Here is a 60,948-nt window from a genome sequence, read left to right on the forward strand (position 1 = left end):
AAGAGGAAATGAAAGACAAAAACAAGGGCTGGGGAATGTGGCTCAATGGTAACACACTCGCCTGGCACGTGTGGGGTGCTGGGTTCCATCCTCAGCACCACATAAAAATAAAATAAAGATGTTGTGTTCACCGAAAACTGAAAAATAAATATTAAAAAAAATTCTCTCTCCCTCTCTCTCCTCTCTCTCTCTAAAAAAAAAAAAAAAAAGACAAAAACAAGGGAACAAAAATACCCAAAGGTTATAATCACAAGTATACTTACAACCAAAAGAACTAAAATATATAAAATTAAAATGTATAAAATAAATAGTATAACAATTCATTGAACACAGATGGAATGGGCCATCTCCAAGAAAGCCTAAGCCATCAAAAGCCACTACAGACAAGAGAGAATGTCTTTTTTAATTTTTTTTTTTTTTTTTTTTTTTTTTTGGTGGTGCTAGAGATGGAATCCAGGGCCTTGTGCATGTGAGGCAAGCACTCTACCAACTGAGCTCTATCCCCAGCCAAGAAAGGAGGTCTTCACACAGCAGCAAGAGAAAGGTGAAGGCAAGCAGGAAACAGAAATGAGACCCACGTCACTAAAAATGTCAATCCCAAGTCCAGGTGGACATTAGCAAAATGTGATGCATAAAGATTATTCATGACCAGGTTGAATCTATCCAAGAAGTTTAGATAGGATCAGAAATAGCAATAAACAATAGTGCCTTACTTCTACTAAATTCTAAAACAAACAAACAAACAAACAAAGCTGTTGTTTGGTGGGTTTTTACCTTTAATTTGTTAATGTTATTTAAAAGGAAAAATTTGAACAATAATTCTAAATATATTTAATAAACAATGATTAAAATTTTAAGGAAAATAGTAATATAATGAAAATGCAAAAAAAAAACAGAATAAAGATCATGAAGTTGGAAATCACTGACAATCAAAATTATGGAGAAATAGTGGATGTATTTCCATGAAGGTGAAACAGAGAGATGCCTGCTCATCACTGAACGGAATGTCTGCTGATGACATAAACAGAGAGGGATGTGTGCTTGCAAACATGCATGTACACACAATTCTAGAGTCAACCAAACTCAATGCTGCTGTGAGGACTATTCAGAGGCTGCAGTGGTGGCTAGACACAGGACTAAACAGCTTTTTTTGGTGCTTGTATTAGAAATACTGGGGTGCCGCCAAGAAATCAAACACATGCTTGTGAGCAGCTTGGCAAGATAACCTTTCTGCAGAAGGGTGTGCAACCGAACAAATTCTGGCCATCAAGCACACCTGGGTGGCAGTCTACCTGGTTTTATCCCTAACATTACGGCACTGCCCCTTGCTCTGATAGGAGGAGCTCAGAGTCACAATCTACACAATAGGCTAATTTTAAAACTGGGGTGGCAAAGGGAAGGACATAGTTAAGATGGCTACAATTGGATCTTAGACTTTCCAATTAAGACTAAATACTATATTCTGAAAATGGAACACTGGACTTTCTATTTCTCATACTAGAGAACCAGGTAAAAGCCACAACAAAAAAGGTTATCCCATTCATGCACATCAGCAGAAGGACAAAGTATCCAGAAATACATTTATAAGGAAATGTGCAGAAATAGTGAAAAGAAAAACACAAGACCTTATGTAATATTTTTAAATTTTAGCATTTATGCTTAGTCCTTTCAGCATTTATTTTCACATAAGGTATAAAACAGCAACCTAGTTTTTGTCTTCTCAAAATAGGTCATGGACTCTGTCATCCACATTACCTATTCCCATCATTCTGAAACATCAGATTTTTAGTGTAATACATTCATATGTACTTCAATATTTTTAAGCTCTGCCTCTGCTCTATTTGCATATGTAAACTGATAATATATTCATTTTCAAGAGACAATGTTTTTGTTAGAGGAATTCTATCTACTGGTTTGATAATCCCTATAAATAATATAAAGGAAAAATTATTGGGGTTATCATTAAACAGACTTGAGAATTCTGGAGCCAGGTGGTCTTTTTCCATTTGAAAAATCCTGTGTATGTGAGTTGGAGATGTGGATTCCTCTAGTGTCAGCATGCCAACCTCCTGACCACCTTCTTTGTGATTCTGTTATTAGATATAATGAGAAGTTGATCTTACAGACAGTGCCTACCTTCTGTGCTCACTGACCTAATTTGGAGCCTAGCAAGTTGCTGCTCAGCTTTTAAAACACTGGTGACTCTCTCCTGAGGGTCTTAAAATGCCAGTGCCAGGTGCTGCCCACTGCCATACAGGCCGGCTCAGCATTTACAGGCCATTTCAATGCGTCCCCAGGCTGAGGCTAGCAGTTCTGTCGGTCTGTCCCCAAGGTAACCAGGGGTTCTACCAGGAAGGAAAGGTCCTGCCTGTTTAATTTTGATTTGCTCTGGAAAGTATGCACACATCGATTTTTGTGAGCTCAAATAAGACTGCTTGGTTCCCCCAATAACTGCTGCACAGAGAAGGCACACAGATGGGGCTCTTCCTGTTCTTGGGAAGACCAGTGCACATGCACCAGAGGACTCCTGCTGTGAATCCCAGCAGAACCTTCCGGTCAGGTCAAGGACTCTGCCTGTCTCCTGGTGCACTCCAGTCTTCAGAAAACTTACATTTGAAAACCAGACCAATTGGTCCAGAAGCAGAAAATAATGCAACATTTCACAGGTAGTCCAGTGTACCATCACGTTAACATGATATTCTCTCAAACACAGCTTGGACCTTATTTTCAAAGTGATACATACATAAGGAAAGCCATAAAAATTGTTTTGTCTTCAGTAACTATACATTTTTTTTCCAGAACTACTTTTCAAGGAATACTTGAACCCAGCACCCCTGATTTTTAGGGATGAGAGATGTGACCACCAATATAGTTTTGGCCAAATACCAGTTGCATGGAACAGGATTGGATAGTCCTGTGAATGGTTGCCACCTCGGCTGTCCAGGCTGTCCACCTCTGGAGGGGCTGGAACCTCGTGATTTTGTTTTTAATCAGGATTGATGCCGCTGACCTGGCATCAGTTGCTTCCTGAATTTACTAGGAAAAGTGAACTGGCAAAGTAAAATGATCTAACATTCTTAGCCTGCTTATTTTAAAACATCTACTAGGTGGAGAGAGAAGCCTGCTATGTGTAACAGTCCACTAGACAGACTTTCATCACCAAGATCTAGGGCCATGTGAGAGCAAAGCATTCAGCTGGAAACCATCTGCAGACTGTGCATTGTATCTGAGGTCACGTGAGGTGCAGGAGATTAACCACGAGATTCCACCCTAAGAGTTTTGTAACTGTCTTTCCGAGGCTCAGACCCTGGGGAACAGATTTTGGATTCCAGCAGGTAGGAGAAGATGCAAGGGGCAGCTACAATCGTATACATGCTTTATTCGGAGGTGGTAGCAGCCCCCAGCCCCAGCTCCAGCTTCAACTCCAAGTCAGCCCCTTGCTCTCTGAAGTATTCCACAGGTCTTTCTTATATGCAGGCCAAAGAAGGTTCACTCCAACAGGTTACATCAGTGGGCACATGATCACAGGCAAATCTGTATGACCTTAGGTACACAGGCTGAATCAGGATGTTCTTGACCTTGGCTACATACTACAAATAGCCTACTGGAAGACTTGGCGAGGGAGCCTGACTACAGCCATTTGGGGCCTGCTCTATAATACCCCAACAGGAAAAGTGATGAACTCATGAAGAGAGAAGCTCTCACTAATGTGTACAGGTTAAATGGTGATGAACAAAGCTGAGAAGTGGTATCAGAGGAAGAAGCTGCCTCGAACCTGGGTCTCCCATGTGTAGACTGGAGCAAAACACCAAAATTCTCCAAGCCTCAAGTTTTCCCGTCTGGGAAAAGGGGAATATAGAATCTACTTAGAGAGGGTACTGTGAGAATTTAGACGAGATACTTCATGTGAGGTGTCCACCTGCTAGGTGACATTAAACAAACATCAGCCATTATAGGGTTGCTTTTGATGTAGAACATGCCATGGCACAACCACTAAGTAAGAAAAAGGAAATGGACTATGCAGAGACTGTGGACAGAAGAGTAAATACAAATAGCAAACTAAACAGAAGAATCTGTACATCTTCACTCATAGAAAATAAAAAGTAGAATGAGAGGCGTTTCCTGACCACCAAGTTTACCATTTATCTAAAGCTTGCTGTGGTGAGCTCATGGTCAGGAGCCACTCTGGGTCATACATGTTATCTTTTTGGAAGAAGCCTGTCAGTGCATCCAGGCCTTTGAAACATGCATGAGGATGTTGGCCCCATACTCTGTCTCTAGTTTGGAGGTGCCCATTGTACTGCTCTACATAAGTGTAAAAAATTAAAAGCAACATATAGAAAAATGGCAAAGTTTTATGTTACATTAATAGTATACCTCCTAAAGTGAGAAACGTGCTTGGCAACAATGTTTACATAATAGGGCTCTGGTTAAAACATTAACCCATCTTGTCCCATTGTCCCAAATGTGAAACACCTATAAAAATCATAAGGCAGGAAAATCGGGAGTTCAAAGCCACCCTCAGCAAGGGTGAGGTCTGAGCAATTCAGTGAGACCCTGTCTCTAAATAATACAAAATAGGGCTAGGGACATGGTTGGTGGTTGAGTGCCCCTGAGTTCTCTCTCCGGTACCAAAAAAAAAAAAAAAAAGTAAACATGATATATGATATATAATATAATCATATAATAATATTATGACAATTATAATATTAATACTGATTAAGATAATAATATATCAGCTCTAGATTATAATTTCAAACCTATTTTAAGGCACCTGAGTCAATTTTGTTGCAATATTTGTAGAACTGCATGGGTTAAGGGAAAATAGGATGCAAATTTGTAACTGAGGTCCTCCTATTTACCGTCTCTACGCAGGAGTAAGCTGGTTGGGTTTAACAAATCACCCCCAAAACTTGTGGTTTAAGGAACAATTCATGTAGCTGGTGACTGTCCAGCAGAGGGCTGAGGCTGGGCTCAGTGGGGCGGCTCTCCTCAGCTCTGTCCAGCTGGGCAGGGCTTTCAAGGGAAGCTTCGATTAGCCAAAGGTGGTCTGAGAGCTAGATGGACAAGGTGGCTACTGCAGGGACCACCCATCTGATGCCCACTGGGTCCCAGACCTTTCTTCAGCTAGCAGCACTGCCCCTGTGGTGTGTGGGAAAGGGGGAGGGACTGCAGGCTCACATCGCACCCTGGCTGGCACCATGTTCTACGAGGCCAATGCCATGATGGACACATGGCAGATGGACAGAGTATAGGCAGGGCAGGGCAGTTGTTACAGTCAGCTCTTAGCCTGTACAGGAGAAAGGTTTGAAAGTCAGTATGTCAAAATATTCACATTGTACTTGGTTAAATTATTGGTAATCTTTAGTTATATTTTTCCATCTTTCACCTTTTCTATAAAAAGATTATTTTTTATAAATGTATAAAATTAAATATTTTAAAATGTGTATCTGCCATACATGCATTTGGTAATACAGACCTATCAAAGCCTCTTGAGCCACAGAGAAAGACCTCCAAGCACTTTCTTGGTGGAAGCCAGAGGCCTCTGAAAGGGCTCTCTTCTCAGGTGCTGAAGCCCGAGAAGGGTTCAGTTCAGCCAGGACAGGTGAGGACTCTCCAGGCAGAACAAACTTGGGGGAATGGTATTGTGCTAATAAAACCAGAAGGTAAAATAATGACAAGCCTCAGACCTAGGGAGGATCTGAGAGAACCAAGAGGCTGGGCCTGTCTGGGGACATGCCAGGAGGGGGCAGAAGGAGCACCCCAAAGGGGAGCTGTGGCAGTGTAGACCCCATCCTTGCAAGCTCAGAGCTGGGTGATTCAAAGGAGGCTCCTCTTCATGGTTCTAAAGTGCTCTATGGTCATGTGGACCCAGGTGCTACAGGGGAGTTTTCTCTAAGCTGAAGTCAATACTTACAGAAAATTCGGAGCAACAGTAAGAGGTTGGCCATCTATTTTCTCAGCAACCCCAGAAGTCTCTCCCTTCTTTGTCAGGCAGAGAGAACCTAGGCAACTGTCTTGATATGGAGGATTTTTAGAGCAGAATTAATAAGCACCTGCTGATTAAATTTGGGCTATAAAATTGCCATATAGCTGTCACAGTTCTAGTGACCATGGTCTACATTATGTGCTTTCTAATGAGGTGCTTAATTAAAAGGAGTGCCTAGATATGCAAATTCCTAGGTCCCGTCAATCAGCTGGTTGTTTATGACTTAAGAGAGGGTCCCTTGGTCCCCAGTGTGTTGTGGTATTCAATTTAGTTTGTGGCCCCTTGACCAGGAGATGTTAACCTGCACTCCTGAGAACTGAGTTCATGGTCTCCCCAGCACCTGGCCCCATCAAAGATAAACACAGCAACCACCCTGAGTTGCTATTCCCAGGGAGATGAGCATGGAGAAAGGCCAGGCAAGGAAAGACGGTCGCCAGCTTCAAACTGCCTTCCTCCCAGCATGGCTCCCAGTACTTTCCTTTCTCAGGTCTCAGCAACCCAACATTTGTGTTTTGGGGAAAGCCACAGGCACTTCTGATAGTGAGCATGAATTTGTTTCTCCAGATTTCTGTGGTTTCACAACTATGGGCAGAGATGACTGGGAGAAATGGCATTTTTCTCTTAATGATGAATTAATTTTAATTAGGGTTCCTAGATTTAGCAAATAAGAAGTAAAGCATGTCCAGTTAAATTTGAATTTTGTAAGAAAACAAATAAAAGTAGGGGCATACTCATACTAAAAAAGTATTCACCATTTGTTCAGAAATCTGTTTAACCGCTGTCCTGTATTTACCTACTCGCACAAGTTGTGCAGCTTCATAAGGACTAAACCTCCTTCTGCAGATACTGTAGGACTTACAGTAGGCCTGGGAGGGTGCCTGGTGGGGAGATGTGCTGCCCAGGCCCCTGGACCACACAGCAGAGGCAGAGCCGGTCCTCCTGTGTTCCAGCTGGGTTATCTCCCATTAGAACCCCTGAAATGCTCTGGTTGGGAAAGTCATTTAATGAATTTCATCCTCTTTCAAGTGATTCCATGGAACTTTATGTAGCATACCAAGAGACAAATAAGCTTGTTTAAGCAAAACTACAAATTATTTAATTTGCTAATTTGAAAGTCAACATTTTAACTGTTAGCAGCTACCCAATCCATTGTACAATGATGTTGAAACTTTTTAAAATCAGGACTTTATGAAAATATAAAAATATGAACTGCAAATTACAATATTCACTTTAAGGAACATAACTAACTCAGGAAGAACTCTCTATACATCAAATAGAGCAAACATAAAAAAGAATTTGGACACTCATCTTCAATTCCTTCCTCATTAAGAAATTAGGAAAAAAAAAAGCCTTTAGTTGGCAAGGCTTGGAGAAATATGAACCTCTGATGTGAGGAGAGCCAGGTTTCTCTTCTCTCTGGACCTAATTCTGGAGACTCCACCACATGCTGCACACCTCCCTGCTCCACAGTGGTCTCTCGGGAGGGGGCTTCCCTGCACCAAGGTCCCTGCCACCAGGTGCAGGTGCATCTTCGTCTCTGCTACTGCTCATTGTCTGTCCTTGGCTGAGTGCTGAGTGTCTTCCAAGAGTACCACCCAGGCTGCTGCTGCTTCCAGGACATTCTGCCAAATGCGTACTAATCACTTCCCACCCAGGAACAGCTTTCCCACTCGTCTGCGTGGTGCCAAGCTCAGCTCTCTAGCGCACAGTGCCCATGCAACCAGCATCTAAGACTGTCCACGTGCTGGGGCCCGAGGGTGCTCCTCCATCCTCTCAGAAGGAAGTGCCCTTGGATCTGGTCTGAAGGTAGGTTCTCCCAGCACAGAGCGTGGGTTCCTTATTCCCTCCTTCCTTCTTTCATTCATTCTCCCATAGATCATTGCTGAACACCTACTCGTGTCAGGCATAACCAGGCCCTGGAAATATGACTACCAACAAAAGAAGCATGGGCTCTGTATCTTTTGGCAATTCCAGTAGTGTGGAATGTTTTGATAGTAGAAGAAAATATGTGAGGACTCCATAGGGGGTCCTGGTTAGGAAAGACCTCCTAAGCTTCAAAGGAGAGGGAATGTGTGTTTGTGTGTGTGCATGTGTGTGTGTGTGTGTGGCGGGGGTAAAACAATGTGTGATAAAGGTGCTGAGGGATGGAGAAGGAACCTGATGTACTCATGAAAATAATCAGTGTCTAAGGGACGCTTCAGGAGAACAAAGAGCCCCTGGATAGGCCTCTGCGTGTCAGCGAGTCACCCAGAGGTTCCACAAGCATGCAGACAGGCCACTGCACACCAGGGAGTGTTCCCGCCTGCATCTGAGTGTGGGTTTGAGTGCAGCCAGCAGTAAGAAGGAGCTTAATTTCTGTTGGAGGAAGATGGACAGCAAACAGACAAGCGCTAGTAAGATAACCTCATGTATTGTAAATTTGTTTTCAGGTAAAAGATAGCAACTGAGTGGTTGGGAGTGGGGCTCTTTCTACCAGTGTGGTCAGGGCTTATTTTTGCAGATGGGACATTTGTGGTGAGTCTGCAGGTGTAGAAGCTGTAGCAAGCACAAAGCTGGAGGCAAGAATGTCCCGAGAGAGAAACCCAGAGCCTCGGGATCCAAGGTGAGGAGTTTGGCCTGTATCCCGTATTTCCCCAGTGGAAAAACAGAAGTCTTTAAAGTCAATGAGTAAAACTTTGTAAAAACAGTGAATGCTGTGGCTTGGCTGGATCTGGATCAGAGGCACAGCCTACATGGTAGGTACAAGGGGAAGAAAAAAGATGGGTTCCAGAGATACCTAAAAAAGTCTATTGGTGGGCTTGCTGATTGAACCGTGTGAGGATGGGGAAGAAATGAGGAAAGGCTCTCGTCTGCTGGGTGGGCAACTGATGGCACCCCTTCCTCTGAGAAGTTGTTTCTGGCATGTTGGATTTGAGATGTTCATGGTGCACCCCAGCAGGAGGCCCAGAAGGCACCATGTACATGGGTCTGGAGCTCACAAGAAAGGTCTGGGCTGGACTTGTAGACAAGGGGAAGCGAGTCATGAAATCTGGTCCTTCTACACAACCCAGAGAAGTGCTAAGCTGTAGCTGTTTGGAATGGGGTACTCCATGACACACTGAGTGTGTGAGCCCCATGCTGGTGATAACAAGGTAATAGAGTGCGTGTGACCAGCACCTGCTGATGGGGAAATTGTGATGAGCTTTCATTCCTGGGCCCAAGGAGTTCTCAGATGTGGTGAGTTTGTGTACACAGCAAAATAGTGGTGACTGGAGCATGAAGAGATGGGCCAGGGTAGTGTGGAGGCACAGGAGAGGGGCAGTGGCCACACTATGGAACAGGGTAGAAAGGAGACATGGACACAAAATTGTGGGTGAAATTCCCATCTCCAGGATACAGACAGCTTGAAGCCACACTATTAACCTCACCAGTACTCAGGACAGAGCCCTTAGGGTCCTAACATTCTCTGGACCAATGGACATTTTGAAACTAATTTCAAACACTATGAAATGAAAGCTTTATATGTTATTGATGCAAAATAATTAAAGATCAGCTCACTGCCACCTGCTCTAGATTGTAGCTGCCTGGGATCTAAACTCTGAGGTAGGAAAGACAGAGACCCTCTTAAACACTGTAGATAACCTGTCTTGAACACTCTGGCTAAAGACGTGGCCACTGTGTCCAGCTGGAGATCCTGGAAATCTAGGTGAATGGATATCCCTCCCCCACATGACAGCAAAGGTCACAAAGTCCCAGGAGCAGCCCTGGCACCCAGGAAGTGCGTGGGATGCCCTGAGCACTCTTTTGCACCTGCCAGCACTGATACCTACATCTGGGACTTCTGGACCCACGGCAGGTTTGAAGATCGTGGGGCAACAACCCTCAACTTCCCCAGTTCATTATGTTCATGGTGTCACCATGAGCAAGCTCCATAAAAAGACAGTGTGCGCAAAGCCACATTGCCTGTGGAGCAAATAGCGTTTCCCAGGTGACCAATGCAAATTATGTAAGAAAATGATGCACAGAAACCACCTAAATTAAAGATTAGATTAGATTAATTAGCAGAGATTGTTCAGAATCTAGGGGTAAGGTTAAAATTACTAACTTTTCAACTGTTTCTAATCCTAACAATGTAATATTATTTAATATTATTTACAGTGCTTAAAAATCCCAACTGAAACCACATTCATTTTTATTAATTCACATTAATTTCCCAAGTAATCAGTATATTTGCTGATTGACCTCAGCCCGCGTCTGCAGTTGTTCTGCTGCACTGACTGCAGGCTCAAGCCTATGCTGTTGGTGGCACAGGACCAGGAATAGGGAAGGAGGCCTCAGCAGCTTTGGGCACACCAAGAGGGATAAGGAGGGACCAGGCTTTCAGAGGCAGGCCACACCCAGGTAAAGCAAGTGAATGTGAACATCGTGGCTTCAGGTGAAAGGTCTGCATGCGTAGTGTTTGGCACCTGACAGATGGTCCTGCTCTCACAGGATCTATGAGATTTCCATGCAGCTACTGCCCAGCTGAGACTAGAATCATCCAGACTCTTGAAGTAGGGGAAGCTCAGATCTGTTTCCTGATGAGTGAACTTGGAGTTAAGAAGTGTCTGTCCTCCTTGCCCAACTCCTTCAGGCAAGACCCTTGTTGAGCAGCAGAAATCGTGAGGGAGCTCTAAATTCTGATCCTGGGTGATTTTATCTCCTGGATACCTTCTTGTGAGCCACAGGAAGAACAGAGTTATGGTGGCATGTGCTTCTTGTTCTAAGATATCAGTAAATGTAAACCTCTCACAACCAACCAAACATTATCTTGTACCAAACAAATCTGGGCATTTCATAATCAGGTCTATAGAATGAGAGGAGATTCACCTCTGAGACAGCATGGGGACCTGGGTTTCCTCTGAGTCCAGGCCTTCTGAAGGATGGAAGACCCTTCTCACTACCCTACAAAACCCTGCTGCCAAGTCATGCCAATAAACTTTTAAATCTGGAGCAAGCCAAGTATAGTTGAGTACATTTTTAAAAACTTAAATTATTACCATGAAAAGGAGCCTCTTCTTCATCACAGCTGGAAGCTCTCTCTGACATGCAACTGAGTCACAAACTGTGCTTCAGAGAGGGAGACTTCTGCACTCCTCTTTGATCTGATTTTCCCTATTTAATAGACAATTATAGACTCTTTAAATCCCAAATGTTGAGAGACAGCAAATAATTACCAGTAGCAATTTTAGAATAAAGCCAATCCAAATGAGTTCAGTTAAATTATGCAATACTAAGTGGAGGTGGTTTTTATTTAAACAAGGATAGCTAGCACAAACCCCAAACAATCCTTACACTGCCTCAAATTCCTCCTGACAGCTGCCTGTTAAACTTCTGACCTGTTGGTAAAAATCTGCACACCATCTACCAAAGGGACACACACGATTGCAAACTTCTGTACTAAGGACATTGAATAAATTATTTCTTTAAGATCATACGGCAGATCTATAATTAATTAAACTCGCCATGATATTACGGCAAAATAATTTAGCTTTTCTAAAAAGGTAAATGTAATTTGCCGATCTGGTATTTGGAAGAATGCTTTGCCCAAAATCAATTCCTTTAGTTTCTAGAGAATAGAAACTAGAGGCAATCTCATTTTAATTATATCTTTTTATTGCTAACAAAGGAATGATTTATGCAATTAAATTAACTGGCTAGAAAATTATTCTCAGCTGGGCTGCCCTAATTCTTCGCTTTCTGAATTGCAGGCTCTTACACTTTTCAATGTAGATTAATTTTTCTGATATGCAAACAATGCCTCTTGTGTTCATCTTTTCCATTTTTTTAAATTCAAAAGTATCCTTTTCTTCTTGCCAACGACATGAGTAATATTTGTTGAACTGTTGGGCTCTGACTAGTTTTTATTCTTAATGTTAAAAGATGAAAAAGATCTTTTCTTTCTGATCTCATTATTCCAGAACAGAGCAAGATTTGAGGGTCTCTTATCTGTAGTGCTGGAATAGCAGCAAAAGCGTGGGAAGAGCTGCAGAAGTGCCCAGGGCTGCAGAGTGAGATGGCAGACAGCAGTCTCAGCAGCCTTGGGGTGACCAATGAGCAGTGTCCCACATCTAAGTCCCAGTCTGCCCCACTTACTCCTGCAAAGTGCACCAGGTACACAGTGTGGAGTGGCCTCAGTGAGCAAGACACGAAAGGGGAAGCAGTGTCAGGACTTCAAATGTGTTCTGCCTGCCCTCGAGTGGCAGATGACCCGGCAGGCAACTTCTGGTAGAAATCTTTGAAAGACACACTTCTGTATTTGTGGATGAAAGACAGAATGGCAACACTATTAAGGGATCTATGGCATTATTTACTAATGAATTCAGATTATTTAAAAATATTTCATATTACTCCATATTCCATATTACTCATTCTTTCAAGGTAACATTGGGGGGATGAAAAGTAAGTAGGCTGGAAATTGTTAAGATGCAAAGAGAGTGATGGAAAAGAGACTGTTATGGTGCAGATGTGAGGCGTCCTCAAAAGCTCATGGGTGAGACAATGCAAGAGAATTAGTTAGAGCTGGAGTGACAGGATTCCAGAACCTGTCAGTGGGTAAATCCATTTGAGTGGATTAACTAAGTGGTGACTGTAGGCAGGTGGGGTGTGGCTGGAGGAGGTGGGTCACTGGGGGCATGCCCCTGAGTGAGTACTTTGTCCCTTGTGAGCACAGCTCTCTCTGCTTCCTGATTACCAAGTTCAGATCTGCTATCCTCCTTCACACCCTTCTGCCATGAGTGCTGCCTCACCTTAGGCTGAGAGCAACACAGACAGCTGTCTATGGACTAAGACCTCTGAACGGTGAGTTCTCTATGTTGTTCTTGTTTTGGTTGCAGTGACAAAACATGCAGACTAAAACACTGGGTGCATTTTTTGCTTCAAAGCTGCAAATATGATAGTAGCATGCTTTTGTGGATCACTGTTATCTGCTAGACCAGGAACCATAATCTTCTTCTGTAAAATAGTAAATAAGTTTGGACTTGTACACCATATAACATTGGTCACAGCTACTCACCTCTGACACTGTGGCGTGATCTGAGCTGCTGGGCACAGCTGGGCTCTGATTAAGCTTTATTCACACAGGCAGGCTGGGTGGCCCTGGGCTATGTATGGTTTGCTACCCCTGCACCAGCCCCCAGTAGCTCCTTCTCACCTTGCCTGTGGAAGAGAGAGCCCTATTCATTTCAAAATTCACAAAGAAAAGTCAGAAAGCATGTCCTGGGCCTCATAAGTACAGGGCCCAGCAAGAGGCTTCAGTCATAAGTGGCAAGTAGCTTCCTTTAGGTACAATACAATCCAGAAGATTACACTTCCTAATGAGTTAACAGATTTAGTGGATTAAAATTATAATTCAGAGGGACTAGTGCCACAGTGAAAGATTTGTGGAAGAACGTGGGAGAATAAAATGACAAACCACAAATAGGTATTTGCAAAACATGTAACTGACAAAGAGTATAGAAACTGTGTGTCTGTGTGTGAGTGCACACACAAATGCACACATGTGTTTTCTTGAAAACAATAAGGTAAAAGCTGTGGCTCAGTGGTAGAGCACTTGTCTTGCATGTATGAGGTCCTTAGCACCACACAAAAATAAATAAATAGATATTGTGTCCATTTACAACTAAAAGCATATTTTAAAAAATGTAACAAAGTGGAAAAATGGCCAGAAAAAGTGCACAGGTAATTTACCAAAGAGGAAACACAGTCAGTAAACATGAAAGATGCTCGAGCTCACAATTAAGGAGATAAGTAAATGCAGAAACGATGGCAGCATCACTTCCCAGCCCTCACACTGGAGAAGGAAGGGGCTCACCACACCCTTGTGGTAGAGTCGAGAAGAGAAGGGACACATAGACACCACAGTTTCTGTGGAACAGTGGCAAACCACTCTGGAAACCCCAAAATTGAACCCTTTAGTATCTGTCCTAGAGAGATTTCACCATGTGAGCATAAAAACATATCTGGCAATTTCTCAAAGCCACAGCACAGGATAGCACTCATCAGAGCAAAAGTGAGCAGAAAGCAAGCTGAACATGGCCAGCAGAAGTGTATGACACAGCCATGCAGGGCAAAGCCTACAAGTGAAACCCTGAGGGCCACACACACGGGGTAGCTCGGGACATAGTGCTGGTTCACTGGAGCTATCTTTGAGCGCTGGCTGCAGGCCTGACTGTTGGTGTTGCAGGCCCAGGCGCTGGTGCACGAAGTAGTCCTCACACTTCAGTTGCTCCCACAGAGCAGGAACAGCAAGTTGCAGAGCATGTGGTGTGCCAATTCCAGGTCTAAGCCTTGCAAGCCGTGCTATGTGCGGTGAGGATTGCTTCATGCAGTTGGCAAAAGGATGAAGAAATTCACGGGAACAGTACACCTTAGTCTTAGGGCAATAGTTACTGGTGAGCAGGAGTCATAGAGGAAGGCAAGGCTTCAGTGTCTGGCTAAGGTTTTTCTCTTGTAGTCAGATGATGGTACATGATTATCATTATTATTCACAATGCCACTGCGTGTATTCCAAAATATCCCTTTCTTAAAAAAATATATATTTCAGTCAATATGTAAAGATTTTGATTCAGTATTTCAATGAACCTTAAAAAACAAACTAAAGGGTTCCCTTGATATGCTGAACGTTTACTCCCAGGATAGATTTGATGAGCTAATGTCAAATTAAGTCCATGAAAGGTTTTTTTTTTGTTTGTTTTTTTTTAACACTGAACTAGTGCTAGTTGTTGTGGTTTAGTAGAACATCAAGTCTAGTGTAGTCCTCAGTTGTGATGCATCATGGTTTCTGAGCTGGGATCTCAAGTTCCATGTTTATGTCTCCTTAGAAATGCACTTTTAGGACTGGGAATATCACTCTGGAAGAGCGGCCTAGCACATGTGATGTCCTGAGCAAAACGTTGAGTCATTTTGACTGGATCTGGAGAACTTCACAGAGAGTCCCTACATATTTGGGCCTTGATACCAGGCCCTCTTCCATAGAGCAATGATGCAGGACGCAATGTGAAGACCTGCCCATGATCTGTCCCTGTGCTGGAATCTGACCTCCTGAGGCCTCCTTTATACTACAATCACCTTTAGAAGGCAAGTCAGCTCCGTGGACATAGACAGTTGTTGTTAAATCATTGGGACTACAGCAGGATAGGCTGGTCTTGATTCCTCGAAGAAAAATTGCAGTGAACCAAGACACAGGGGACAGTGGTAATCCCAGACTGCCATAGTAGAAGGAAGAGCAGGGAAAGAGCCACATTTGTGTTTCCTATATAGGAGCCTGAGCCATAGACATCAATTTGGGCTTCTCAAAATTCTCAGACCTAAACCTCTGGAATTGTGCCTGGTTTATCAAGTTAAGGCTCTGAGTCCCTATACTCTGGAAACATGGTCAGTATATATCTGCTCATTTCCACTGAAAGCTGAAAGATGGTCAGAGCCTATTTGGAAGCAATTCATAACACTGTTCTAATGTATGTTGGAGAGAAAGCTATCTGATTAAAGACAGTGTAGTGCAGTTTAAAGAGGGCTTGAATGCAAACCAAGAAGCTCAGACTTGAACTACTGAAGACATTGGCAGCCGCTTTGGGTCTTTTGGGGCAGGTGAATCAACTGGTTGCCACTAAGTACCTCTCTGAGCCAGAGCTTCCCATCTGTTCACAGGAGATAATGAATTCTGGCTACCAAGTCCGCTGTGCTCACATCAGACCAGGGTAAAATGCTCCAAGAGAAAGGCGAGTCTAAGCCAGACGCCAGTGTCTTGAGCAGACTGGCAACTTGTCCTCATGGCAGCAAAGTGTGGAGGCCGGAACCTTAACCCAGGATGGAGGTGTGGAGCCAGCAACTGGCCCATAGAGACCTGCCTCTTTTCTGGGCTGTTGATTAGCAGTGATCCCAATGTGTCCCCAAGGGGCCACATGGAGCAAGATTCCAGGGCTCCATCTTGCTATCCATCTCTGCCTATCTCCACCTCTCTCTCTCAGTACACATGCACACAATCATTTTCTTCAGGAGAAGCCAGCTGCTGTGTCAAGCAGTCCCATGAAGCCCATGTGGTGAGGAACTGAGATCTCTTGCCAAGAGCTGCTTGATGGAGCCATCTTGGATGGAGATCCTATGGCCCTAACCAAGTCTTCAGAGAGAGGAACTCCGGCAGACTGACTGGTTACCAGCTCACGAAAGCCTCGAGGCTAGACCCAGCCAGCTGAGCTGTTACTGATCCCTTGACCCTGAGAGTTAGGTAATAAACAGTCCTGTGTTAAGCTGCTAAGAATTGGAACCCTCTGTTCCCTGGTGAAGGATAACCAACACAGGGACATGGGCAGATGGGAAGACTAATAACATTGGGTTGATGGGGCTTCAAGGGGTGACACCCTGGACCCTTGATTGAACTTGGACAGGACCTGTCTGGTGGGCCTTAGCAAAGAGGGACCATATTCTGGGTATATGAATCCCCCTGTGTAATACCTGCCTGGGAGAGGGCTGCCTGGAGCAGAAGGTTTCTGAAATGTAAGCGTTCAGTGCCTGGAGCTGGAACAACAGAGAGCTAAAGGAGCCCTTCCAGGAAAATGGGGGTGGGGGGGATCAGCAGGAGAAAACAGCATGGGACAGCCTCACACCCTCAAATATGGAAGGCTTCTTCACTCATTTGTGCACCAGACATTATTTTGCTCCTATTATGTGCTAAGTTCTACAGACACAGAATGAACTGCAACTGCTAGTTTCTAAGACCTTTTGGAGAGAATGCTTCTGTCCTATTTTCCCTACAAATCTAGCTGTAGAGGATGGCTTTAAGCACCTTAGAATTTTCTGCACCCTCACTCCTTGGCCTGGTGGTTGCCTGCCAGCAACAGGGAACATTACTAGTCAGACCGCAGCTCAGAACCCTGAGCACTGTGTCACATTTTTTCGGGTTATATTCTCTTTAACACTGTTAAGAGCTCACACATTTTGTCACCAGCTTCTTGGGTTTTATTAGCTATGTTGTCAGCTTTGTCTCTGGGACAAAATACCTGAAAAGCACAACTTGGAGAAGAAAGGTTTGTTTTGGCTCTTGGTTTCAGAGATCTCAGTCCATGGCCGGCTGGCTCCACTGCTCTTGGCCTGAGGTAAGGCAGAGTATCACGGTGGCAGGGCTTGGTAGAGAGAGCTGCTTACTCACGGCAGCCAGGAAGCAGGGGGAGGGGGATGGAGAAAAGCAAAAAGGCCAGGAACAAAGTAAATGCTTCCAGGGCATACCCCCAGCATCACAATCCCTCTAACTAGGCCCCACCTCCAATCATCTCCACCACTCCCAATAATGCCATCAAATTAACCCATCAATGGATCAACCCACTGATGAGGTCAAGAACTTCATGATCTAATCACTTCCCCAAAGCCCCACCCTGAATGTTGGGACTGGAGGCCATCAACACATGAGCCTTTGGGGGACACTCCAGATTCAACCTCCACTTGAGTAACAATGGCCATTTAGAGTGCCAGGTGGTTTATCTGACTTAATCCATACAGTGACTTCCCAATCTGAAGACAGGCACCCAAGGCTCAGGGCTTTTGTTTCATGTTCCAGCTCACAAGGCTGGAGAGTTGTAAATGTAGAATTCTAGAGCATGTCTCTCAAAATGCATTCTGAATCCAGGTGTTGAGCCCCAGTCAAGTTCTAGCCTGTACAAAGCACTTTTCCTTGCACAGCTCTCGAGTCAAACAGTTTTGAAGAGCAAGGTGCTCGGTGACGTGAGGTAGAAGGTAGGGGGCAGGCAGACTGCTGACCTTTGCTGCTCAGTGTGTGCTGTGGCACTACTCGGGCTTACTAAAGTTCTTTTAATCAAGATGTCTGGCAACTTGTGAGCACACCAGTTTGAGAAGCACAGCTGTTGAAGATCTGTGAAAATACCTACCCTAGTCATGGGTGCATTCCTCCAGTGTGACCCTGAGCTGCAACATCACTTTCCCTGGTCCCTACCAACACACCCAGGACCCAGAGTCAAACTCTGGGGCCTGAAGTTCTGTTCTCCAAGGCCAAGCACCACTTAACACCTGTGCTCACCCAGGGATGAGGAGCCAGCAGCCACACCTGTGGAGCCAAGGGAGCCTGCACTGTTTGTGTGCCTGTGTTTGCCCCCAGCGGGGATTGGGGGTGGGAAACCATCATCTTTGCTCCTTGCTCTGAAAATACGAAGCCAATGTTTTCTGCTGTAATGTTTTTCCAGATCTTGTGCCTACTGGGTCACTCAGACAAGATTCTGGAGTTCAGCAAACATGCTTCCATCCATCACCAGTGGAAGGCTTGTAGCAGAGGTGCTACAGAAGTATCATATAAAGTATATCAGATTGGCCCCCAGAGCAACCTAATGAGCTTCATCCTCAACAGAACCAGCTGCCATTTGAGTGTTAGCTGCAAGGCAGATACCGTGCTCAAAATTCCCTCAATCCTGATGTGCAACATTCATTATTCCTGTTGTATGAGAAGGAATGTGAGGAATTAGTAGCTTATGCTCTTAGCCACACAGCTCTTTTTAATGCAATCCCCAAGGATTGTTACTAAAATCACTTAGTATGCCTGCTTCATGTACAGAACCAAGAGAAGCCCCCCGCTGCCCAAGCCAATCTCTACGGATGCAGCATACTTAACGAGAAATCCAAGTGGAGTTTACACACACTAGATGGAGATGACTGCCGTGTTACATTGTCCCCATCTAAATAATGCCCTGAAGTATTATGGATCTTAACCTTCAGATTTGTTGAGCTGCATAGAAATGACCAGCTATGCATGTTAGAGATAGCTCTGTGGTGGCAGTTAAAAATGGACTTGAGAAGCCTGTTGGGGATAGAGACTTGTTTTACAGTTTTATCAAAGTATCACTCTAAGCCATCAATGCCAGATGGTGCTCCAGATTCACCTAAGTGACTGGCTCACTGTATGGCTTCTCAAATTCTCTCAGGAAAATTAAATTCTAAGAATTACATGGATTCTGGGCTAAAATTCTGAACCAATTACTGGTAGAATAATGCAGATAAAATTCAAAAGCTAACAGGGTCAGGATTGGAAACTTGAAAGGCCATCCTCTCAGCAGAACTTCAAATTTTCATACTATTTGGAACAGATTTCAGCTCCAAGTTCTGACACTTCTCTGAAATGCCACTATCGCTTTAAAATTTGCAGCCTTTATTTTCAGACCTTAAAATCATGGCCTGTCAGCATGGCTTATGCAAGTTGTGTTATGCCCCCTGGTGGCAATTTGGGTAGGAATGGGGAGCAGGTTTCAATCACAGGATTAGGGCCCACTTAATTGAAATAGGTGGCAGGCCTGAATTTGAAATGGAGTTTCATATAAAACTTTTCTGGTCTTACTAAAAATAGCAAACCTTCTATTGAATGAAAACCAGATGTATTAACTTCAGCCTGCAAGATGCATATATCAATTTCCCCTGCTTTGTCATGAACTGGATGAGCTTCTTGGAATGTCACTTGAATTAAATATTTGCTCTATAAGTGGCTGGACCCAAAAGAGCTCAAGTCTGAATTCCCAGCTTCTCCTCCAGGTCAGTGCAGCATCCACGATGCCACAGCCTGCAGAGCAGCTGTGGCCCCATACCTAGAAGCTTCAAAAAGTCACTTGGCCCAAATCACCATTCCCCTCAAAATCTAAACTTTATAATTTATTCTTCAGTCAAAACTGCCCAATATGGATTTTGGTGGATTATACTGAGAGCTCTTGAGTGAGGTTTTATTTCACCTGTTTGGGGGCAGAGATAGATGAGTGAAGATATCAAGCTACCAGAACATTATGCTAGATTTTCCTGCTGGGCTAAGACAACCCTGGATTCTCGGGTGGGGCTCAGCTGGGTGGTAGAGCACTGCCTGGCACGCAGGAGCAGTGGGTGTGGAACCCAGATGAGCCCAGTCCTCCACGCAGCATTGAGGAAAAACAGAGACTCCTCAAGCTGATGTTGATGTGACCATCAGGCGCAGGGCTCTATGCAGACCAGAAGACGGAGACAGGGAGTCACCACTCCCACACAACGTGGAGAAGGTATATAACCCAGCAAACCCAGTAGACACGCTGTAGTGAGGACAACTGAAGATAGGGAAGAGGTTAAGTCTGCACTTGGGAGAGGTGAGTGCTTCCTAGCAGGTGACTGGAGGGCCTATAGTGCTGAGGGAACCACCTCCCATGGCTGGAGGGCATAGCTCCACAAGCAGGAGTGAAAAAGAGTGGCTGAGGTCCCTGACTGCATGCACAGAGAGTCCAAGAAAACACTTCACTAGCTCTGTTCATGAAGTCATCAGCCAAAAACCCTAACAGGCATTTATGTCCTGAAGATGCACAAGAAAAACACACAAGTTGAAATACGTTTACTCTCCAATAAGCAGTGCTAACTGCAGTCTGTACATCAGGTTAAGCGTCACCACCTTCATTTCTGTTCCATGATGCTCAGATGATCCTTGCTTTTCATCACAGCAAGAGCCAAAGTCCCAGCTTCGTGCAGGCAGGAAAGCAGGTGGCCTCACTGACTGAGCCTGCTTGAGCTGGGGTCTGCAAAGCTATCTGACAGTTACCAGGTATTTCTGTTTCCTCTGGAAATTAAAAATATCCCATGGTTCTTCTATGAGTTCACCATGACCACCCAAAAAAGCCTGAAAAGCCAAGACTGCACAGATCCCCAATGACCTAATTTCACATTAGTCAACTACACCCCAATGCCTAGGTAGAAGCGAAGTGGAAAGGTGGCCAAGAAGGGGTGATGCAGACTGAAACACAGGTGAAGGAGGCAAGGAGCCAGGTGCATCAGATGAGGTCCTAACTGGAGAGACATGAGGCAGCCAGGGCAGAGCATGGTAAACACAGGGGCTCCTTTCATGGGCAGAAGTGCAGTTAGGGAAGCTAATTCCAGTATGTGACAACCACATCTGCATTTAACTGGCTTTCCTTGTAGTCCTGGTGTTTTATTTCATGCATGAAAACTATTTTTTGAAAGAGGCCCTTAGGTTTCACCAGAATGCCAAAAGGATACAAACACTGATTTGTCATCAGATATGCAAGTCTGGAATTCAAGAGAAGGGAATGAATGTTAATAAAATGTGTGTGGATGTATAATGGTAATGCATAATGGAAGCCAGGGGTACTAATGGACAGTTTCAAGGAGCAGAGGTTGCCATACAGGTGAAGGGTAGAAGCCTAGAACACAGAGTCAAGGGTGATATTTCAGGGAGAAAGTGAAAGGAAGATAGAACTAAGAACTGAGAGAAGAGCTCCCTGATGGGGGTGGTCCTGCATGGCGGAGGTAAGGAGGACGAAGACTGAGAAGCATCCTGGAGCCCTGGAAAGGGAGTGCTTTGTGGCAGAAGCTGCAGTACCATGAAAGGTGAGTTTACAAGCACAGCACAACGATCCAGAAATTCATGTGAACAAAGAAGTGACAATAATAATAGACACAGGAAGAGATGAGAAGCCTGTGGCTACAACTGCAATGTCTCCTGGACTTACAGGCAGACTTCCTGCAGATCCCAACTCCTGGCTACTGAAAGATAAACGAGAAGGCAGGCGGATCTCAGCTCAGCACCCAGTTCCTCCGCCTGAATTCACTCCTCTGCTGCTTCTCCCACTCCAGGGCTTCCTTCCATGGAAGGCCTGGTCTCTACGGGGTGCATTCACCGTCTCTAACAAAGAGCAAAGCACTTGAAACCTTAGAAAGTACCTAAGCCTAACACATAACAGGCCCCCATTTCCTCATGATGGATCCAGGAAGAGCGACAATCACACTCCAACTTCCCCTTCAATTAACCACTCTCCAAGTGTGGGGTCAGGGAAACACTCCAGACCTCAGTCTCCAAAGGAGCAACAGTTCCAACCTTGGCTCAGCTACTGAATCTTTGGGGACCTTCATCATTACTGATGTATAAGGGAGTGACAATATATCCTAGTCCTGCTTGAGGAGAACCATGCAAGAGCCTGCCCACAATGCTCAGGGCACAGCCAGGGCTCAAGCATGGCTTGACTTAACAGCCACCATGGAAATAGCAGAAAAAACACGTACTTCAAAGGTAACTCCAGCCAGTGCACACAGCAAGGGACTGGGCAGATACGTAAGTAGCTGCACAAGTTATTTCAATTATAAAGTTAATGAAAGCCTACATTAAATGCGTGTCTTGAGAATGATCACTTTGAGAACATATAAAAGCTGCTTGAAAGAACTTTATTTGTTATTTCTGATACTCCCACTAGTTTCAACTTAACTACACCCTTCGAAGAAATTAAAAGATGGCAAGCCATCTACAAGAGGCAGCTGCGCGGTCAGGTGGACATTCGGAACATTCTCCCCTTTAGCTCCGTGGCCCTCTCTTCTATTCTCGCATAGCACTCCTCTGCTGCCTTCTCAATGCCTTTATGGTACTTGTCCAAGGTAGTCCTCAAGTTGAGGGATATTTCCTAGTGGAAAATAAATAGAGTAGGAATTATTCCAGGCAACAACCTCATCAGACTTCCATTCATGTTTATTAATACTTTAAATTCTTCTGCACAGGAGCACAATGCCTGCTCTCATGAAAAATCCACTCTAAGCCCAATGCACACATCAAAAAGTTCTGCTACTTAGAAGAAACAGAGATGTGACATAAGCCAAAACTTCAAAACATTAAGAACAACCATTTGAAATTATAAAAAAAGTTTTACTGTTGAACATGGAGAACACCTGGATTCACATGGGTACCACCTCTGCATCCAGCCCTAACTACCACCTGAACCATGCCAAAGACTCCATGCCTACATCTCCAAACCCTCTGAATGAGGGCTGGGAAGTCGTACCTACCACCTGAACTACACCACTGACTCTGTGCCCACATCTCCAAACCCTCTGAATGAGGGCCAGGAAGTCCTACTGTGAGCAATAGCAGCTTTCATATAACACTTGTGGATGTGCTATAGATTTTACAAGAATGAGCAGTTTTTATAGATTGAATAAAATAAAGAAATTCAATTGCATACATTTTCCTTTATTTCATATTTATCAAAGGTAATACTGATCCGTTTATTATTAATTTTCCTTAGAATAAACAAACCTCAAGATGAGTTCACTAATCAAACAAAACAGTGGCCCTTTGCCAATAGGGCAAAATTTATGGTCAAAGCAGAGACCTGGCACAATGTTCTCAACTTTAGGCATCTCTCCTATTAACTTTCTCCTAAACCTATAATGATAGCCACTACTTACCTTTACTTAAATTCTGGTGTAGATATTTTCAAAGTTCACACACATTGCACAGCTTATAATTCTGTATAGTATGAATTTACAATGTCCTGAAGAACACTATTCCCAGCACCATCGCCTAAGTGAGCTTGAGGACACTATTCCAGATACAGTGTGTGCACTGAAGCGCACACGTCCCAGAAATCCACACACAGCTACTTAACCCTAGCATAAGAAATGGGTGTTTACATCTCCTAGACAGAACAGAGACCAAGCTGTACAACTAGACGGATAAACCAAAAATTTGTGAAAACTTTATTTCTTAAAACTTATAGAAAAATACAGCAAATTAGCTGCTAGCTTGTGTGAAGGCCTTTTAAAAAAAAAATCAGATCAATTTAAGTCCCTAGTTCTACTAGATGTATGATGACTCATACTAAAAAGAGAGTTGCATATATTGGGTAGAAAGATACTAGTTGAGAGAAATTATCAAAATCAAGTGTGGCTAAAGAAAGACATTTGCAAACACAGGAGCCCATCATTTCAGTACAACCATAGGACATTCTTCTGAGAACAAACATGCTCAAGAATACCACACAGACAGGGTCACAGTGAGAGAGGAAGACAGGGAGGGCACTCCAGGAGCATCCAAAGAAGCAAACACTGGATGTCCTGAGCCATTTCACAAGGAGTTTTATGGTGACAGATCACAGCCCCCACACTGTGTATTAGGGTTTCTATTTATATTTACATCCAAGTGGAAGTTCACAATAGTACAAGAATTCACATATAAGTTTTACTGTGAGAATCTCACTGAAGTTCAATGTTTTTAAGATCAAATTCTAGAGTTGAGGGTGGAGTTAAGAATTTACAGTACTCTCCTAGCATGCATGAGGCCTGGGGTTCCATTGCTAGCACAAAAAAAATAGACAAAGGAAAAAAAGGGAACCTATAGTCTAGTTCTGTGCTATTTAATATTCTGGCCACAGGCAGGTATTTAAATTTAACATAATTAAAACTCAACTTAAAGCTCAGCCTCTGGGCTGCAGCAGACACTGGCCGCACGTGCTTTGTGGCTACAGCACAGCTCTCACAACCCACTAATGCAGAGAATCCCACTAGACAGTGTTGGTCTATCTGGGCTTTCAGATCAGAGAAGGTGAAGGTTATACAACACCCACGGTGTTCATTTCCTGTGCAGCTATTCACTCCATAAGCACATTCCTGGCACCATCCAAAGATATTACAGGGCACTCTGTATAGCACCACAGTAAGTGGAAGTTGCAGTGATGGTTGTGGCCCTGAAGGAAAATAAAACCAGCCCAAAGACTGAGCACTTGTAATACAGCTAGTGTAAAGGAAAAAGTAATCTTCAATTTCACTTCATTGTAGTTATGAAGAGCCACATGTGGCTAGCAGATGCCCTATTACACAGCACAGAACCATATTATCTGGAAGAGACCAAAAGTGTATTAAGAGAAATCAAAGGCACCTGAAAGGAGTCCAGGAAAGTTATCCAGCCTCAAACAACAAAGGACTGCCCAAGACCTAAGACCTGAATGTCCTGGGATGGGGCTGGGCCTCCCTTATTCAGAGGCCCATCCTTGAGTCCAAGGTGACCACAGACATCTGGAAGATGCCCAGGCCATCTGCTGACATGCTAATGGAGGTTCTGGGCAGTCCATTCACTGTGAATGGATCCAACAGCTGCAAGAGAACAGCCCAGCTCCACTTTCACCAAGGAAGTGAAATAGTGCGGTGCTATTTCAGCAAGACACAGTTGACAATTCTTGCTTTCCAGGATAGATTTGATGTAGAATTAGAGTCACAGAAGAAATTTAGCAAGTTCTGCTGCCATCCACGAGTCTTACAAAACAACACACTACAGACAGAAAGGGACTGTTAGCAACAGTGGAGCTGAAAGACCAATTTATTTGCTGATTGCCTTAAAACTAGGATTGTCTATCATCTTCTGTCTTTGTTATGGAAAATAATGCTGCCACAGAGAAATACAAAATGAATGAATGAGAGACACATGGTGGGGAAAGGAGGAAGCAAAGAAGAGGACAGGCAGCAAGAGAATGAACAAAAGCTCATAAATGCTATTTCTTCCATGAGTGGGCAGAACAGGAAGCAGATTTTTGAAAGCTACCCAAATAAAGATAGCAATTAAAACTGGAAATAGAATGAATTATCTATGAGAAAAAAAAATACTTGATAAATAAAGGGTTATGGTAAAAACTAGAATCCAAAAGAAATGCAGGAAAAGCAATCTGGAAGTCTTAACACGTCCCTTCTCTTTTCCTCAGAGGATCAGGTAGTAAGCTAGAGAGCCTTCATAAAACCACCCTTACGTCACCCAGGTATTTACAGTCCTTCCCCAGCTACTATGAGCAGATACATGTGTCACAGTGCAGGCTGAGAAATGGCAAGTTAGAGAAATCAGCAAGCCCAAAAAATGTACCTGAAGTTTTGATCTGTAACTATGCAGCAGAGCCCAGATCCACTCAACTTTTTAATATGGAAAAGGCAGCATGTTAATCAAAGTTTCAGGAGACACTAAATAATGACAAGAATTAATATTTGCATTAAAGTAAGGTGTTATTGGGCAGGGTGTCATATGCCCGAGGCAGGAGGATCACAAGTTCAAAGACAGGCTCAGCCACTTAGTGAGACCCTCTCAATAAATAAAGGGCTGGGGAAGTAGCTCAGTGTTGAGTGACCCTGGGTTCAATTCCTGGCACCAAAATAATAAATAAATAAAGTACGGTATTATGGTTTAGATAGTAAGTGTCCCCCAAAAACTTATGTGTGACACTATGCAAGGTTTAGAGGTGAAATTAGTGGCTTATGAGCTTCAACCTAATCAGTGACTTAATGATCTCATAGGGACTAGTTGAGTGGTAACTGCAGGCAGGTAGGGTGCGGCTCAAGGAAGGTCCCTAGGTGTGTGCTTCGGGGTTTACATTGTGTCCTTTTGAGCAGAGCTCCCTCTCTGCTTCCTGATTGCTCAGTCTCCAGCTGCTTCCTTATACCATACTCTTCTGCCCTGATGTTCAGCCTCAGGAGCCACGTGGGACAGAACTGGCTGTCTATTGACTGAGACCTCTGAAACTGTGAACCACCAAATAAACTTTTCCTCTTTAAAAGTTTTCTCGCCAGGACTTTTGGTCATAGCAGAGAAAAGGCTTACTGAAACAGGTAAAGAATATCTCACCTTGGCAGAACCACCGTGAAAGTGACCCCAAGCTCTGCAAGTTAAAGATAAGGTGCTACTGCTACAAATTTACCCTGCTGTTAGGCCCCATCCTCAAAGGCACCGCTCTGTACTGTCAAGCTGTGATCTTGGAAGACTATTTAGGACTCAGTTATACATTGTAAAAGGATTAATGACAAGCAGGGAACAGAAGACAAGCAAACTGGTTAGTCATGAATCTGAAAATGAAGCTATATAAAGGAGGCTGGAAAACTGGGGCTAAGTAACCCATGGAGAGAAGACTGAAAGAACCTTGACAGCCTCAAATGCCTTAAGAGATACTCAGCAAGAGGGCACAGATTGATTCTAGAGACAAGACCTCAGTTCACTGGAATGTAAAAATAAAAATTTAAAATTCAAAATGAGAACATTTCAACAATAAAAGCTGTCTTGTTCTACTAGGACAATAAGCAGAACCTATAGTGATTCTCAAAAGCCAAGACAAAGTACTAACTCTTGCCCTGCTACTGGAGGTCCTAATTCAGCACATTCATTTGGGGACTTGTTCATTCAAAAACTCTTTACTGAATAACGACACAGAGACAGTTTTAACACTGTGCTAGAAAACCTTATGATCTTACAGGATCTGTGGAAAGCATACTACACATAAGCCACCATTCCAGCATAGTTTACATGATGCCAAGTTTGGACCATGCATGATTGCTACTGTCAAGAAGTCAAAACATCACTGGGAAACACACACACACAGAACTAAGAGTGATATAAGACAGATATGGACATTTTCTATGATTACAACAAAGATGTCTTAAGTTTGAGTTAGTGACTACTTGGTAATGCATTACTAACTAGTTCATTAACCATGCTTGGACCATGTGATAACAAACATTTGTTAATTTAGTTAAAAAGTAGGATTAGCCAGGCACAGTGGTGCATGCCTGTAATTTCAGTGACTTGGGAGGCTGGGTCACTTGTTAAGTACCCCTGGGTTCAATCCCTGGTTCCAAAAAGTAAAGTAAAATTGAAAAGGAAAAAAAAAAAAAAAAAAAGGATTAGATATCTGCTAAAATCTATCCAGACTTTTTTCCAAATGGAAAAGGAAGGACAGTATACTGGGCAGACCAAGGAGAACCACTGCTATTCTACTCTCTTCCTATCTTCTTCTTACCTTAAAAACAGCCCAGAGACATTATCCATAGGCATTCATTCAAAGATACACAAGTACTAACAATGTATCCTAACAACGTATCTTTTGGGGGATAAAAGTACCTTGCATGTATGGGCAGGGTCCATCGTGGCTCCTTAGAATTAGCAATCTTTGAAAACTGGGTGTGTATGGTGGAATAAAAGTAGGTATATGAATAGTTATCAGGTGTCAGGGTGTTTCAGAAACTGCAACCTACAGTGCTGATGTGTGGAAGATGAAGAGGAGTGAGAAAAATAGATATCAAGGAATTTTGCATGAAAAATGGCCTTTTTAGTGATTTCTTATAGAGCAATTTGGACAACTGTTCTAGTAAAAACAATTTTCAAGATAAAAGTCAAACTTCAAAAGTTAAGGAAAGGTGGACAGGATGGTGTGTCTATAATCCTAGAGACTTGGGAGGCTGAGATAGGAGGACCCTAAGTTTCTGGGCAATGCAGAAAGACCCTGTCTCAAAGTGAAATAGAAAGGGTGGGATGTGGCTCAGTGGTAGAGCGCATACCTAGCACACTGAAGGCCTCCAGTTCAATCCTCAGCAGCACACACACAAGTTGAGGAGAGAATGGAGGTTTAATGAATATTTTAGGAATAGACATGGACAGTTAAAGGGCTAGAAACAGGCATGGCAATGTACTGGCATTTTCAAAGATAAAAATGTAGAAGATTCCTATTCTCATTAAAACTAAGGTTGTTTAAGAAGCTATAAAATAAATATACTCAAAATGAGCAGGAAGTAAACATAATAATTTTAGATAATTATATATAGATATTAAAATTTTCCTAACACAAAGGGACCAATCTAAGCTCTTTTTTCCAAACTTCAGTTAACTGAATTACATTTAACAATGACACCAAGAAAAACTTTTGAGATCTTTTATTGGGGGGGAAAATACCGAAATTTTTTTACTTAAAAATTAGTGATTACTTAATGAAATCACTACTTAAGTTCATTTACCTAATAAAATCAAAACTTTAACACAGAAACCACTTTTACTACAAAAAAAATGATGTTCTACTACGTGCTATCAGGAGCCCAAGTCAAGCAAGAAGAAAGACAGAGAGGAGATACCTGTGCACACTGTGCAAAAGTGACACAAAAGCTGCAGAAATGGAGACAAAAGCCAAGGGCAGCCAGGCTTCCAGCTGGAGAGCTGACAGACACCTCCAGCAAGGCAGCCTTGACCCCATCCTCAGCACATGGGACCTCTTAGTTGACGCTCATGAACAGATAGCTACTCACATGGGACTTCAGTTTCTCCCTTTCGGTGGCATCTTTTATTTGCTGAATTCCAGATTTAATCTCTTGGATTTCTTGATTAATTGTGGTTAATTGCTCACACACAGCACTTCTTTTTTCTTGGACTTTATTGCAATCCCTAAAAGAAAACAGAGATAGCTGATATAATTACTTAGTATTTAAAAAGGCAAAACAATGCTGACTCTGATTCCAAAGTCTCACTAATGGTTTCACGGACCTAAAACTCTTCTCAGGACATAAAAGCAAACAGACAGATCCCCCAAAGTGTGGTGCTACAGTCGCATCAGGGCACTTAAGGGCTTTCCTTTAAGGAGGGGATTTTCAGCTGCACACCCACAGGTATGCTTACGATGGGAATGGGAATCAGCACAACTTTTCTGCAAGGCAGTTTGGCATCAAGTACAACATGCTCTGGTGCTGCCCCTTGCTCCAGCACGAGGAAGTGCAAAGGAAACACTCAGCTGATCTCCGACACCCATTGTAGGGACTAAGGGGATGACAGATAACAGATCTGCAGCACATGTTCTAAAAACATAGTCTTAGAATTGATGGGGAGAAGATCACCAGCAAAACACCCCAATGTACTGTCCTCAAAAATATTCAGCAAATTATGAATCTATATTTGAATAAAAAGATTTCTCAAAATGGATGCTATTAACTCTACAGACCAGATATACTGTAGACAGGCCAGCTAATTCTTCTGAGGCAAGTCTAAACCACTGTCTATTGAAGACCAGGAAATATGCAGCACCATGCTCACTAAAGAGGAACAAAAAGGAACAGCTAGAACCTTTCAAAATCAGGATGGAGCACTACAAGTTTCATGACGCCTCTGCTAGAGTCACCAAAAGGTGGAATGCCCTTTTTCCGGGGGGAAACACACACACACACACACACACACACACACACACACACACACAGCTTTCCTCATCATTTCCTAGTACACAAAGACTGAAGGTGCGCTCCTACTCAATTACTGCTCGTTTGTATTGTTTGATGTCTTCATGTTTCTTATTTATTTTGAACTGTGCCGTGGCCAGTTTTTCCTTCTTCACAATCAGCAGTCTTCTGAGTGAATTTTCTTCAGTCTTCAATTTCTTTAGTTCAGATTCATCATTCTCAATTTGGTCCTCTAAGTTCCGACTCTAAATTTCATGAGAAGCATTTAAAATCAGTTAAGCTAGTGAGGATTATAAACAAAATGAAAGGGTACTTTTGAAATAAGCTGTAATAAAATAGTTTTGAAAGGGATATGGACCTTGAAGCCCTGAAAGCATAGCAAAAAGCAGCAGACCAAGCAAGGGGGACAACAGGGACCTCAGAATGAGCATAACGAGCAGAGGTGCCTTTACATGGTCACTCTGCCAGCCAAGACTGGGGGAGGTGTAGGTGCAGTATCAGTCAAGAGGCTAAGGCTGGCTGGGGAGGATCTGGACCGAGTCAAGAAGCTGAGGCTATCTGGGGACAGTCTAGACTTAGTTGGTAGAAAAAAAGGAAAGGGCAGATGCTAGGAGCAAGTAGAAGCAATAGATCTGTCTTGTTAACCTGCATGGTAGACAAAGGAACTATGAAGTGGAAATCTCACTTAACTCCTACTCTCTTAAAAAAGAAAATGTCTTATCAAATGCCAATGATAATGACCCTAGGGGTGGTCTGAATGTAAGATGGTAAGAAGTGAGAAAGAACTGGTTTCTAAGCTTCCAGCCTGAGAAACTTAAATGACACCAGAGTTCTCAGGTCTCAGGATAGACACTATCTATATCATAAACTTCAAAGCTCTCTACAAATCCTCAGTGCACTTCTGGGCACTAGACTGGGACTTTATGCTTACTGATCAGGTAAGAATATTTCCAAGGGTTACAAGTTCAAATATCCATTACTGTTTCCCAAAACATATATGGCGATGTGCTGTGCCAATCACTCATTTCATTTGGAGGTTAAGACAGGTCTTGTTATATTTAAAAAGAAAAGTGTCTTTTTCCTTAGCACTCACTAACTCATCTATCACACTGTGGAAGAATCCCACCTATCTTCAGGAAAACAGTTAAGAGTGAAACTGACTCAAAGAACTAGCAGCTCCATAACAGACAACCCTCCTGCACAACACAAACCTCCTTCAAGGCACTGGTCAGCTTGTCCTTATTGTCTGCAAGTTCCTGTATTTTCTTCTGATACAACTGCACCTCCAGCTGGCATGAAGGCAGGCAGTCTACCGAGTCTCTATAGATTTCATACTTCTCCATCACTTCTTGCTATGAAAGGAAAGAAAAATGAGCCCACAGTTTGATAGTTTTCTTTATAAAACTGCAGTAATATGAATTTATTTGCTCTTAATGACTTCTGTGCATAGGTCAGCATCAGAGCATCATCACCAACATGTGTCCAGTTGAGCGATTACATCTCTTAACTGGCAAAGGAGCCAGTTCAATGCTGTGGTTCCACCTCAGGGCTGTGCAAGGGGCCAGGAAATGTGTTTCTCGCTAACTCTCAGGTGCTTCTGATCCCCCTGGCAATCACATCACCCATCTACAATCTTCCTACTCCCTGGTACAACTACTGCTATAGCCACCTCTTTTAAAAGAACAATTCCAATTCTAAAATCATGAAATGAACACATGCTTACTGTAACTGCAAAGACTTCTCTATTCTCCCCTCTAGGCACTCCTGCCAACTGCCTAGCCAGTAGGGCTCCCCTCAGTCAGGACTGGGTCATGCTACTGCACGCTCTTTCCCAGCTGTTCACACACTCTGCATGTGACAGACACAATCCTTGACCTGTCAGATGCACTGCAAATATGTTCTAGTGGGTCTCGTTTTCTCTATAGCTTTTGGGTTTCCAATCTTCATTTAAAAAACCACCTATCACAGTATAAGACTACAATAAATATTCTTTTAAAATTTCTAAAACTATTAAAATTTTAAACTTTAATTTATAATCCACATAAGTAGTTTTGAAAATAATGTAAAGTGTAGGCTCATCTCCCTTCCCTTTGTATAAACAGTTAATTGACCTAGAATTGCTTTTGAATATATCATCCATTCCTCACAAATACACAAATTATTTCTGGGCTCTCATTGCCATTGTGGTGACTTTGTCTATGCTTATGTGGCAATTTTTAACTATCAGGTAACAAAGTCACAGATAAACTAGCAATGATTTTAATAGAAATAGTTTAAAAAACTTTGCTTCAAGGAGAATGCTAAATTGTCTTCCAACTTCCAATTTTGTCCTAGCACCTCCACCTGTCTCCCGAATAACCCATGGCCTGTGCACATCTTGCCCCTAATGATTCACAGAACTCACAGAAGTCCTCCCTCTGCTGAAGCTTCTTTCCTGGATCATTCCCTAGGACACACTGCACGACTTCACCTGGGAGTGCATATGCCCACTTCCCTCTCTCCCACCTGGCTCCTACATTTTAAACTGGGCTCCCCCATTTTAATGTCAAAGCACCCTACACTTTTTCCTTTTTTTAAAAATAGGTTATCCTATTTTTAGAACAATTTTATATTTATATTTTTGAGCATTTTTATTTTTAGAGCAGTTTTATATTCACAGCAAAATTGATCAGAAGTTATGAAAATGTTTTCATGTATATCCTGTATTCATAAGCACACCTTATATTCTTATTCTCTCAAAGTATGTATTATAATTTATAATTATACAGTTGTTAACTAAAATTGCTTAATACCTTTCTCTTTGTCATAAAGTAACTCAAACTCATGAGGATAGAGCATTTCTGCTTTAATTACCCAAAGCAAAGCCTCAAAACTTTAGTGTCATTGAACAAATGTCTTGGTCTTAAATTTTTATTTCTTTTCCCCACACCCTGTCTTTAGAGAAGAGCTACAAATTAGCAATGAGGTAAAACAACAAAAACAAGAGAAAAGCATAGATAATCCAGAAAACTAATCCAAGAATTTGCTAGAAAGAAGAGAGATAGAAAAACAATAAAATAAAGAGGAAACTCACCCTGGAATTCTTAAGTTTCTGGACTGTATCTTTCATTTTTTCTTTATAATTTTTTACCTTCTCTGGAGAATCCACAATTTTACTTTTTAAACTTTCTTGTACTTCTTTCAAAGAAACCACTGACAATTTTAGTTCATTCTGTTGAGAAACATTTTTTTTATATATGATAAAAGTGATGATTTATATCTCAATAACAGAAAGGGACAAAACAAAAGCCCACCTTTGGGGCAGGGGGTAGGGAATAAAATTAAACCGACTATTCCTTGCCTGACTCATCACTCAAACATTGTCATACATATGAATAAGGAGCTGTTTCCATGATCAGAGTGGTACTAGGACAGCAAACCACCCTTATCCTGCCTGCCTGCTCGCTCAACTTTCATTGATCCTTGAAAATTCAACTCCCATTTCCTCTATGCAACTTTATAATTCTGCACCCAATGTGTTTCAAATTCACCATGCCACTTGTAGTTGTGAAGCTGTCTTTGTTCTCCCAGTACCCAAATGGAGCCACAGAACAGAGAAGATGCTTAGCCCATGCTTGTTGAATCAAAACAAATCCCTTTCTTTTCCCTAATTTTAAAAGTGAATAATAAAACTACTAAAAGAAAAGAGGGGAACACATCAAGAACACTGCAACGGCAAAAGACTTTTTGGACAAGACACCAAAAGCATAGGAAACAAGAAAAATACATGAATGGGATTACAACAAACTGAAAAGCTTTTACCTAGCAAAGGAAACAACAGAGTGAAGAGGTCACACAGAATGGGAGCAGCAGTCTGCAAAAACCTGACAAGAAACTCCAAACTCAACAGCAAAAAAGCCACCAATTAATTAAAATTGGTCAAGAGACATAGACATTTCTCAAAAAACAAATGGCCAACAGGAATTTGAAAACAACCTGCTCCCCACCACTAACCATCAGGAAAATCACCTGGCTCTAGTAAGAACGGCAATCACGGTTGTGGTGTGACCTGATAGATAACAATCAATAAGAGTGTAAGTTATAGTTATAGATTAGTAAAAAGTTTAGATTATAGGATATACGATTTTGAAAAGTGAGATAAGACAATTATAAAGCAAAAACTGTCATAGACAGGCCTAAGACTCCATTTTGTTGCCTTCTATAAAAAAACTATTACAAGAGCTGTTTCTGAGAAACTGAAATGAAAGCTGTTTTCTTATACTGTTTTCTGTACTTTGTACCCCATAAAATATACTCAACCCAGGATATGGTGGTCTTAGTGACCCAAGACTTTGAAGTAGGTTCTCATCCCCACTAACCACCTGCTCGAACTCAGGATTCAGTTGTCTAACACCTGCTCAGACCCAAGATGCGGTTAACTGAGTTGCAAGCTGATTGCTTTTTAGCTTCTGTAACTTGATTGCTTGCTTGCTAACTGGAAAATTCCAGTCCTGCTTAGGGCTTGCAGGTAACTACTGTTTTAGCTTCTCTGATTGGCTTGCTTGCATGACGCTGAGAAAAAGCCCTTGAGCTGTGGTTTTATCCTTAAATTCCCAAGACAGAGGCCTGGAAATTGCTGTTCTCCCAGAGTTTCAGTTTGTACAGGTGGGTGACAGTCCCTGGCCAGGCAAATAAAGCTCTCTTTGATTTGAATTCGTACTTCAAGTGTTTTCTGAAGCAGCTCCTCGTAATATCACCAAAAGGACAAAAGTGCAGGAGGATGTGGAGAAAAGGGCCCTCTTCCACCCAGAGGTGACAACATGAACCAGCCTAGGCATTACGGAAAACAGGAAGAGCCACAAAAAAACAGGAATGGAACCCCCACATGACCCAGCAACCAGACTCCTGGGTGCACATTCCAGGAGATGAAGTCCACATGCAGCAGGGACCTCTGATCTCCTACGACCAATGCAGCATTGTGTACAAGGGCCAAGAGACAGACATAGCACAACATCCACCACCTGATAAGCAGGTAGAGAAAACGGGGTACGTGTGCACAATGGATCACTACTGAGCTACAAACACAACAAAACCTGACCTCTGGGACCACACAGATGGGGCTGGAGATTAGATGAAAGAAGCCCAAGAGGACAAGTGTCACAGGATCTCACTCAGGAAGAGTAGAATGGCGGTTTCCAGAGGGTGGGGTGAAGAGAGGTGGGCTGGTGCACACCAGGTTAGAGACGGGAGAAAACAACCCTGGCGTGCTATTGCACAGTAGGTAATCACAGGTAACAACTGTGTACTGTGAATTCCAAAACGCAAGAAGGACTCTGACCAACATTTGAAATAGGTATGTCTAACGACTTGAACACTACACAATGTACATATGCAGGTATCAAAGCATAGTACCCCATTAATATGCACAATTTTACATATTTACACATCAATTAATAAAATTGAAGGGGGGTACCAGGTGTGCTGTCATGCACCGATAGTCCCAGCTACTCAGGAGGCCTAGCAGACAGGTTGCTTGGGCCCAAAGCTTAATGGCAGCCTGATAACCCAGAAAGACCCTATATTTAAAAAAAAAAAAAAAAAAGTGAATATAACCCAAAGGAGTGAAAGAGAAGAGTATTGAGGAATTCTCTCAAAAGTCTGCTTCAAGTCTGAAATCATGCTATAAAAACAAATTCAGTGGGCTGGGGATGTGGCTCAAGCGGTAGCGCGCTCGCCTCGCATGCGTGCGGCCTGGGTTCGATCCTCAGCACCACATACCAACAAAGATGTTGTGTCCACCGAGAACTAAAAAAATAAATATTAAAAATTCTCTCTCTCTCTCTCTCCTCTCTCACTCTCTCTTAAAAAAAAAAAAAAAAAAAAAAAAAACAAATTCAGTAAGCTTCCTTCCCAAATACTTAAGAGATAAATTGTGTTTATGTTGCTTAGGAAATTCTATCACTCTACATATTACCACAGAGGCTTTTTAGAAATGTCATAAATGTTAACAAGTCACAGGTCAATATATATCAAATACATCTGAATAAAAAGAACACAAATATATCCTTACAAAAACACAGCTAAACAGTGCCATGTGTCTGAGTGCAGAGCCACAGGGAGAGGATGAACTAGCGCCCCTCTGGGGCCGTAGACCAAGGGAATGCTTATGTGTTAGGACAGAAGGTACAATCCTAGGACTTGTGCAATCCTTCTAGGTTTCTTATTTGGAAAGATTCTTACCTTTTGACCAAGCAACAGAGGCCAAGGCTGACCGAAATAATGCATGTCTGTTACTGATGTGTGCTGTTACTTTATTCTTGGTGTTCATCTCTAGAATTCGTTGGGCAATGTGGGTCAGCTGTGAATACTCACTTCCCTTGACCCCCCAAGTCCTGACTTTGGGAATCCCTTCAATGACAAAAGGGAGCACATGGGCAAGACGACAGGCATGGACAGGGTTCCAGGAAGATCTGCAGGATAGCACAGACACCTGCAGCCATTGATGGAAGGACTCATGTGTGCCTCACTATGAAGTGGGGAAAGCAGGCACATGGCTCCAGTGTTTTCCCCACTGAACATCACAGTCAGTGCTGGTGGCAGAAGGTGCTTACCAATCGTTTGGTCTTCTCTGAGATATCTGATTTCTTGTGGGAACTTCCCTCCTGCAGCACTATCTAAGGGAAAAAGCCAACCAAGGGGTTATGATTTAAAACAGACTGAAATAGAATCACTTGCTGCTTTCTCACAAAATCAAGATGAGAAAGAAGAGAAAGGAGTTTGACCAGCCTCAAACTCTCTCTGCTTGTAATGCCCATGGGCCAGAATAACTATCTAAGGATTCCTCCACAAAATGATTAAGTCAAAGTGACTGCACACTTCTGTTTGACAATGCTGCAGTCCTTTGAGAAAATAAACATTTAACTGGAAAGAGTATTTTAGTTTATTCTTAGATAATCACACTACTTACTCATTAGGCATATATATGACCTATTGGATGTTGCATAAATCCCTGTACCCTGTAAGCAGATGAGACAGAAATTCTCAGGTCCTCCTTCCATAATGATTTTCACATGGCATTTGCTTTTTATCATGGTAAATGCCAAAACCCCAAAGATATCAAATGGTAATGTGATCTAAAAACGGAAGTGGACTACCTTGAGCTAGGAGCTACAGCAGTGTCTGAGAGATGCTGGGTACCACAATGCTTCCCTGGAAATTTAAACTATCCCGAGCACCCTTGAGCTTGCTGCAGTGTCCAGGGTGCCTCTAGTCTCAGTAGGAGCAAGCTTAGGAGAACCCTAAGACGCCTGCTCAACCAGACTGGACACAACACTGCAACACAAACAAAAAGCCACCTGTTCAGGGATGACTGATACACTGTAAGGGGCACAAATGGGCCTAGCAAGCACTGTTCTTCAGTAATGGAAAGCAGTGAGCTCCTATCCCCCTTACACACCCCTATGAAAATGTAATTAAAAAAAAAAATTTCAAGATGTTTCATAACAGATACCGTTTTTTGACGAAATTCCTGATTCAAAGATTGCTGTAGCTCCTGAATATCATCAGTAAGTTGCTTGAACTCTTCTTGCTCTTCAACTGGAACAGAACTGAACACAGTAAAATAGATTAAAATAACATCACATTCTTAACTTTGAAAGGCCAAAATAAAACCCATACCCTCAACTTAGATGCAGCATCTACTTTTCTGTTTTTTGAATCACACACTCTCCAGCCATTTGAAGTAGATGGCCTGGCACTGCTGAGAGAAATGAAAGCCTGAGGAGCCCTCAGTGTCCTTGCATGGAGTCTCTATGCAGGCAGCACCCACAGCTGTGCTGTTCAACTTCACTCCTGTGAGATGTAGGCACAATGCCTTCTCTAATGCTCCTTCCCTATCCCCAGGCCTCTACCATTCCTAACACACGCAGGCTCAAGCCTCTTCCCCACAAAAGTTCTAGTATGATTTTTGCATAACTAATATATCAGCATCTGTTTTGATTTTATTGTGAACTCTATGCATAGCCTTCTCCCAGGTTTCTATTAAGTCATCTTTTCCCTTCAGTTTGCAGGACTTTTTTGTAGGTAGAAAAACTACCTGAGTTTTGTTAGTATAGTCTGCAATGCTTTGCAGCAAATGTTGCAAAAATTCTCTCCCAGTTTGCACATTTCTTTTGATCTGGTTTGCAGTGTTTTTACCATGTTAAATCTCAGTATCTTCCTCTCATCCCCAGTCTTTTCAGTTTATTACTGATTGTAAAGGCAATTTTTACCAGAAACAGGTCAGAAAAGCTCTCTCCTAAAACAGGCAACCTCAGAGACCTCAACATATTAGAAAGGACTTGAAAAACAAAAACTAGCCAGGCACATATAATCCCAACAGCTCAGGAGGATTGCAAGTTCAAAGCCAGCCTCAGCAACGAGGTGCTCAGCAACTCAGTGAGACCCTGTCTCTAAATAAAATACAAAATAGGGACGGGGATATCTTAGTGATAGAGTACCCCTGAGTTCAATCCCCAGCGCACACACACACACACAAAATAAACAAACAAAAAAACCACAGATGGTCCTTGACTCATGATGGTTTTTCACCTTCATGATGATGTGAAAACAATTCATGTGCAATAGGAATGGTACTTCACATTTTGATTTTTCCCAGGCTAGTGACAGGTGAAAATGTTGCAGCTCCCCATCTGCCACCAGCATGAGGATACACACCACTGCAAATGAGAACACCAAGCTCCACTGCACACTGGCTGACAAACCAGGATAACAGTGGCACGTGGGTCGGGAGCATCAGGTGCTCTTTCAACTTGGGATGTTTTTCATTTAAGATGGTTGGTGGGACACACCCAATCATAGGTTGAGGAGCATCTGTCAGTACACAGGAGACTGAGGAACTGTCATTTGAATATCTTTCCCTTTACTCTTGAGTTCAAAGCAGAACAATGTGGAAGAGCAAACATGCTGCCAGCATTGGATGATATGAAGAAAGGGTCCCGACAGCTAGTGCTCATCTGCATGAGACAAAGGCTGGAGGTGTAATTAGGGAAGTAATTTAAAGGCATCAAATGAGTCAGGCTAATGCATCATCAAGAAGACACAGCCCAAGAAAACTGAAGCAAAGAGTTTTAAGAAAATACATCATTCTCTTTTCAGAAAAGGCACACTTAAATACTCTGCAACTTACAGTGGAAGACAAGACTTAAGGTGGACTTCAAGATGGTAACACCATTCACACTCACTGTGCATTTTGAAACTGTTCACTTCCTTGCAAACACCACTTACTCGAGCCTCTCCATTTTCAGCAGTGCCTCCTGGTGTGCGATGCTCAGCTGCTGCATTTTGTCCACAGAGGATTTCTATCAAAGCAACATCAGCAATCTCTCCTCAGTGCTTTCCAAGAGCCATGGATTTCCTCACACATAACACTACTAGCAATAACTACAAAATGTTTACTCACACTATAATTTTCCCATTAGAAATAAATTTTAGTAGAGCTAGTCAGTCATTCCTCACAAATGAGTTAGGAATTTTACTTAACACAAATGATATTTGCAACAAACATTTCTAAACAGATTGCTGGTTCATAAATGAGGTTATGCATCTGTTGTATGACCCTCAAGTATATTTAAATCTTACATATTGCCAAAGAAATTCCATGTAAGTCTCACGACATGCTTCTCTGAAGTGAATAAAGTTGATAATGCCACTTAAAAACCGACTCGTCCGTTTTGCTTCTAAAATATAAAGCAAGACTATTTTAAGTAAATGATTGAAACAACATAACGTAGAAATATTCATTCTCTCCCCCTGCATTACTTTGCTCATGGTATGTAAAATAAAACCGTGTGACAATCTGTTCTAACTTCAAGATCAGAATTACCCTTATATATTAATAATTAGGAAAAAAGAGCCAATTACTTTTGGCCATTATGGAAACAGCAAAAACCTGACTGGCTTGTGTCCCTTAAATAACTATAAAGAAACAGTCCGTGCAGCGACAAACTTCAGATACTAGACACAGGCCCTGCAGCACCACCACAGGACCCAGCAAGCGAGCACTATCAGGGCACTGGCCTGTAATTCAAGCTCCCAGACTGCAGCCCAGACAGCACAACACAATCAGAATTCATGGGTCTTGGAGGGTCAGAAAAACAGGCCAACCACACCTGTAATCCCAGCAACTTAGGAATTCCAGGCAGGAGGATCCAAGTTCAAGGCCACCTGGGCAACTCAGTGAGATCCTGCCTCAAAATAAAAGTAAAAACAGCTGGGGATGTAGCTCAGTGGTAGAATACCCCTGAGTTCAATTCCTAGTACCAAATAAATAAAAAGTGATAAAGATAAAGTCTTAAAAGCAGCCAGAGGAAAAAAAAACTGAGCACATCACATGGATAGACAGAACAGCAGTGACTTCTCATCAACGGCAACACAAGCAGAAGATAGGGTGGCCATGTGGTTAACTCAGAGTTCTACGTGAAAGGGAAATTTCTTTCAAAAAGAAAGGCAAATTAAAGGGTGTTTATTAGCAGTATTAGAAATATTAAATGAAATCCTCCAGTTGCAGGGAAAGATCATACCAGAGAGGGACTGGACATACTTAAAAGAATGTGGGTTAATATAAAAGAAAATTTTCCTCATTTAAACAATGCTTTTAAAAGATAATCAACTGAAGCCATCTCATAACAATATGTCAAAGCTTTCACATATCTGTAGAAGTAAACTTTATAGCATGATCACACAAAGGACAATAATGGGGGATGGAAATAAACTCTTTGTAAGGTATAATATATATTAAGACAAACAGAAATAGGCTAAAGATATGTGCATACATATTAAACCCTACAGTAAATACCAAAACTAAATAAAAATAAATATATCCCAATAAACCAAAATAAGGCAGGAAATGGGGAAAACAGTAATAGGACAAGGTAAATTTAAATCAAATCACACCAATAGTAACATTAACTGTAAGTGAACTAAACAGTCCAATTGACAGACAACAGCAAGCAAAGCAAGAACCCCGCTACAGGCAGTCTCTAAGAGACCCACTTCAGACACAATGACTCAAATAACTGCAAAGCAAAAGACAATATGTCCTGGGATATAAAGCATATTTCAGAGCAAGTCCAGAGAATATTTCTAGATGTGTTGCCTTCAAAACTAGGCATAACAGACAAATCCACAATCATGTCTGAAGATGTCAATAAATAAATGTGTTATCTGAAGCCATCTAGTTTGTGATAGTTTATTAGGGCTCCGAAAGGCAACAAATACAGACCATGTTCTGGGCCATAAAAAAGATATGAATAAACTGAAATGGGGTCAAATTGAACAAATCTCTAATCCCAAAGGAACTAAATCACAAATCAGCAACAGAAAGATAGCTAGACAAACCCTGAATGTTTTAAAAAGCAGACAACACACTTAAAACCTGCAGGTGAATGAAAAAAAAATTAAAGAGAAAATTAGAAAATGTTTCGAATTGAATGAGAAATGAAAATACAACACAGTGGGGTTTATAGAATATAGATGAAGTTGAGATAGAGGGAAATTCACACATTAAACCCTCTTACTAGGAAAAAAACAAAACAACAAAAACAGGCTTGAAACTAATGACCTCAGCTCCTGCTCTAAAGTAAAAAACAGAAACTAAGAATAAATGAAACCAAAAGTAAACATGAGCAAAGAACCCTCCAAGGTTTAGGGTACTTTTTTTCACAGTGGGCTCATATTAGAAACAATTCAAATGTCTATCTACTGAAGAGAATACTCCAAAATAAAAAGATACACAGCAGCAATAAGTGCAAGTAACATGGATAAATCTCAACCGGGCTGTGCTTAAAGAAGTAGACACCAGGACAATCACCTAGTACATGGGAGGTCCTGGGTTTGATCCTCAGCACCATATAATAATAAATAAATAAAATGAAAGTATTATTAAAAAAAAAAGCAGCAGCAGCAGACACCATACACCCAGCAGCTCCGGAGGCTGAGGCAGCCTCAGCAAAAGTGAAGCACTAAGCAATTCAGTGAGACCCTATCTCTAAATAAAATACAAAATAGGGCTGGGGATGTGCTAAGAGGTCAAGTACCTGAGTTCAATCCCTGGTACAAAAGATAAAATAAATTAAAAAAGGAAAAATAAAAAAGAAGCAGACATCACGGATGGCAGACCGTATTCTTTCATCTGTATGAAATTCTGGAAAAGCTAAAGCTAGAGTGACAGAAGACACGCCAGTGGTTGCAAGCAGTGAGGCAGCCATGGGAGGCTGACTGCAAAGGGACACCAAGGGACTCCTGCGGGCCATGGACCCGTGCTATACACAACTGTGGCAGTGGCTCACAAGTACACGTATTTATTAAAACACATCCAATTTACATTTAAAATCCATGAGGTCTGCCATGCATATACTACATCCTCAGACAAAAGTCAGAGATCCAAGAGGGCAAAAATGAATCAAGGGACACAAAGCTGGGAAATTTTACATCTAAAATAACAGCATGACCATGATGCATACTAAAAGAGAACTTCTTCATGGTGAAAAGTAACCGTTAACTTGATAAAGTTAATATGAATAAATATGAATAGTCTACTATGTGACATCACATCTGCATTTTTTTTTTTTTTTAAAGTACTGGGGATTGAACTCAGGGGCACTTGACCAGTGAGCCACATCCCCAGACCTATTTTGTATTTTATTTAGAGACAGGGTCTCACTGAATTGCTTAGTGCCTCGCTTTTGTTGAGGGTGGCTTTGAACTCATGATCCCAAGGCGCTGGGATTACAGGCATGTGCCACCGTGCCTGGCCTCCCCAAATTTAAAGAATATTTTTTAAATGTAAGGAGTTAAGAAAAAAATTAGTCAGAAACACAGCTTTTATGTTGATCTACAAAGGAAAAACAGTTCAATAAAAGGATGTAATAAAACACATCTCTAAGGATGGGATGCACTTGAAACCTACTCTAAGTCTTTCCTCCACATTTTTCAATGGAAAGGTAAAGTGGTTGGTTAAAGCCAGACAATAAAACTGTTTAAATTTTCACTTACTTGGATACAGAATATCAGCAATCTCAAAGTCATTCACCCGGCAGATGGGCAGAAATGAATCCCTTTTATAGAAAGAATATCATTAAATAAGTTGTAAGCTATACTGAACCATTGAGCATAAATACCCCATTTTTAGAGAGATTTCTGGAGGTTTCCCTCAGAGTTGCAGGACCAAGTTGAGCCCACTATAGTGCCGAGCTCGATAGCTACACAAGCCCTTCTTAGAGCCAGGGACACCACAGATTCTAATGAACAGGCACTTGGGCACACCAAGACTCTAGAACTCGAAACTCTCCACAAAGCTGGCTGAGGACTGCCATTTACATGGCCTCCCAACTTCAGTGGACAGACCCTGAGAAGTGCTAGAAGTGAAGGGAGTTCTGCTTGGTAGAAACCTGTATTTCTGAACATACACAGAGAGGAAAGGAAGATGATGGAACTCCTTCCCAAAGATAGCAATGTCATTTAAAGGGTTTAATGCCATGCAAATACAAAAGCAGATGGAGAAAGTAAAATGGGGGTTTACTCACAGATGAATGAATAAGTTGCTAACTGGTAAAAAGCCTTCCATTATATGTGGATACATAACTTCAATGTTCACGGGCATCTGCATGTAGTAAGTCACAAAACCTAAGTCACACATTGATTAAAAGAGTTTCTTCAGCCATAAACTAAAAGTAACCTTAATCAGAGGTTAAGATGAAATTGTATCAACTTTATCATTAAATCTGAAAAAAACAATGCAGCTCCTGCTACTAAGCTACAATCGACATTAATATTTCTAATGATAGGGTTTACAAGGGGTGCTAAATAAAGATTTTTAAATGAACAAAAAAATAGAAGGATAACCACAAGCCATCACTGTGTATCAGGCATCATGCTGGGGTTTTATTTATTTTCTCTTCTGATTTTTACAAGGATCTATAAACAAAGTGCTGTTCCCTTTTTATAGACAAAGAAACTACAATTGGCAAGGTTTCATTGTAAAAGGGTGGCTGTCTTTGATTTTTATTTTATTTTTTTCAACAAAACTGCAGTTTAATTTAAAAATGTGTTAAAATATATGCCTATACATCAATTTCTGACATACACTTAATGTGTTAGTATACACAAAATGATGCTTTCTCTTGAAACTGTATTTATGAAACGTACATTTTAATTTAAAAACTCAGTATACACTGCACTTAATCTTCATGTTGCAATTTTTAAATACATTAAAATCTGCAATGTAACAAAACGTTTTCTGCATACGAAATTTTGTTTTTTGTTTTTATTTTGTTTTTTTTTTTTAAATATATATAATGCACATTCTTTATGTATTTTTATTTAGTGTTTTCTCGGTCACAATTTTCTTTGCTGTCTAACATGATCTGCATGACCTATAATCTTTGAACTACTTTCGTACCTCATGTTTTTATTCAGCACTCTTACTGTAATATGTACTAGTCTGTGAACAATGTCAAATAAAAAAAGAACAGGTGGGTTGGTGGCGCTGAGCTAGTGTGCAAAACGCTAGTTGTACAAAAACAAAAATGAAGTGAGCCATCTTTTGTTCATTTAAAATGTCTTTGATTTTTAAACAACAGATCTATCATGTTGATGAGACTCCAAAGACTCTGACATTGTCAGAGCATCTTCAGAGGATGCCCTCAGGACTTCATTGCAAAAAAAAAAAAAAAATACAATAAAGAAAGTGGCCTTTCCTACTAGAAACAGCTAGTTTGCTGAGAGCTCAGCTGCCTCATTTCTAGCATTGTTCTGACTGTATGCCTGCTCTTCTCACCTAGGAGTCCTTCCTGAGAAGAGACCCTTGTCCATGCACACTCACTGTGTCCGTGGGTCTCAGGGGACCTATAAACCTGGGAATAGCCTCAGTGATGTCTAGGTGTTGTTCAGGGCTTCCACTGAGGTCTGTCTTGGTAAAGCTATGCATATAAACCATTATTATGCCTAAAATTCCTTCACAAGTGACATTAATTTTACACAAGCCTTTGAATGTGTCAAAACAGTCAAGATTTCCTTAAAAGGCAATATGTACGTGAGCAGGAGAACTGCAGTAAAACACGAAACACTGTTTTGCCTTACCATAAACTTACCATGTAAAAATGCTCCAATCGAATGCCATAGACTATCTGTAAGGCCCTCATGTAGATCATATACAAGACTTCAGGCTGCAACGGAAAGGAACTTTCAATACCCTTGACGCATGACTCCAGCACTACATCACTACCACCACTATCCAATGCTATAGTCAGTAAACACAGAGAAAAGGGTGACAACTGTTCCATCTCCTTGAAATGTTTCACAATTTTCCAGATTTTAAAATACCTTATGATTCATGTCAGTTGTTCCAAGTGCCAAAAGTAGACAAGAAGACAGCTGCTTAAGAACAAACATACTCTTCTAAATCAAATTCAAGCCACCCCCACCCCAGGCAATGGAGGAAGTTAGTTCATCTTTCAGATCTGCTGGTTGCCAGGAATGTGGCAGATGTGTCCCAACACTGAGAATATATTTCTTGAAAAAGATCATGAGAAATCTTGTTGCTACCTTAGACATTAAGATTTTCTTGGATGTGAAGTTTAAGAGACAACTTAAAACAAGTGGGATAAACTCAATGAGGAAATACAGAAGTTTAAAAACCTTATTGTATGAGCAGAAAAGTGAGAAATATAGAGAAAATATTGCACCTTTTCAAAAAGTTAACTTTACTTAGTTTAAAGGCACATCATTTACTCTGAGCTGACTCCCCTCATTTTAAAGAATTAAAGGATACTGACATTAGACAGTCTGAGTTCCATGTCATGGAACCAGGCTTCCCTATGTTGTCACTGCAAGGTAACACCAAGACTGGAAAAGGACTCTGGATGCTCTGTGACACACACACAGTCCATTTCAGCATTTAATAACCATGTGAGGAATGATGCCCATCAAAGCAAGGCAACTCTCTCTTGGGGCATAAAGCAAGAAGATTAATCTGTAAGATTCCAAGGGGATAATTTCAAGCATTTTCTATGGTGGGAAACCACTAGGAATAAGTTCCCCTAAGCCCTGCCAATACATTAAATCCATGTACCACACTTCAACAGCAATAAAAAAAACTTAATATCCTTTAATATATCTATGATTTAAAAGCGGCTGTCTTTTTTTAAAGAAAACAATCATATTAAAAAAGTGAATTCCTAATGGGAGGGCAGAAATCATCTCACATACAAATTTAATGTTATTTAAAATTACATAGCTGAAATCTTTCTCTGTATTAAAACTGACAACATGACATTGCATGGTGACTTACTTGTTCTCTAACACCAATACCTACTTCAAACATCAAGACATTTTACCTTTGGATTTGGATAAAGGTCATTCTTGGAGAGGTTTTTTCCATCCGCTCCTGTTAAGAACTTATTGCGAATATGAACCACAATCTCAGCAACTTTATATCTGGGAAAAGACAAAGTTTCCATCTTGGGACTTGTAGTCTGAAAGAAGGGGGGAAAAAAAAAGATCAGAAATACAATCAGTAGTTCTCATTGTCTGGAACTTGATAATCAATAAGAACAAAACAAGTCAAGTTGAACTAGTGACACTAGCACTATCATCAAATATTTAATAAGATAAAGACAAGATGTATATCCTAAAATAAAATTCTACCAAGCACAGTCATTTTCTGCTAATTTTCCTAATGCTGTTCACTATTATCTTCCACATGGGAAAGAGGATTTTATTTGAACACACAACTGGGAAATCATGTGTTTCCTTTTTCACATTTGAGGGGCCAGACAGAGGTTTTGCATAGCATAAGGTACCATCATTAGAAGCTATATATAAGGGATGATAACACACGGAAGGAAAAAAATATCATATTCTGATTCAAAATTCTATTCATTACATACATAATGAGACGACTATTAAAGTTTAAGATGCAAGAGGAAAAAAAATCAGTAAAAACAGATGCAGAAATTCCTAAGCAAGAACTTAGGAACAAAAACCCCTTTTCCCTAATGTGTTCCTATGGTGAGTTGGTCCTGTGCCCCCCTAAAGCAGCAGTTCTCACAGTTCTGTACCCCCTGCTCTTGTAGGCTCATTTGCTTGGAGACATTTGGTTGTCAGGCCAGGAGTAGCAATGCTGCTGGAATCTAGTCAGTGGTGGTGGGAATGCCGCTAAACGTCCCACAACATCTATCTACAATGGCTCCTCACAACGAAGAATTATCCAAAATGCCCACAGGATAAGGTTAAGAAAGCCTGTCCTAGAACTTGCATTTAACCTTGTGGCTATGTACTGAGATTTCACTTACAGAACTCTGACGCTACCTGGAGAGTCCAATAAGCTAAGACTCATTTCTTTACCAAGAAGAAGAGGGGCCTTAACCTCTTGCTTAAATACTGGTTTAATTGCCCAAAGATCCCCTCTTTCCCACGATGTCCCAGGGAAGAAGCCAATGTGGAGACCCAATGTGAACATACTCAACTTTGCAGATATGCTGATATTCTGAAATGGCCACAATTCTGGAAATCTTGTTTTCTTTTTCAGGTTCCTAATGTTTCTTAGAACATTAGGGTTAAAAAGAAGCACTGGCAACTAGCCTAACTAAAGCTATTTTAAAAGATGATTATAAATTACTGCCTAGTTCCATATAAACCCTTGAAAGCATCACAGTAGTCACTCTCAAGTAGACTCCTTTCCAAATTAAGGAAGTTTTCCAATAACCATGTTTTTACACTCCATATTTCCTCATACTGAAAGGAGGCTCAATCCCTTACACCAGCCTGAGAGGCACCAGGGAACTTAGACTAGCATGCTTCTGATCAACACAGCCTAGCTAAACCTACATATGTGTATTTGCTGCCTTTTGTCCCACTCTGCCTCCTATTAAAAAAAAGATGGAGGTTGGAGACAGAAAGGTCTTCAGCCCTTTCTTGAAGCTGGCTTTGAATAAACCTTTTCCTGCAAAGGAGCCAGAGTTTGGGGGAGCCAGAGCAGTAAACCTATTCATTCCATACCACAACTGTCCATCAAGGCAACTTTTTCCACTTCAGAGTGGCTCTCACAGTTAAATAACTCTTCCTCATGCTGTACTGTTTGTTGTGGAATTTTGTTCATTGCCTTGATTTCTAGTTACCACAACTTCACAGAATGTATCAATCCCTGTTTAAATGACAGTTCTTTCAAAAAATGTGAAGATGGTCATTGGGTTTCTGCTAAGCCCTCTTATTCTAGAATAATTTCTTTACCTAAGAGCAAGCCCTTCCATCTGTGAGAGGGAAAAAAGCAAACTTTCCCCTAGCTCAACAGCAATCAACACTGAAGGTTCATGACAAGACTGAGATGAGTGGTGCCTGCACACACTAAGCAAGCCATCAGTTGTGCATGTGGCGCCAGCTAGGTGTTCACTAGCTACATTCATACTATCTACCGGATAGATTCAGATCCCATAGGCTAAGGGCTCAGACTATCTCCTCAGCCCACATGCCAATCAGAAATCCCAGATCATTTCACCTGTGCTTCTGACCAACCTGCTATTTATTGGAGTTCACACCATCTCCTTTTTGGGTTCACTTAATTTGCTGGACAAACTCACAGAACTCAGGGAACACTTATGTAACAGGGACTTAGGCTGCTTTTGCTAAAAGCAGTGACTTCACTTAGGTCTGGAGATGCCCCATGGATAACTAAAAGCAGGATAAAGTTTGGCATCTCTGCCTTCATTTTGTACCTGTCTCCTTTGTCACCTTAAACTCTAACCTGCTCAGGTAGGTATGCAAATCATTTAAGAAATATTTACCTAAAAGTTAGTAATACAAGCTTCATCAGCCCTAAATTCATCTCACCTGTCCCCTTTAAGACTGAGGCCAGATTTGCAGCATCCAGTTTCACACCCAGGAGTGGCACCTGGAAGTGCCCATACTTTGCCCTATATAGCAGACCCTATGTTACAGGCACATCACTCCAGGATGAGAGGGGTTCATCCTCCAGGCAGGAGCAATCATCTCATGGGAGCCAATCTGCCCCCTTCCAGGATCCCAGGTCTGACAGATAAACATTCTAAGCAACAAGTGGGAGTTGGACTTCAAGGAATAAGGACTTCATGAGAGCTCCTGTATAGAGCCAGGACTGAGAGAATGATAGGCCAGACCAGTTTGACCATGATGGTTTAATTATGCAGACCTCCTGCCCTGATTCCTCCTCTATTTAAACCTAAAGCTGCCTTCAAACTGAAAGACAGGGCTGAGATGTTGGATCTTAGCATAAGTCTTCCCAATGTAACCATATAAAGTTTTTTTCTGCTTTTCACCATTCCCATTTCTGTATGGTTTTGGGAATGAATGGCTGGACCTAGTTTGTTGGGATCCCAGAACATAGCTTAGGACTCCTGCAAAACATTTACTGGCTAATTATAAAGGAATATTACAAGTGATGGAACACCAGATGAAAGGACAGGTAGGGCAAGGTATGAGGGAAGGGGTTACAACCTCCAGGAATACTGGGGTTCACATCATCTGGATGGTCATCAGAAACTCTTCAAAACCAACCCTTCTGGGTTTTACATAAGTTTATTATATAGACATGATTGATTACATTACTGGACACTGGTGATCTGTTCATTCCCTGAGATTAGAGGTGGGGCTAAAAGTTCTAATTCTCTAAGCCTGCCTACGTTCTTCAGACGAAAGCCCATCCAGAAGCTACCTAGGGGATACCAGCCCTCAGTCAACCTCCAGCTCATAAAAGGTCACTTATCACTTTGAAGACTCCAAGGATTTTAAAATTTGTGTGCCAGGAACTCAGGATGAACACCAGAAGCATATTGTAAAATATTATACCCTCATACTTACCTTCCTCTAAAATATTATTTTGTCAGTGTCTTCCTAAAATATAATGCCCAAGCTTAACACAACACTCCAGATATGATTGGCCCAGGGCAGAGTATTAATAGTAAGGAGACTCCTTTGCTGGGCTACAAATGTAACACTCATTCACAAACATGTTTATGATGGATATTAAGAACATCCTCAGGGTGACCCCTTATATCAGCTGTATTTCCCCATGATCCTGCATAACTATTTGTAACTTAGGCAAGGGTTTGTATTTCCTACTATAGAATTTCACAACTGCACATTTCTATTTTAGAATGAAGATCACTTTACATAGACTCAGATCCTTCACATATTAGGTGTCTCTATTACCTTAACTGAGAGGGAAAGTAAAATTCCTATCCCAGGATATTTCTTTGACATTATTTCAAGCTGATTTGGCAGAGAAAATGCAGACTTCTTCAGACAAAGAAAAGGCTCTAAAAAGCTGTCCTTTTGTAAACAGTTTACAAAAGGACAGCTTTTTAGATAGATGTGGATAGTAAACATCGAAGTGGGTGGAGATATTTCTATGGTGGCTATTAAGGGCAAGATTTTATCAAATAGCAAGACAACTACCAGCCCTTGCTTGCTGTCACCTTCTCCCCTTGGGCTTCCAAAGCCTGCAGCCACCTCCCCTGCCCACCCTCAAGCCCAAGGCACTAAACCTTTGTTTAGCTTTTTATAAACCTCAACAGTCTAGCCCTTCTGTCTTAGGCACATAATAAGTTCTGGATTTTCCCCGCTTTCAACATTCTACTGTCAGTTTAAACTAGCAAGCCTTCAGAGGGAAAATAGACACTGAAAACTTCCCTACATATGCAATCCATACTTTCTGCTAAGTCATATATTTAAGAACCAATGATGAAAGATTACAGGTCACTCTTCCAAAACAAAGTAGATCTTAATTAGAGATTGTCACAATAGAAAGGTGGGTACGAAGTAACTTCATAGTCATTACCGCACATCCCTCTCCTCTGATGTCCTGTACACCCTGATGTCAGTTTAATGTTTGCAGAACGTCTCAGGTCTAACATCTGTACAAAAGTACTCAAATTACCTTTCCTATCACATCAAACTCAAATTGTTCTGCTGGGTTTCCAAAACCTTCCAAACCTGACGAACTTCCTCCCCGAGTTGGCCCCAGCCTCCCACGTCTCTGGGGAATCTCCTCCGCATTCAAACCGCCCTCCTCCCGCAGCACACTGGGCTCTGGTGCCCGCGACACAGACGTAGAGGGAAACCCGGGGCTGGACGGACCGGCCCCGGCCACCCGGCTCCTCACTCGCCCAAACTGCCCGACTTCAGACCGCCCCGGGCCGGTGGCTGAGCAAATCCCGACTCGAGACCCTCCACAGCAGCAAACGCTCGCGGCCGCCACCGCGGCGAACGACGGCTCCCTAAGTCCCGGACAGCCCGGCACCCGGCCAGCACCCGCCCGCCGGAGGCCAGCCCGCTCACCTACAGCGGCCGCCAAGGAAGGTCCCTCCCGCGGAACCGCGGCGGACGGCCTACCCCGCCGACGCCGACCGTTGCTCTTTCAAATCCGCCGCTCGCCGGAAGTACCTGTCCTTCCGGCGCCATCCCCGCCCCTTCCTGGGGACTGGTGGCCGACCAGGGCCAAAAGACCGCACGCTCGCGGAAGCCGGCCGGGAACCGGAGACTCGGCTCGAGTTTGACCCGAAGCGCTAAGGCGACGGCGGGAGGCGGGCGCCCCAGCCAAAGGAGAACCCAGGTCTAACAGGAAGGACGGCACCTGGTCGGAAATTCGACCCAGCCGTCATCTCGATGGGGCAGTTGAGGCGCTGCCTCGCCGGGGTGGAGACCCCAGGTCGATGAGCCAGCGGTCCGGCCGCGGGGTGCTGCCTCGGCATCTCCAGAAGCCCGGTGCCCAGGGAAGGGTCGGTCCCCGTGCCGTGAGCCCAGTGCTTGGGGCTCAAGTGTGGCGGGCCCAGCGCCCGGGGTCCAGGAGCAGCGGGTCCCGGTGCAGCGAGTCCAGGTGCAGGAACGCTCAGGTGTGGCGGGCCCAGCGCCGGGGTCCGGGAGCAGCGGGTCCAAGTGCAGGAGCTCTCAGGTCTGGTGGGCTCCAGTTCACGGAGTCCAGAAGCAGGAGTGCTCAAGTGTGGCAGGCCCAGATGCAGGGATGCAAGAGCAGCGGCCCCGAGTGCAGGGCCTCAGGTCGAGTGGGCCCAAACGTCAGGGGGGTCAGGTGTGAAGAGTTCAGATGCAGTGGATCCAAATTAGTGATTCCGAGTGTGGCAGACCCAGGTGCAGTGAGGGCCTGTGGCCTAGTGGAGCCCCATTTTCTGACAGATCCCCTGTTCATCTCCAACAGGCTCCGTTCTCCCTCCTCTAAACTGTCACAGCTTCACCTGCTGGGTGAGTTACCTTCTTCAAAGAAGGAGTCCCCCCCAAAATCTATTTTTATGAGGGCAAGTGTGGAAATATGCATTCAGTACAAGTTGTGATCTTTCAGCTGAAGACGTGTGGGCCTGTTATTAGAGGAAAAAGCAGTTTTACTGAGGTTTCCACACCAGTAGAACTTTGATCTGGCTACCCTGTGCAGCATTAGCAGGAAAGGCATGGTGTCCAGAGTTGAATGAGAATAATGGTACCCTAAATATGAGTTGTATTAGTATTAAAGTTACCTATGAAAAAGTTTATTCAAATGATCTTATTTACAAGGATGAATACAACTTTTTAAAATATGCTTACATGGTCTGTGAGGTGAAGGGTGAAGCAACAGAATTCTCAAGTTTTGTCATCACCTTAAAGACACTGCCAAAAATTAAATTCCAGTACCAGGATTATACTCAGCTTACAATGGGTTCACTCCCTCATAAACATGTTAAGTGGGAAGTGTGGTCCACACACCTAACCTAAGCAACATAGTGTGATGCCATTCTTCCCACCAGATCCTGTGGCTGATAGCTGAAGCTTGCTGCCCTGGGAACAAATCAAATTCAAGGTGTGGTTTCTATTGAATGAAAATATTTTTGCAACATTGTGAAGTCTAAACTCACAAGTGGAGCCTCTGTAAATTGGGAACATCTGTTTTTTCTCAGCATTCTATTTTTCTGCTCCTTTATACCTCATTCCAGTGTATATTCACTTCCATCTTCCTTGTCAGGTCTCCTTGTTATGCTCGAATTCAGGACCCCCAAAGACCACCAGAGACCCAAGATCAATGTAAGCAGCAAAGAGGTGTTTATTGCGAGCTAGCTCGCCCCAAGCCCAGGGTTTGCAGCATTTTTATACATTTTTTTTTGGAGAGGGCAGGGACTTCACATACATCATAGCAAATCATCACACACCGAGGGAAAATCAAATAACAACTCTAAACCATGATTAGCACATTCACTGGCGGGGAAAAAGTTGGGTAGGGGTGATTGGTCAGAACAAAAGGGGTATTGGTTTGAACTGATTGGTTTGAGCCAAGAGGGGTGTACGTGCTGAACTACATGGTTTCCCAATATGTTATCAACCACCATAAACTACTGGGAGGGTCATCTGGCATCCCAGGTATTTCCCTGTCTCATGCTGATTGGTGGCTGCTAGGGGGTTGCTATGGGTCCCCACCTAGCCTGACTGAGTCAGGGACACCTGGGGCAGCAGATCTCTCCTGTTATTTGTGGATAAACAACTCAGCAGGGTGGGAGTGTGCCTAGGAGTGCTCTGTGGGTTTTTCCAAGGACAAAGGTCATGTCCCTTTCTTGGACAGGCTTTGCTCTGAGGTCGAGGCTGGTTTCATTCCCCCCTTTGTCTGGAAACTTGGGAACCAATCATGGTTACTTCCCTTCCCAGTTTGGACTGTGTGATTTATCAGCATCTGAACTGCCTGTGTCTGAGACTGTTGACTTGGGTCCCTATCAAGCCCTAACCCTCAGTCTGCATACCAAGCTCAGTCTCCAACTTCAGTTCTGTCCTTGATTTTTAACAAGTCCTCAGTTTTTTATTTGATTTCTTACAAACTGATCCCCTTTCCAACCTCTTCAACTCTATTAGAAGGTCATCGTGATAGACCCAACCTGATCTTTTATTAAAATTGGGAGCCATCTTGCCACAAAGCCATGAAAAGCTAATTTCTGCTTTACTATAAATTACTGCAAATTCTGAACCTGCTTGGAATGCCTGCCCGTGCCTTGAACTCACCCCTGCCCTGCCTGGCTCTCTGACCAGATAGCAGCCCTCTCTGAAACTTTAGTGACACCTCATAAATATTGGCCTTCCCTGGCCAGACAACAACCCTCTCTGAGGCTCTAATGGTCTTCATAAATTCTGATGTTGGGGCCAGAAAAAAAAAATGTAAACTACCATTAGTGTGATGCTTGTCAGAGTTCTGTTATCTGTAACCCCCTTTTGTGTAACTTTCTGGGCTATAAAGCTGGGCTGTAGGAAAGGTGGGGCTGCTGTCTTGTTCCCGCCGTTTTGGGAGGGAAAGGCAGCCCGGCCAGTCGAAATAATAAGCTTGCTTTAATTTGATTTTAATTGGAGTCAGTGGTCTTTTCTTGCGTCCTGGTCTAACAATCGGAGTAATCTAAAAAATATTTTTTAAGCACTTAATACACATTGGTATCTGCAGTGCCTATTCCTTTTCTAATGTGAAATCCATATTTCCTTCCAGATTGTACTTTAAAGACTCATGACAAACCTTTAAAGGCTGAGCAGACCCTTGAGTGACAGGTGATACTGTTACCGCTGTTGACCAGTGACGCTGTTGACCAGTGACTGACGAGTCCTTGCTTCCCCAATGTTGAAGAAGGGGACCCAAGAGGTGGAATCCATTGAAGGGCAAATGTGTTCCCCTTTTTATTTTTTGGTGATGGAATGTAGGTGGGAAGGGTTGGGACACAGGTGGGCCAAAGAAGTAATCTGGGCGTTTCTGTGTCAAGTTTGCTGTTCATTAACATTTCTTTGGAATTGGCTATCTCCAAATCTGTTGGGGGCTGTTTCCTGGGCTTCATTAACATTCAGAGAGTTGCTCAGCTTTTCTGGAAATTCATTCTCAACATGGCCTCCATTTTAGATTTCACTTGATATTAGACCCGATTTACCTAACTACACTGACTACCTAATTTTAAATCTGGCTTCAATACTGGGTGAGACCTTGGCAACCTGCAAATGGGATGTCAGTGCAGGTGGCATTCCTGAATAATCAGCACTTCACTCAAGTCCCATCCCTAAGTGACAGGCTCCAAACAGTGTTTCTGCTTTGTTTTTGGCAGATCACTAAAGATGAAAACTGGATTAAATTGGTCTAATGTAGGAATAGGAATACCAAGACATAAAAAGCCTTGGTGGAGACAGGGACCACTCTTTGCTACCCTTTATCCACAGCTCAGCCTCAGTCCTAGGCACTAGGTGGATTCAATGCCTAGACTAATGGGGTACCATCTTCTGACTTAGGTTCCTTGAGGCAAACTCATTTGGGAGGTGACTGATGATTTAGCTTTATCAGACTAGCTCAGGATGCCTGCGAAGCATGCCCCTGGCTGTGTTCAGATGCATGTAACAAAGAGAGGTCTGAGGTCTACTCGGTGTGGTGGCACATTCCTGTAATCCCAGCAACTCTGCAGACTGAGAAAGGAGGATTACAATTTCCAGGCCAGCCAGGAAAACTTTGTGAGACTCTTTATCAAAAATAAAAAGGACTAGGGATATACTCAGTGGTAAAGCACCCCTGGGTTACCCAGTACCAAAAAATAAAAAAAGTTTATATTACACTGAAATGATAGGTTTGTGTCTGTCTCCACTACTGCACAGGCTAGTTCTTAATGACCTTTGATTGCCTAGTGTCTAACACTGTACCTGGTACATCCTGGGTATCTAGTCAGTGTTGCTGAACTGAACTACTACTCTTTTTTTTTTTTTTTACTTATTTTGCTATTGGAGATTGAACCCCAGGGCGCTCAACCACTGAGCTACATCCCCAGCTTTTTTTTTTATTTTTTATTATTTTTTAATTTTGAAACAGGATCTCACTAAGTTGCTGAGGCTGACCAAGGACCTGTGATCCTTCTGTTTCAGCCTCCAGAGTTGCTGGAATTGCAGGTGTGTGGGTGTAAATGTGGTGCCTCTAACAGGAGAAAGTCATAGTCGTGGCTTCAAAGAGATTCTGTTGTATATGTTGGTTCTTTTACTCCCCTCCCTCCGGCTTGTGCTTATGTTTCCTGTAAAAAATAAATAAATAAAGGATGACAAAGTATTTCTGTTTGTACAGACTTAAAATTGAAAAGTTGAACTATGGTTCTAAAGAGTGGGGTTTTGTAATGCTATCTGAGGTCATAGGAGTATTTTGACCATATCACGTTATTGATTGATTTGTAAATTCCATGGTGGCATCTTCAATGCCTTCACTAGACTCACTTATAGCAATCATGAATGATATTTATTAAAGCCTTAAAAATAATGGTTAACCATGAATTGTGGTCTGAAGTGAAATTATGAACACAATTTTTATTAGGGGCATTAGATGAACTCCTTGAAACTGCATTGTGAGGTATAGGTGAACATTTGTGAAAGCAAAGGACTGTCATAGATTTATGGCTGTCCAGCATTTCGCACTAGAGGAGACAGTGATATGCCCTCCTGTCAGCCGCATCACTGGCTTCACAGCATCACAGGTGACATTTAATAAGCAAAGCCCTTTATTTGCAAGTGTTATATTAGCCTTTGACACCTTAACTGTACTTAATTTTGAGTGGGTAGGTAAAAATGTCTAATGCTTTTTTATATTTTTTAATTAGTATTGTGTATGATTTTATACAAATGGTTGGGGCCACAGACATACTGAAAATACACAAATATTTAAATGGGAAATTGTAGTGACATTTTTGTTTGACCAGAACAGTCACTGGGTGGCACTGTTGTATTAATGTCAACCTTAGCCTTACACTGAAAATTTTGCATTTTTAAAATATAAACAGTGATGGACATTGAACACAATGTTTTAGATGAGAAAAAATATATATATTCTAATTTTATTGATCTTAAAACACACATTCAAAGTTCAGGCTCAAGAGGAAAAGTGTGGATTTAAGGTAGCTGTCTGCCTTTGCCGTCCTGTGTCTCTTGGCCTGTCTTTTACCCGGGCTCCTTTTCAGCAGTGGCTTGGGAATTTAGCCATTTATTTGTGATACACTAAACAGGATCTTTGCTAAGGACACAAATTGAATTTTCAGTTTGAAACCTGAAAATCCCTGACCTCACTAACCGTGGTGAGCTCCAAACCAGATGTCAGGAGGCGAGACACGCCATGTGCTGACCTCTCCACTGTCCTTCCTGACTTCCCCTCAAGGCTTGTGTTCTAGTGTACTTGGTGCAGAGAACCTTAGATTTCATGTTTTGTCAGGCTGTGATACGAAGAAAGCTACCACTTAAGAAGCAATGGAAGCAGCCCACGCAGGTCTTGACCTAGAGGGGCCTCAGGGAGGCAGGAACACAGAGGCACTAGGAAGGCAGCTTTGGAGATGTCACCAGGGAGAGGAGCCTGAAGCTTCCAGGTATCGGACAAAGCAGCTGCCTCCCTGATGGGACTAAGTGCTGGAGCAGAATAAGTCTGTGTTCAAAGTGAAAAGTCAAAAACAAAACAAAAAATCTCAGTTTTGAGACAGAGCCACCTGTGGACATTCAAGTCAGTATTCCAGAAGGACATGTGAGTCTAAAGGTCAAGACAGAGTCAGACCAAAGTGCATATGAGGCACCAAGTCAGCTGGTTAGTGAGAGTGGATGAGATCTTAGGATTGACATAGGGAAGACTGTCCACCTTACTTCAAAGCCAAACAAGCACCTGCAGGTGCATGCACGCACGCGCACACACACACACACACACACACTTAGAAACATCAGACAGGAAAAGAACGAGGAGCACATGCTTATAGATGCTGGAGGAGAGGCCTGTGGTTCCATAGGCAAGGGCGATGTGAAATGTGGCAGGGTCCCTCACCTTGAAGTTGATTAGAGTGTGGTATGCCATGTGATGGAACATGGTGCCACAGGGAAAGGAAAAGAATGAGACATGCTACGACTTGGAGATCCTTGAGCTGCCAAAACACGATGCCACAGACTTGGTAGCTGACATCATGGGAATATGTTTTGTACAGTTCTGGAGGTTGGAAGGTGCAAGGTCTGGTGCTGGAAGATCCTGTGTCTGGTGAGGACCTTGTTCTTGGTCTGCAGACAACCATCTTCTCATAGCCCACTTGGCAGTCTCCTACAAGAATCCCATCCCCGCAAGGGAGCACTGCCCTCCGGAGCTCGTGTCAACCTGGCTATTTCCCAAAGGCCCTCCCTCCCAATGACATTACTTTGGGGTCAGGGTTCCCATATGTGAATCTAGGGGAGACAAACATTCAGTCCATAACAGTAGATGAAACCTAAAATATTGTAAGTAAAAGATGCTGGATATACTGGGCTACATATTCTATGGATCCATTTTTATGAAATGGCCATAAAAGACTAATTTCCAGAGGCAACAAGCAGTGGCTGATTGGAGCTTGTGGGAACAGAGCAGTGAGGATCAGATTGATGGCAAATAGGCTTGGAAGAGAGTTTGGGAGGATGAAAAAGTTCTAAAACTGCCAAAAGGTGGAAACCTATCACAGCTGTATGCTTACTTATAGTGGATAAAGGCTGCAGTGTCTAAATCACACCTCAATAAAGCTTTATATTTTAAAAATATTTTTAAAAAACTGAGAAGTGGGAGAGGACAGGTCTCTGTGCAAGTCCAGCTTTGCATATCTAAATAGTTGCTCAGAGATTTGATTTCTTTCTCATCATCTGGCTTGAGCAACTCAGTTTTCAGGACAAGTTTATGGGAACTTAAATGCTTGATTCCCAGGAGGTCTTCTGGATTTTCTGGCGCACGTAGAGGAGAGACATCCAGATGACAGCTGTGTAGGTGTCATTTATGATGAAAACTGAAGAATTTGTTGAAACTTGATTTTGCAGGATAGATTTTTTAGCAGTTCCATTCCTTTTCCTCTTTGCTCTTTTCAATAGATACTCACTTTGCTTCCAGAGACCAGCCATAGGGCTGCCAGATACTTGTGAGCTCTAGGCAGAGAGGAACTGTGTTAGGAGTGTAGACAGTGGGCTGGGGGCAGGCACAATGGTACAGTCCCTGCCTCGTAGGCAGCAGAGCCTGGGTTCAATCCCCGAGAGCTGCAGGAAAATGTCCCTGAGGGACTGGAGGAAGCAACTGCAGGTCCGCACATACTGACTCCACACTCACCAAGTTTCAAGTAGCTGTATGCTGGTAAATTGCAACCTGAGTGTTTGGCAATATCAGTCTGCTTAGTTGATGTGTTCGAATCTATCTTCCCTAACAGACTTTTTGTGATGTCAATATAAATATTTCATTTATTCAATTCATTGAGGGGCCAAAAAAAATCATTCTGAAAAGGTGAGATGATCAAGTCAGTTTTACACTTGCAGATGGGTGATGAATTATGTTTCTATCTTCCAAATAACACCTGAGAATCAAAGCCAGACAGAGGCAACGGTAGACCAGAAGTCAGGAACCCATGAGGCTCTTTCCCAGTTTGTTTTTGACAACTGAGATTCTGGGCATTTGAAATTTTTGATTCTCTTTCTCTCCAGACATGGGATAGAGTCGGTGGCTCTGTAGGCATTGTCTGGTGTTGCTGTGATGAAAATCTAAGGAACAGAGGTTACAGCCAGTCTCAAGTGACACCGCTCCAGGCCCCAAGGATGCACAAGAGAAATGGCACTAACACTAAGAAGCCTCCCTGAGGAGAAGTCCCAAACCAGTCCCCACCAAGCCTCCCACTCTGGAGGACCTCATCCTTGAGCGCTCCTGCCCATCACTGAGAGGACCCCTCTCTGTGGCTTGTCTGGTTGAGGGAGCCTTCAGTGTGGCAGATCCTGCCTGAGCCTGTGCTCACCTAGGCAGAGCGGTGGGAAGCTAGTTCTCCCCTTGCTGCGCCACCCTGTCGCCTGGCTCCTGAGGCAGCACATCCCGGGCCTTGCGCTTCACCTTGCTCCTCGTGACACTGCCTTTCAGACCTTTCCCAGCCTTCCTCTCTAGAGAGTGTCTGACCTTCTTCTCAGGCCTGGTTGGAAATAGGCACCACCTTTCAATTTCACTCTTCCCGCAGGATTCCCTCACCCCACACAGACCAGCACAGGCAGACGGTCCCCGGGGGATCTCCATCCCACTTATCCACCAACAACCAGATTGATGTGGAAGTCTAGTGTGACTTGCCACAGGAGGAACTCTATTGTTACGTGAAATATGCTGATTTATTGTTTGGACCAAAAACCTTTGATGATCCCAACCTGAGATGGTGTTTCCTTCTCACACAGTCCAGGGTGTTTTCACCCCTACACCACCTATGTGTCACCCCTGCTGCCCGGGAGTCTTCACCCTACCTTTGCCAGCCCTGACAGGCTGAGGAGAGGGTGTGCTAACCAGGAGGGAGAGCTGGAGGCCAGAGATGGAGGCCAGCCTCTGATCTCCCATGTACTGCACACAGTGCCCTGAGCAGATACAGAGGAGCAGACAGCCCTCTCCAACGCCCACTGTTGGGTATCGGCCCTTCCCACGTGCAAGCACACTCACATGTTTTCTAGAGAAATCTAGAAACACAGTAAAACAGCACCTTTGGAGAGAAAAAACACGTGTCTTCCGACAGCAGCTTCCTTCGAGACTCCTTGGTCCTCTCCTGAGATACCCTGGGCCTCACCCCTTTCCAGGGGGTGCTGCTGGAGTAAGTGGGCACCCAGCAGGCCTACTGCCTGTAGTCTCAGGTCCTGGTTACCTCTTTCACTACCATCTATGTCACCTTGATTGAAACGTACCTGAGTGTGGCTGGGTTTGCCTTGACGGCAGTTCATGGTCACAGTTCCTAGCCGGGGAGCCACACGCTCCAGGGGTACAGGAAACACTCGCTGGACAGGAAGCAGCAGGAACAGAGGCAGCTGGCCCAGAGCCTGCACCCAGGTTTCCCAGGAGTTGGGTCCTTTGTACATTTCCAGGGCTGTGGGTGCTGAACTGCTAGGACTTGCCTGAGGGGGTTCATCAGAGAGGGTGTTGGCGAAACAGGCCACTAGGGTATGAGTTCTGGGTAGGTTTTTATCTCAAAGTTGAGTGTGCTGGACAATTTACTTTCTCTAGGAATTAGCTAGTTCTGAGAGGGATGGTCTCTTCTTGATCAAGGCCTCAAATGTGAGAGCATCAGCAATCTAGCAAATGAACTAGGGTGACATGCCATGGTCATACCTATGATCTCCTTGACTCTGGAGGCTGAGGCAGGAGGTCTCAAGTTCAAGGTCAATCTTGGCAACCT

The 60,948-nt window shown here is 42.8% G+C and overlaps 2 protein-coding genes across 4 annotated transcripts; one reads left to right on the forward strand and one right to left on the reverse strand.

Annotated features, from left to right (window-relative positions):
* Positions 1 to 22,180: 22,180 nt before the first annotated feature.
* Positions 22,181 to 51,231, reverse strand: NUF2 (NUF2 component of NDC80 kinetochore complex). Of its 2 annotated transcripts, XM_081300567.1 has the most exons (14): positions 51,101 to 51,231; positions 46,126 to 46,263; positions 44,881 to 44,955; positions 43,315 to 43,391; positions 42,785 to 42,846; positions 39,371 to 39,468; positions 39,017 to 39,090; positions 37,242 to 37,338; positions 36,343 to 36,405; positions 32,826 to 32,963; positions 30,964 to 31,104; positions 29,822 to 29,997; positions 28,835 to 28,970; positions 22,196 to 22,419 (listed from the first exon to the last, which is right to left on the reverse strand). In XM_081300567.1, the coding sequence occupies exons 2-14, from the start codon at positions 46,246 to 46,248 to the stop codon at positions 22,285 to 22,287; spliced, it is 1,395 nt and encodes a 464-aa protein (XP_081156693.1). In that variant the 5' UTR covers positions 46,249 to 46,263; positions 51,101 to 51,231; the 3' UTR covers positions 22,196 to 22,284. The 2 variants fall into 2 exon arrangements, with proteins under 2 accessions (XP_081156694.1, XP_081156693.1); XM_081300568.1 differs by lacking the exon at positions 51,101 to 51,231 and having other exon boundaries at positions 22,181 to 22,419; positions 43,315 to 43,414; positions 46,126 to 46,179.
* Positions 51,232 to 51,382: 151 nt separating this feature from the next.
* LOC308652602 (uncharacterized protein) lies at positions 51,383 to 54,355 on the forward strand. 2 transcript variants are annotated; one of them, XM_081300569.1, is made up of 6 exons: positions 51,383 to 51,638; positions 51,714 to 51,817; positions 51,975 to 52,018; positions 52,555 to 52,607; positions 52,770 to 52,828; positions 54,264 to 54,355. In XM_081300569.1, the coding sequence occupies exons 1-6, from the start codon at positions 51,475 to 51,477 to the stop codon at positions 54,317 to 54,319; spliced, it is 480 nt and encodes a 159-aa protein (XP_081156695.1). In that variant the 5' UTR covers positions 51,383 to 51,474; the 3' UTR covers positions 54,320 to 54,355. The 2 variants fall into 2 exon arrangements, with proteins under 2 accessions (XP_081156695.1, XP_081156696.1); XM_081300570.1 differs by having other exon boundaries at positions 51,383 to 51,579; positions 51,655 to 51,817.
* Positions 54,356 to 60,948: the final 6,593 nt, after the last annotated feature.

This window comes from Spermophilus citellus (genome assembly GCF_964194105.1).
Source record: "Spermophilus citellus genome assembly, chromosome: 6".
Lineage (NCBI taxonomy): Eukaryota > Metazoa > Chordata > Mammalia > Rodentia > Sciuridae > Spermophilus > Spermophilus citellus.

Coding starts and splice junctions, on each gene's coding strand:
- LOC308652602 (XM_081300569.1), top strand. CDS start 51,475: ATGAGCCAGCGGTCCGGCCGCGGGGTGCTGCCTCGGCATCTCCAGAAG. Junction 51,639..51,713: donor TCCCGGTGCAGCGAGTCCAG/GTGCAGGAACGC, acceptor AGGAGCTCTCAG/GTCTGGTGGGCTCCAGTTCA. Junction 52,019..52,554: donor GTCACAGCTTCACCTGCTGG/GTGAGTTACCTT, acceptor TCTTCCCACCAG/ATCCTGTGGCTGATAGCTGA.
- NUF2 (XM_081300567.1), bottom strand. CDS start 46,248: ATGGAAACTTTGTCTTTTCCCAGATATAAAGTTGCTGAGATTGTGGTT. Junction 39,469..42,784: donor TGCTGATATTCTGTATCCAA/GTAAGTGAAAAT, acceptor TTTATATTTTAG/AAGCAAAACGGACGAGTCGG. Junction 29,998..30,963: donor TGACCAGTGCCTTGAAGGAG/GTTTGTGTTGTG, acceptor CATGAAATTTAG/AGTCGGAACTTAGAGGACCA.